Raw genomic sequence first — 60,948 nt, 5'->3', positions numbered from 1 at the left:
GCGGATGTTAAAAAGGTATTATCAAGAATTCATATTCATTAATTTTTATAAATTTAAAAATAACAGTTTGCAGTATTTGCAATATTCTTCGAATTATAAAGGGGTTTCTTCCTCATGTGTATGTTATAACCGTAGCCGTATTTTGGAATTGTTTACGCAATGCTCTTAGATTATAAATTTATTTAGAATTCTATTTTTCTTTTATTTGAGTGTCAACTGTTTGTCTCTTATAGACGAAACGCGCCTCTGCTATGCAACGTTTTGTCTTGATATAATTTTTTTCCCGCATCAATCGGGTCAATGCATCTGCTGGTTGAAGTTAACTCCCCGAGGTTATTACAAGCCACGTAGTCAACATTTCTGCGTTATCATGATATATCACTGATATAAATGTAAACATAGTCATATTTTTAAACTTACAGTTGGCGTAATTCTGAATTCTTGTAAATCCTAAAGATTTTTTTAACTCAAGCAAAACTATTTACCGTAGTCGTATTTTGGAAAAATCTGTGAAAAATTATTGACCCTCTTCTAATTTATACTTGATTTGGCTATTTAACTTTTTTCTATTCGAGCATCACTGAGAGTCTTATGAAGATGTAACCCGCGTCTGGCATGCAAGATCTTAGGCCTAATACTTTTTTGAACAGGGATAAATGAAAAAAAATCAGACTTCTAGTACAAATGTATGTACACAATACATACTGCTTATAGTTGTAATTATTACATAGTTTACCTACCATCTTTAAATAAATTGGTATTTGTATGTTGTAGATAAAAAACACATCTGTGAACAGACTGTAACACTTAGTTATGTCCAGCAAAGAGGCTACTGCAGACAAAGAGTTTCACCGAAAAAGTTCTTGTCTACGTCAAAATGAAAAATCTTACTGGTAAACAACCTTACAAATGTGATGAATGTTGTAAAGAATTTAGTAGCAAAGGCAATTATAATATACACAAGAAAATCCATACTGGTGAAAAACCTTACAAATGTGATATTTGTGGAAAAGGATTTGTCCAAAACAGTAACTGTAAAGTTCATTTGAGAAAACATACTGGCGAAACACCTTACAAATGTGATAAATGTGGAAAAGTATTTGGTCATAAAGGCAATTATAATATACACAAGAATATCCATACAGGTGGAAAACCTTACAAATGTGATATTTGTGGAAAGGAATTTTGCCAAAAAAATATTTATCAAATTCACATGAGAACACATACTAGCGAAAAAACTTACAAATGTGATGTATGTGATAAGGAATTTGGTCAGAAAGGCAACTATAATGAACACATGAGAATTCATACTGGGGAAAAACATTTTAAATGTGTTTTTTGTGATCAAGAGTTTCACCGAGAAAGCGCCTGTCAAATTCACATGAGAAAGCATACTGGTGAACAACCTTACAGATGTGATGTTTGTGGAAAACAGTTTCGCAGAAAAAGGAATTGTCTAACTCACATGAGAACACATACTGGCGAAAAACCTTACAAATGTGATATTTGTGAAAAAAAGTTTGGCAAAAAAGATAGTTGTCTAATTCACATGAGAACACATACTGGTGAAAAACCTTACAAATGTGATGAATGTGGTAAAGAATTTAGTGCCAAGAGCAACTATAATGTACACATGAAAAAACATACTGGCGAAAAACCTTACGCATGTTATATTTGTGGAAAAGAATTTGGCCAAAGCAGTTCTTGTCGTACACACATGATAACACATACTGGCGAAAAACCTTACAGATGTGATGTATGTGGTAAAGCATTTGGTCACAAAAGCAATCGTAATAAACACATGAAAATCCATACTTGGAAAGATAAGATGTGATATTTTGAAAAAGAGTTGGCAGAATCAGTAATTGTCTGAGACATACAAAAACACATACTGATAAAAGAAGACCTAAAATGTGACGTATGGGTACAAGCTTTAGTTCCGACGGTTATTATCGTAGAGACATTATAACCCATACTTGTGATGAATAATTGCATGCACATTTACCTGTATCGGTAAATAATTTAGTGGAAAAAGTCACTTTTATAGGCACACGAGAATTCATGAAATTTACAAAAGTGGTGTACATGTGTTGAGTGAAGGATTAAGTGACAATAGATACACGAGAAATCATGAATGTTATGATCTTTACAAGTGTGGTATGCGAAAATTCATACATGTGATGACCTTTATACAAGTATGTCCTTCCGATAACGTTCATATAACACTGGTACTCAATTTTGGTAGGAGTATGTCCTTCGGATACATTCATTTAACACTTATACTAAGTTTTTGTAGGAGTATGTCCTTCCGATAATCTTCATATGACACTAGTACGAAGTTTTTGTATGAAATGTCCTTCCGATAACGTTCATATAACTCTGGTACTCAATTTTTGTGGGAATATGTTATTCCGATACATTCATTTACTAAGGTTTTGTAGGAGTACGTCCTTCCGATAACGTTCATATAACACTGGTACTAAGTTTTTGTATTAGTATGTCCTTCCGATAACGTTCTAAAAAGACTTGAACTTACTTATTCTTGGGCTAGACCCAAACAAAACGTACATATAGCACTTTTACTGCCTACTAGAGGTATATGGTAGTATCATGTTTTTTTTTAAAATTATTTGATGCCGTGGGATTGGGATTTTTAGCTTTAATGTAAACCATGTCCGGTTTTAACTTGTATTTACAGCAAAGATAGCCAGTTTTGTGTTCTGTAATATACTGTAACAGTTTAATTTTACATGTCCGGTAGCACCGTTACTTCTCAAAACATCTTCCGAACAATATCTGGACATCGGTGTCGTGGGCATGTACAATTGCCAAACCACACATGAACGTTCTTTAGTCTTCGTAGATCTATTCCAACTTGAAGTCTATTTGAGTCTACGACAAGCAGAACATGATATTTTATACCATTGAATATTGAAGCCATATAGTCATGAAGATCGATTACTTGATTGGTGTTCCGTTAACGTAGCCGCAAAACAAAAACTCGAGAGCTACTTTTGAATATTTCTACAATTTTAAGTAGTTTTCAACTCACAAACACAATAATATTTTCAACATTTATTAAAATATTTTTTTTTTACATTTTTTTATGTGTTACATTTTTGTTTTTCGTTCAATTTTTGTGCATAAAGAAGGCCGTTAGTTTTCTTGTTTGAATTGTTTTACATTGTCATTTCTGGGCCTTTTATAACTGACTATGCGGTATGGGCTTTGCTCATTGTTGAAGGCCGTACGATGACCTATAGTTGATAATTTTTGTGTTATTTTGGTCTCTTGTGCAGAGTTGTCTCATTGACAATCATAACACATCTTCTTTTTTATATTTATATGAGTATATTAAATAAACATGTTTATACCAAGCTAAGTCAGTTTATATATTGTTTTTCGTCTGACTATACAAAAGGCGAGGAGAGTTACTTTGATAGATCAGGTTGACTGATAAGCTGTCTATATAAAGTAATGGGACAATGCATGGCATGAAGACATCACCAAATCACCGTATGCAATACTCAAAAAGGCATCCAGAGCTTACCATATAGTCATCAACTACCCACCAACAGGCCGTGAACTTTGGTTGGCTCTTAACTCAAATCCAAGAGCACAACAAAATGTCAAAATATTCTATTCAAACTGGGTGACCTGTGAGAAAAACATTGAAATTTTCCAAAGAAATACACACACCCCTCAACTTTTAATAAGGAGATTTGGTATTAATGCAAATGAGTCAACTATCCACAGGGGCTTGTTTAGTATAGGATAGCAATCGCCATTGACAGTAAAATCTCGTCTGACCCACTAAACAAGCCCCTGTGAACTATCCCACAAAGTTCAAATGTAGAGGATGTGAGCAGTTATATAAAGGCAACCATATAATCTTTAACAATGAAAAAAACATACGGTATTGTCGGCTACAATAGTTCATGAATTGAAAAATATGAAACAGTTCAATTGAGAAAAATAAAGGCCTATTTTAAAACAACATGAATTACGAAAAACACATATAAAAGACATCAACAAACGACAACCACTGAACTACATGCTCCTGAGTTGGAGCAGGCACATGCAATATATTGTGGCGTTTAACATGCTTGTAAACAGCTGGGACAGTTTTGTTACAGCACAGCATAAGAACAAACTATACAAATCATAAAATATTCAGAATCTTTTCACTAATTCATTATGATCTCTTATATATGGAGAAAGAATAAAAAAAACCTAACAATTCCAGGATTTTATTGTGAGCCTGTGCATGTATGGCGACACATGTCACCATCCTTATATATTTTTTAGATAAATTGCTTCAAAGTTGACCGATATGCATAGAATTTGGCAGAAAAAGGATGACATTACTTAATATAGAGTAACGTTTTTTTTATTTCCCCTGTCTGGTTTCGTAAATTTCCTATCAATTCTAACTGATTTAGTTTTATTTCCAACTAACAGGGTGGATCTGAGATTCAGCTTTCAAAATTTCATTGGGTGAACAGTGATTTTCAAGTACAATTTGAATTGATTGATTTGAGGTTGCAAAATGTCCGGTGGCAAATATTTCAGGCATGTTCAGGACCATACAATACATTTTGAAATTATTGTGTAAAAAAAACCCACACATTTATAGATCTAATGCAGCCATCAAAAAGGTTACAAAAAACATCCCATCAGTTGTAAAAGTGAAAGATAAAATAATACATGTTTTAATGTAGTATATTCTCTGTATATAATGTAAACGTTTGGGTAGTGTGCATAGTTGCAGACAAACCTTGCAAATTGTATGTATTAAATTTAAGTTCAATTAACATTCTGTCGTTGCTTAACGTCCAGTGGCAAATATTTCATGCATATTCAGGACGATACCAATTGTGTACTAACTTTTATGGTGATAAGTATTGTGTAAAAGTTTCATAACATTTTGTTGAGGCAAACTAAAGAAAGAAATACAAAACAAAAAATTCAGCAACTTTTTTCCTCTATAAAGAGGCATTGCATAGAACAGTGAAAGTGACACCACCAAAATTCAAAGTTGATCTGTATTTGGTGGTTTTAAGCATTGTGTATAATTTTAATAACATCTGGTAAAGACAAACTAAAGTTAGAGAACATAAACGGAAAATTCAGCAATTTTTCTATCTGTAAAGGGGCATAACTCTTGGACGGTTTAAGTGACACCACCAAAATTCAAACTAAGTCTGTGTTTTATGGTAATAAGCAATGTGATTAAGTTTCATAACATTTGGTTGAGGCAAACTAAAGATAGAGAACAGAAACCAACTTTGGGACGTACTGAAGGACGGACAAGGGTAAACCTTAATGCCGCCTCCGCCACTGCGGGGGCATAACAATGTGTAAATATAGCAATTGATTTAATTAGGCAAAATTCAATGAATGGTCATTGCACATGGTTGTCATAAAGGTTTGAGAATCAAAACAGTATATAATAGTTAGGACCAGCAAATTGTCCTCAAGGCCACAAGTAAAATATGTTTTGAGAACCATAAAAAAAATCGATTATTCTGCCGTATACAAATAATAATCAGTTAGGTTTTTAAAAATAATAATAATAGACAAGCTGTCCTTTTCCACCATATGCAATAGAAACATTGACAAATTCTTGCACAGTTTAATGTAGATCGTTGGTATATTTTTCCTGAGATAGAACATGTAGAATTTGTATGCCCCCACCGTAGCAAAGAGGGCATTAAGTTGTACCCTTGTCCGTAAGTACGTCCGTTCCAGAGTTATACCATAAAAAGTGCTGACTTTTTTGTTTCCGTTCTCTAACTTAAGTTCATGAAGTTTGCCACAACCAACTGTTTTGAAACTTATACACAATGCTTATTTCCATAAAATTCAGAACAGTTAGAATGTTATTGGTTTAACATGTACTGTCAATTAGTTATGCCCCTTATAAATTGGAAAAAAATGCTGAATTTTCCGTTTCCGTTCTCTCTTTTTCGTCTGTCTGACATAGTTCATCTTACACTGACCTCATTTTCTTAGAACATTGATAATGTTAAGTTAATGTGATACTTGTATTAAAATCTTTACATAACACTTACAGAGTTTCAAAAGTAATTCAATGATAAATAAAACCAACCAGACATTTCAGGGTGAACCTTCTTGCTTAGCAGATCTTAGTCTAGGTTTAAAGTTTTTAAAGCATCAATCTGTTTCAAAAACCAACAATGAGTTGCATTAAATTGTTCCTGTAACTTTTTATAGCCATTTTGAAAGACAAAGTATCCTGAGCTATTTTTTTTAAAATGTTCATTAAGATTTGTTTTTCTAGATAATCATGTTATGCTCATTGTTGAAGGATATACGGTGACCTGTGGTTGTTTATTTCTATGTCTTTGCTCTCTGGCGGAGAGTTAATTGTCTCATTGACAATTACAACACATCGTCTTATTTTTATACATAGACTTACTAGTAATTAAGTTTTGGATTCAACATTAATCTTTTTCACTGACAGCATCAGTCTTTGATACGACAACGGGTTATGCGTATTACCAATTTTTTTTAAACTTCTGAGAAATCTTACATATATAAGATTGAAGGGAGGGGGTACATATGCTGCCCTCAACTTTAGAAGTTGTGTTATGCTTAAATTCTTAAAATACTTAGTTCACAAGTAAACTAAATGAGATACCACGTTTTTTTCCAACAAATTTTATAATTTTGAAAAAAAAAAAAAAAAAATCGAAAAAAGGGGGGTGGACCATACCCAGAGTGATGATTTTTCATTTGGTACAAGTCTATCTTCATTTACTATATATTTTTGTTTAAAATTAACAAATGCGTGTCAGAATTGCACATATAAATGGAATATTTTAGCTTTTTAAGTTACTAAATGTTTGATTATTCATCTGATTGTTAATCTGAATTTTGGTGAAAATTGACAATTTTTGACTAAAATTCTTTTTTTAAAGAAAAAAAAAACGCACGACTTTCTTTTTATTTTATGAATATATAGAATGTGGTCTTTCAAAATTTGTCAATGACATTTCATGGTATTGTTGGTCTTGGGAGATAAACAGATTTAAAATTTAGGAGTTTTTGAAATTTTTCATTTTCGAAATTTTTAAATGGTTGCTATGAATACAAACTATTTAGTAAATTCACAATTTTAATGTTTTTGTATAGTTTGGTTTTTTTTTTGTCAATACTGTAAATATACATATTGTTTGTATTGATTAACAATATTTCTTGGGACTTTAAATTCCCTTATTTTATATTTTCAAAAAGAGTCTTTTTTCACATATTCAAGCAAAATGTTGATTTGATGGTTACCATGGCAACGGGCATAATACAGGGGAAATAAAGACAGAATTTTACTCATCTACCAAAGTTCTTATGTTATAGGGCAAAAAAAAATACTTCTGTGACATGTCAGGAATCACCTTCTGCATGATTTTTACAAAGACAGGTACTTAACAGGACTCTACTAGGGCAATATTCTGTTAACTTCAAATGGGTAACTCATTCATAACAATCATAACAAATATAATACTTGGGGGTATGATTAGAACAGCCAAAACAAATCATTCTGTTGACAATCAGCTGATATGCAATGTATTTGTATTACGCAACAGGTGTGTACTCAAAGCATTTAAAGTACATGAATTTAGAATTTGTGTTACTCTTACCTGACCACTAGAAACATCAAAGGGTCCAAAAGCTGATCGGAATACACAATTTAGACCATTTTCAAGGAAGTAAAGCAGACCTATGCATCCATAATGGAATAGGACATTATACATTCAATTTAGGAGAAAAATCTAAGTTTTAATATAATGTAAATACAATACAATCTTGGAGGAAATTGCCATGTATGTTAACCACAGGAAACACAAATTGATAATTTAACATATTTTTAAGATCTTTTTAAGTAAAAAGTCATCGAAAGTAAAACAAACTCTAAATGCCTTGTTTTTAAGAACCTGTTTTTTTTTAGATTTCTTTTTTTTTAAAATAAAAATGCATTAATTATTTTGATAAGGATCATAAGTTGTTTTTTTAAATTAATGATTAAATATTAATTATATTAAATTTTGATTTCGTATTTTCGAGAACAATGTGTCTAAAAAAAATGAGCTACAAGATTTTTTGGAATAAAAATAATAATATTTTAAAAGAATATGATCTACACCAACCTGTAATATGTTGTTGTTTTGTTGTAAATCTGAACCCCTTTTCTCTAAATTCATTATCCAGTTATTCCTCTTCATACGACATCTTGCTGCTGCAGCTCTGATTAAGAGTGAAATTAAAAATCATTTAATCATAGCTTTTAATAAACATTTTAAACCAGATGCTCCGCAGGGTGCAGCTTTATACGACCAGTGAAAATCTCCCCCAGCACCGCCCAGGCATGCCATTGGAGTATATTATAGCTCAAACGAATGCTAAGGGTGTCTACTACATGCCTGAATATTTACTTATAATAAAATATGTCAATGTAAGCCAACAAAAATATTTATTCGAACCCTACCCACCAATTTTAATATCCAGACGCCAATATTGACCATACTAACCCCAGATCTTTTCACCCTAGGGACCAAACTGAGCTTATTATTGGTCTATTCTAGGTGTCATTTTCATCGTAAAGGCCTTAAATCTTCCCCCAGTCATGCCATTGGGGTATATTCTAGCTCAAACTAATGCTTAGGGTATCTACTAGTCTACATGCCTGAATCTTTATTTATACTTAAATATGTGGACGTTTACGCAATTTGTTGCCCTCCGATCACATGAATTTTGCCGGAGGTGAAGTTCTAAATGAAATATTACTTGGTAATTGTTTTTAAAACTAAACAAATTCTGACATATTATTTTAACCATGACCAGAACTTTATTTTAACAGAAGCACTGGGCAATCATATAGTATTCAATCAGGAAAACAAAAATAGTGATTTAACATGTCTAGAAGGGGACGATAAATGGCTGACCCGTGTTAAGAGAGAGCCATATCTCTTGCACGCTAAAGACACCCTTGTAGATTTCGAAAAAGAGCAGGCTAATGCCACTAAAAGGCAGCACTCGCACCCGCAAAGTGGAAAGGGGTTAATATAAGTTGAAAAACTTGTTTCCCAATCCACTACAAATAAATGTTTAAACTAAACATGTCAAGAGAAGAAATGAAGCAACTTTTTCATATATATATAAAAAATATGTAGCCAGTAGAATTTTGTCTCGTGAAAAACTGATTTTAAATCTGTTTTAATTTAATTATAATGTTTAATTGTTGATTGACCTAGAATAAAATTATTTATAGAACCTTTGCATAAATTTCCTAAATGAACGTACATTATAGTGCTGTCGAAATCACTATTTTTGCTGCCATGAAATATTGAATATGAATCTGTCATTATTTGTAGTTTTTTTAAGACTTAATATCACGGACTTTGATTAAAAACAATTTGTATCATAAGTACAGTAAAATGCTCTGCTGAACTGTAGAATTTTAATGTTTTGTTTCATAGACCACCGGAGTACTGCATCATTCTTATCTTTACCCATTCCTATCGGGTAGTGAAACTTGAGTTTGAAATTAGAAAGATTAAAATTGTGCACAATTATCTGATCTTTTGTGGGTTTATGTTGTTCAAGGTAATTTTCGGTGCAGTGCTATGGGGGCTGTTATTTTCTTTTCATTTGTTATTTTTTACTCTGTGTTACAGGACCTTGTACCTTTTGTATTGCCCCTTGACATCTCCTGCTTCTGTTTAAACCTTTACCACTAATATCTCATCTGTTTTATATAAAATAGTCTCATTCCTGGAATTTATTATACAGGAATTCATTTTAATATCAGTTTTTTTTATAAGCATATAAACTGCTTGGTCTCTTCAAACATGGTTTCTATGGTGTAGTAAGATAGTACTATGATACTATATGGTCTATCTATTGAAACATGCTTGGTATAATTGTTTTTTATGGTGTGGTAAGATAGTACTATGATGTTAGATGGTGTATCTATTGAAACATGCTTGGTATATATGGGCTTTATGGTGTAGTAAGATAGTACTATAATGTTAGATGGTATATCTATTGAAACATTCTTTATATGATTGTTTTTTATGGTGTAGTAAGATAGTTCTATGATGTTAGATGGTGTATCTATTGAAACATCCTTGGTATAATTGGTTTTTATTGTGTAGTGAGATAATACTATGATGTTATATTGTCTATCTATTGAAACATCCTTGGTATAATTGGTTTTTATTGTGTAGTTAGATAATACTATGATGTTAATTTCTTAGGTTTTTGAAGATAAGTACTTATACAGACTACATAACTTGCGACTGACTATCTTTTAGGTTTCCGAGCATGATCACCAAGAAGACCAGGAAACAATTGACTCTGTATCAATAAGACAAAGAATGGTAAATCATGTATCTGCAAATCCAGAGGTCTCCGGAAGACAGGCTTATGACAATGTTGTTCAGCAAGTCCCACGGAATGAACGGGATAGTATCCCAACATACGATTGCCTAAGATCATCACTTGACAGGACAAGAAGGAAACACATTCCCCCAATCCCAGCCACAATAAATGATGTGGCTATCAACGGGCGCTGGTGTCTTACCAAAGATGGTGATCAATTCCTAAGTAAACTAGATAATGGTTGGGGAATTGCTGTTTTCTGCACTAGGGAGGCACTTATGTGTTTGGGAGATTGTAATGACACATATAAAGATGCTACTTTTAAGTCTGTCCCGCGTCCATATATGCAATTTTTGACAATACACGGGTTCTACCGTGACAGGGTAAAACCATTTGTTTATGCTTTAATAACAGATAAGCATATTGGCAGCTATCGACAGATTACGAGACACATTAAACGGTGTTACAGAAGGTTAACCGACAATGATTTATCGCCACAAAACATTGTTTCAGATTTCGAGACCGGAATGATAACTGCAGCGGAAACAGAAATTCCCCAAGCTAGGATGTGTGGCTGTTTCTTTCATTTCTGCAGAAGTATTTGGAGGCGACTTCAGAAAGAGGGACTTCGAAATGCCTTTAACAGACGTCTTGCACTGAGGAGACTGTGTGAGAAAAATGATGGCCATAGCGTATCTTCCATTGGCGGTGGTTCGACAAAATTTCCAGTTGTTTCGTCAAGATGCAACTACTCCATGACTATGTCACAATTGTCCAGGTTTAAGGGAGCTATTAACTTATTTCCAACGAAATTACCTAAATGGACAGTTTAGCCCAGTTATTTGGAATGTCTACCAAAGAAATATGGACAATAGGACAAACAATCATGTCGAATGTAAGTATATACATGTATGACAAATTAAATCATAAAAGCATATGCTTTAATGACACTCCGTTACGGTATGTATCCCCATTCTATGTAGTATTAATAATTTGATTTATCAGTATTAATGGCCCCAATAAAAAAAAATGGAAAGCGATTCTGTCGCTTATGATCAGCCGTTGTTTTTCATAAAAGCTTCCGTGTAACAATCATACCCGAAATTCAGAAAGCAAAAATGCTTAAATTCAGTATCTCATGATTGTAAGAGTTTTACTTTTGTATTTCACTGAATATAAAAATGAAATGTGTTATTTAATCCTTGCTAACTACTAAATCAGAATTGGGTCACAAAAAAAACTTTCTGTTTTTCCTTTGAAAATTCATTATAAATATTTTTCAGCTTTCAACAAGAGATGGAACGCAGTAGTTGGCAGACGTCATCCAAACTTGTGGTACTTTTTGAAGAAGTGAAAAACAGAAGAGAGAAGGGGAGCCTTGTCCGTTGCAGCCGTTAGACGAGGCGATCGACCACCCGTTCGAAAGAGGAAGTACCGCCTTCTTCAAGAAAGGATAGATCGTTTAACGAATTCCTACAGAAATGGACAGACAACACTTAATCAGTACTGGGACGCCATGGTGTACACTGTTGCCCAATTTAACTGAAATGACTGAGACGTTTAGCCGTTTGTCGGTGGTGTAATAAAAATTGAAATAAAACATATCTTACAAGTTTGTGTTCGTAGTTCTAAAAAGTCCAGCAGAACGTGACATTCTTAATTGACCTTAAGACCAGTCATATACGCATCTACATTTATTTCAAATCTGAGTTTACTGTGGCTTTCATCTATTACACCCATCCTCCTTTTTTACGATTGTACATGGGCATAATATTGTCTAGTTCGTTCGTCTGTCCGTTCATTCGTACGACCGATTGTCCAGATGTTCGTTTGTCCGTAAGTTCGTTCGTCTGTTCATGCGAACAGATTTTTAGTCAATGTGGTTTATTATGAAGCAGTACTCGTATCAACTTGAAACTTAGTACACATGTTCCTTTGGTGAGGTTTTTATTAATTGTATGATAAATTGGTTTTTATCTCAGTCTTATTGTTCACTTAAAATAGAATTGGCATAATTTTTAAAAAGTACATTGCAAGGTTAAAGTTAGTTAAGGCCGTAAGATGGCCTATAATTGTTAATTACTGTGTTATTTGGTCTCCTGTGAAGAGTTGTCTCATTGGAAATTACATCACATCTTTTTGTATTTAGTGTCTCACTTGCGACTTCTGTAACAGAAAGAGAGACTGGGATAGTTCAGATTTTTGCAATGTTAATTTCACTTTTATTATAAGTAATATGTTAACTATATTTGGAGTATGGAATGATTGTATATCTGGCCTTTGTCTTTCATTTATTTGTACATTTATTTGGCCGTTAGTTTTCTCGTTTGAATTTTTTTACATTTGTTATTTCGGGGCCTTTTATAGCTGACTATGCTTCATGGGCTTTGCTCATTGTTGAAGGCCGTACGGTGACCTATAGTTAATTTCTGTGTCATTGGTCTCTTGTTTAGAGTTGTCTCATTGGCAAGTACACCAAATCTCCTTTTTTATATATACACGTTTGTCTGAAAGGGTATATCTCACCTCGACCTCATGTGTGTGTGTGTGGGGGGGGGGGGGGGGGGGTGGGGGGGGGGGTCGTTGGTTTGGACCCCCTTTTTTTGGCCGATCAATGATTTGTATCGGGACATGTACCTTGGGTTGGGAACACAGACACCCCCTTTTTTAAATGGCTGGATCCGCCCCTGACATTGATCAATTAAATTTAACGTTATACAGGTAAGACATGTCAGTGTGTCCACACTTGTTTTTCAAGGTAGTGGAAAATGATCGAGTGTCGAACTATTGAGTGTCGGACTATTGAGTGTCGGACTATCGAGTGTCGGACTAATGAGTGTCGGACCAATGAGTGTCGGACTAATGAGTGTCGGACCAATGAGTGTCGGACTAGTGTGTGTCGGACTATCGGGACGACCCCTTTTTCAGTACAACCTAGAAAATTGGCAAGTTTATTCTCTTGAAAACCATCTATTTGGTAACTTAAAACAAGCTTAACATTTTATCTAAACCTGCAAATCCATAGACAGACATTCACCTCTGAGGCAAGCATTCTGTGATTAATATAAGATGTTGACAACTATTGGAAAAGAGAGAAAGAGAATCTTAAATCATGCTAAAGAAAAGACTGTAACTCATGCCTCGACAAAAGAAAAATGAATTTTACAAAAAATAGTGAAATCGAATCATCAATGCACATAGGGAGAGAAACATGTATAGTATATTATACTCTTTTTTTTGTTTGCTGGTGGTTTGTACCACAGGATTTTGTAAGTGTCTCTTGTGGTAAGAGCCATAGGTTCTTTATCACTAGCCTGCTTTGTAGTTGAAAAGACAGCTGAGTGTGTAAGTATTTCTGCCAGTACATAGCCTCTTCAGTATTCAAGACTTCTACAATACTTCCCAGTGACAGCACATTGTAACTAGAACCTTGCATCCTAGGCATTATTGTAAAGGATCTCAGAGCAACAAGGACCCTGGTGATGCAGTGTGTAGGCCCATCGTCGTGTGGACACCCCCTTACACTCATCAATACTGCCCCAACTATGGTAAATTATAGTACCACTGCCTTGTGGTTAGATCTTGGAAGATCAAAGGCTATGGGAGCAAATAAATACCAAATAATAACAAAGGTTCTTTCATCGACGATCCCGCCGGCCAGGAACAACCAACTAAAACGAGTTAACTCGGGTCAAACTACATTAAATACCAAATATGTAGTGGAAAAAAGTTGGAAACCTGTGTCCAATCCTATGCTCAGAAGACCCTCTCCAGAGGTATACTTGTTAAAAAAAAAAGAGGCTCTCAAGAGCCTGAATCGCTCACCTGGTAAACAATGCCTTCGGCCATGTTTTTTGACGAAATAGAAAATAAAACACACACTTATACACCCTACTGATCATTCAAATGAAGTTTGGTTGAATTTGGTTGAGTAGTTTTAGAGGAGAAGATTTTTTAAAGTTAGCAAATATGATGAACAAATTGTGAAAAATTGTCATAAAAGGACAATAACCCCTTAAGGGGTCAATTGACAATTTTGGTCATATTATTTGTATTTATATATTAAACTTATTTGTAGATCTTACTTTGCTGATCATTTTTGCTGTTTACAGTTTATCTTTAACTATAATAATATTCAAGATAATGACCAAAAACTGCAAAATTTCCTTAAAATTACCAATTAAGTGTCAGCAACCCAACAATGGGTTGTTTGATTCATCTGAAAATTTCAGGGCTGATAGATCTGGACCTAATGAACATTTTTACCCCTTGTCAGATTTGCTTTAAATGCTTTATTTTTTGAGATATAAGCCAAAAACTGCATTTGACCCCTATGTTCTATTTTAAGTAAAGGCGGCCATGTTTTTTGACGGATCAAAAATCGAGGCACAAACTTTGTGCAAGATAATCTAAGGAACAATCATGCTCAAGTTTCATCCAAATCCATTCAGTAGTTTCAGAGGAGAAGATGTTTGAAAAATTGTTAACGATGACAGACGACGACAACAGACGCCAAGTGATGAGAAAAGCTGCTCACATTTCATTTTAGGAAAGGTGAGCTAAAAACTGCAAAATTTCCTAAAATTACCAATTCAGGGGCAGCAACCTAGCAACGTGTCGTTCGATCCATCTGAATATTTCAGGGCAGATAGATTTTGACCTGATAAACAATTCAACCACAGTCAGATTTGATCTTAATGCTTTGGTTTTTGACATTTTACCCCTATGTTCTACTTTTAGCCGTGGCAGCCATCTTGTTTGGATGGCCGGGTCACCGGACACATTTTTTAAACTAGATACCCAAAAGATGATTGTGGCCAAGTTTGGATTAATTTGGCCCAGTAGTTTCAGAGGAGAAGATTTTTGTAAAAGATTACTAAGATTTACGAAAATTGGTTAAAATTTGACTATAAAGGGCAATAACTCCTAAAGGGGTCAACTGCAGACTTGGGGTAATTGTAATTGTAATCGTTAATCAGCTGTAATTGATTACTATTTTTCATGTAATCAGTGTAATCATTAATCAGCCAAAAATATGATTTACATGTAATTTATTTAATCAATTACTTTTCAAAATACCCTGTAATCATGATTACTTTTTGATTACATTCTGATTAAAATGAAAAAAAAATCTAAATTTGTGTTTTTGGTCATTAAATGAACCTCTTTTTTATTCATATATGATAAATTTTAAACATATTAAAATGGTTTGGTTACTTCAAGCATGTCTACTTCAGTAAAAAATAAAGTTACAGTATTGAAAAATCATCATTAGCCTAAGTAGAGACATATAATACAATTATATACCTTTTTGGTAAAAGATATTGTACCGTATGACATTTGCGCCGATTTTGAAAATTTTCATTCCTTCATTTGCGCCGATTTAATTTTTTCATTTGCGCCGATTTTACATACATGTATATTCATTGTTTTATAATGATCTTCATATTAATATTTGATAATAACTGTTATATATTCAAGTAATACTTTTTTTTAACCCTGAATTTTAATCTTTTGTGATTTTTGTCAACTTTGAATGATATTTTTGCCTAATTGGATTTACAGGTAAGTTACAGGTAAGTTAATACTTTTACATGGGGTGAGCACAGAGTATAAAGACAAATCAAGTGACATTGCAATTGGTAAATGGCTATCCCAATGTTTCGGGTTACCATTCCTTTCCCTAAATAAAATCTATGACTGCTCACGTTTGACATTGTCTGACGCTCCGCTACTTCTGATGACAAACGTCATACATTCTTAGACAACGTACAAGTACACATTCCATAACGGTCAACCAATTCGTGATGGCGTCCATAAAATTAACGAAGGGATGATTTTAACTGCACCATTTGGAACTCCTTGTTTAATAGCTTCCTTGTGAGAAAATGCGAATTCTAGAAATGCCCCCACCAGTACGTATGCCAAACAAAGAAAAGATGGCCTTCGTTATCGACAATTACGCCAAATATAGAAGAGACGAAATCATAAAAAAGGAATATATTAGATGTGTTGCCTCTACATACTCGGCAAGAACAGATTTATGATTTGAATGTATTCCGTTTTTATGGATTTGAATGCTGTACATATATTTTTGATTCGTCATTTTAGTATAAACAAAGTGCTTTTATCTTAGGTTTTTACTTCTTGATTTTAAGCAGGAGACAACAGTTATATACATGTCATGATTGACAATTCATAACATATGTACAACTCGCTAACGGAAGAGGTCTTTAACGATAAATGAAAATAACATTACTGGTATGGAGAGTTGTCTCATTGGCACTCATACCACATCTTCTTATATCATTTCACCTGTAATTTACCTGTAAAAAAATCGGCGCAAATGAAAGAAATAGCTGTAGGGAAATATATATGATAAAAGATAAATCAGACATGAAAATTTATCTAATTAGCACAAACTAAATTAAAAGTTGGACAAATATGTTGTTTAAATTTTTTTTGTATTTGGACTGGACATGTAAAATGCAATGATTTTTAGTACTTACATATTGTTTACAATTTGATTAAACATTTCTTTTAAAATTTAACATAGTTTTAACTGGTAACTTTATTTCATCCACATTTAAACTTCCATAAACTGCAACTTGGAATACATATAAATTATGAAAGAGGTCAGAAGACGAACAAAAAAACTCTTGATTATGATATATCGTTATTAAATTTAATTCAAAATAATTCAGAGATCATTGGTGATAAAGTACTAGTGTAATGTATATATAAGTAGTGAAATTTGGTGTTTATTTAAATAAATGAAGTTTAATTTGAAGTTATCATTTTATAATTGAACCAAATAAAATACTTTCTCAAAAATGCTATAGTTATGAACGTTTATTCATTCACATCATTCAAAATGTTTTGTTTTTAAATTCATTGTAATCAGATGTAATCATGATTACTTTGCCAATGTAATCATTAATTTAATCAGATACTTTCAGAAACGATGTAATCATTAATTTAATTTAATCGTACAAATGACAAAGTAATTGTAATTTAATCAATTACATTGAAAGTAATCAGACCCATCTCTGGTCAACTGACCATTTCGGTCATGTTGACTTATTTGTAAATCTAACTTTGCTGAACATTATTGCTGTTTACAGTTTATCTCTATCTATAACAAATTAATATTCAAGATAATAACCAAAACAGCAAAATTTCCTTAAAATTACCAATTCAGGGGCAGCAACCCAACAATGGGTTGTCCAATTTATCTGAAAATTTCAGGGCAGATAGATCTTGACCTGATAAACAAATTAACCCCTATGTCAGATTTGCTCTAAATGCTTTGGTTTTTGAGTTATAAGCCAAAAACTGCATTTTACCCCTATGTTTTATTTTTACCCATGGCGGCCATTTTGGTTGGTTGGCCGGGTCACCAGACACAATTTTAAAACTAGATTCCCCAATGATGGTTGTGGCCAAGTTTAGGCCCAGTAGTTTCAGAGGAGAAGATTTTTGTAAAAGATAACTAAGATTTATGAAAAATGGTTAAAAATTGACTATAAAGGGCAATAACTCCTAAAGGGGTCAACTGACCATTTCAGTCATGTTTACTAATTTTTAGGTCTTACTTTGCTGAACATTTTTGCTGTTTACAGTTTATCTCTACCTATAATAATATTCATGATAATAACCAAAAACAGCAAAATTTCCTTAAAATTTCCAATTCAGGGACAGCAACCCAACAACAGGTTGTTCGATTCATCTGAAAATTTCAGGGCAGATAGATCTTGACCTGATAATCAATTTTACCCCCATGTCAGATTTGCTCTAAATGCTTCAGTTTTTGAGTAATAAGCCAAAAACTGCATTTGACCCCTATGTTCTATTTTTAGCAATGGCGACCATGTTTGTTGATAGATCAAAACTTCAGATACAATTTATAAACTAAATACCCTAAGGAACATTCAGTTAAAGTTTGGAAGTATTTGGCCTAGCAGTTTCAGAGGAGAAGATTCTTGAAATAGTTTACGACGACAGACGACGACAGACGACGACGGACGCCAAGTGATGGCATAAGCTCACTTGGCCCTGTGGGCCATGTGAGCTAAAAAAAAAATGAAATATAATTATTCGTAACAAAACACCACTCACCATGAGCAGGAACATGAATTAAGCTAAAAATGTTACATATCTGAAATATGTAAAAATAAACTTGACACTACGACTGTTGGGTAGAAAGTGAAGGCTTTCAAAATATTTTCCCACACATGAAAATTTTCATGTGACTAAATTAGAAAATTCATACGCATCGTTAATACAAATTTTTCCCCCTATTCGTTGCAACGCGGGAAAATGTAAATATGGCCAGTAAAAAGTATATAAATATTTAGGCAGAATAGTTTTTAATGACCTTTTGAATAGGTCGTCTACAAAGGGGGCATGGTTTTGCAAGTCTTTTCAGTCGCTTGGCACATCTATAACAACATACTTGATGTCCAGTGCAGCCATGAATAATGCTGGCAGTTTTAGGCCGGCTGAAACAGATACAACACTGACCGAGTTGTGATTGAGAATTTTCGAATTCCTTAATGTTTGAACTTTTCTCAAGCTTCAAATCTTTTTGTGGTTTGTCCAATTTATCTATTTTATTTGATATTGTCATTTCATCTTTATTTTTTGCCGATGCTGTTGTTTGAAAGTTTAACAAAGTTCTAAACGATCCTAACGTGGAAGAATTTTCTATCAGTGACGAATATGATTTCAGTTTATTTTCGGCTAAATTTTCTTGACTAGATTGCTGTCTGGACAGAGTACTAATTCCTGAGTCCTCTTCCTCAGCTATTAAATCCTTGTCCGATTCCAATTCTATCGACGTAAGACGGTCTCTTGAAGAACGACGTTGAATTTTTGAAGAGATGTGCGATATGTCACTACATTCAGAAGAAGATAAAAGTGCCTTATCTTTCGAGTTCATTTTTTCCAAACGTCTCTTTCTTGTAGTCTCTGGTAACCAGTTTGGACGTACTTTTTTACAATGTCCGCAGTGACCATTTAAAGGAGAATTTTTTGTATCACATTCTGTACACGTCCATTTATCCTGTAATTCATGTAATTAGAAGATTTGTCATGATATGTTCAATAGTATTTCCCCCAAATTTACCATTTATTTTCCTCAGAGTTCAGTATTTTTGTGATTTTACTCAAGTTAGGAGCCTCTGGCCTTTGCTAGTCTTGTATCATTTTTAATTTTAGTTTCTTGTGTATAATTTGGAGTTTAGTATGATGTCATTATCACTGAACTAGTATACATATTTGTTAAGGGGCCAGCTTAAGTACTCTTCCGGGTGTTGGAGTTTCTCGCTGCATTGAAGACCCATTGGTGGCCTTTGGCTGTTGTCTGCTCTATGGTCGGGTTGTTGTCTCTTTGACACATTCCCCATTTCCATTCTCAATTTTACGTACCGGTAATCATATACTTTAAATATTTAACATGAAATCTTTGGGATATTAATTAATACTGTAGATTCATTATTATTCATTGGATACTAATTTTCATGGATATGGTGGTTATAGGTGAACCACGAAATTAAATGCTCAATGAATGACAAATTTTCATAAGGCTTGCAAGAAGACTTCATCAAAACCACTAAACGAAATGTCCACGAACACGCATGTTTTCCTTCATTCACGAAAATTGGTATCCACAAAATTAAATGAATTCACAGTACTTATTTTGGAAATACTGACAAATGAAAGGACCTACAACAGACAATCGTAACATTTTATGCCACCAGTTTTTATTTCTAATCCATCCATATACCTTTTAAATGTTTAAATAATAACTGAATATATTTGTTTTCACTAAAGTTTCATATCAACATGATCAATATACAATATAAAATTCAAATATCTAATATGTATCATTTTTGGAGATGAAGGGATAAATCATAGTTTTTAGCTACAATGTAGATTTACATCAACAATTTTATCAAATATCATGGTCTGATTTGAAGAATCCCTCAGACTATGAAAAAATGCCTTAAAGAGAACTGCTTAAAGCATGATTTGGATTTATAGATAATGTGAAAGCTAAATTTGTATATAAAAATTTAGTAAATAAAGTTATTGAACTACTACCAACAGTTAAATTTTCGAAATGGGAAGAACTATTGATTATTGATACAACAGAATGGTCAGAATATTTCAGGATAATCAAAAAATCCTGTAAAGATGTTTATTTAAGAACCTTTCAATACAAATTTTTGCATAGAATCATAGCAACTGATACCTTTTTATACAAAATTGAATTAAAAGACTCCAAGATGTGTACTTTTTGTAAACTTGGTGAAGAAACCATTGAACACCTATTTTTTGAATGCCCAATAACTTTTCAATTGTGGTAGTCTTTTTCAAATGTAGTAAATCTTTTTTTTGTAAACTTTGTTCTTAACAAAGAAAATGTGTTTCTTGCTTGCAAACATGAAAGTTTATTACTGAATCTGCTAGTCATAATTACAAAGAATTATATATACAAATGTAAATTAAAATAGAATAAAGAAATACCAATTTCTCGAATATTATATTGCAGAGAAAAATGATAGAGTCCAAGTTTGTGAAAAATTTTGGTCTCCTTTACATGTAATATTTAATTAATTATTAATTGATATAAATGAGATATTTTCTTTTTCTTTTATATATATTACAATGTATTGTGAGCAAAAATTTATCCTTGAGCTTTTGATTTTTTTGTTTGTTCAGTCTTTAAAAATATTTTTTTTTTAAATGTAAGTCAAGATACATATTGTAGCAAAACAAATGAGTGGAGAGTACTTGTATTGTATGAGAGCAAGTCAGAGAGCAAGAGAATATTACCAAATAAAACTTATATGTAACCTTAAATACTATTATTGTAAAAATCAATTTGTCAGTGATATAATTATATACTGAATTATTTTCTATATGTAACTCCTTGATACCATTGTCAGGTGGTATTGTAGGGTACATGTATGTTAAATCCTGACTACTGAAAAACAAATAAAAGATTGAAAAACATATTTACATTTTTTGAGTGCTGCGAGAAAGATATTTCTCCTCACTGGTGAAATATCTGTTTTCAGCAAATGACAGGTTGAAATTTAATTATAAATGAGTATAATCTTGATTTCTTTGTAATTTCCTATTGTGAAGTCCTGAAAAAATGCGACCATGCCTGATGATGTGACGTTAATATCTATAAAAATGTTTAAAAAGGAAGGAAAAAAAACAATTAGAAAAAAGAGCCCACCTCTATAACCCTTGTATAATCATATTTCTCTACTCTCAAAAATTAAATTTAACTATTTAAAAAGCTCAGCAAGCCTTATGCTTTTAATATAAAAATTTAACTGTCTCCAGTGGAGAAATATTGTTAATCCAATATCCAACATTAACTTACCCCATCTGATAATTCTGAATCACTTGAATCAGAATCACCCCAGAATTCCATATCACTATCACCACATATTATCACTACATTCTGAAAAGTATGAAAACAAATTCACTTAAATATTTAGGAAAATACATATGTAATATATTCCTAATTCAATGATTTTGCTAGAGACTTGTAATTTTAACCATTTACAAAAATAATTTTGATCCTGCAAAATTGACTAAAGCCCTCAAAAGCCCGTCCCTAGGATTTTCATGGCATTCCATCAATGCCATAGATTTTTCATGGAAAAAGGATGGAAACGATGTAAAATTTGATGAAATTCCATGAAATTCATGGCAAAAATTGCCATCGTTTTCATATTTTGTATAAAAGAAATTCCATGGAAAGGATGAAAATCTATGGCAATCGATGGCAAAGTTTGGACTTTAACTTTTTGGGGGGATGGTAACGATGGCAAACTTGGACTTTGAAATTTTTAAGGAAGGCAAACGATGGAAAAGCAACACTTAGAAATTTTCTAGGATGAAAACGAAGGCAAATTGGACTTAGAATATTTTGATGATTTGAAACATTATCAATACTCCTGTATGAGAATATTAGGAGGATTCCGCTTAAAAATTGCTGGATCCCCGAGATGGAATCCACCTAAAGATTAAGTTCCTTTAATTTTTTTTTCAAATGAAAAAGTTATCAATACTGATGAGTGTGCATGATAATTATTTGTGCCATAAAGCCAGTATTTGTACCACCCTGAAATCCAACATATATTTGAAGAGTCTTAAAGATTGCATATTAAATTCAATTAAATATAAAATGTGATAGCATTGTTAGGTAATTTATAACTTTATGTTATGTGTTGCTATTTATATACATTTAAACAAATAAAAAGTGACCAGAATATTATATACTTATTTCACTAACAGTAATGAAGACAATAAGTTATTTTTTTAATTTACCAACATAGGAAATGCAGGTTAAATTAATTTATTTTCAAGTACAATTAATTATTAAGTGTATCTCTTTTTAATTAAGTAATAATCATGATACAGTGTGGATAATACACAAATATTATTTCCATGCATTCTCTTTCTTAACAATTAGTGATAGAAATGTTATGTAGGTTTCCCATGTGTTTTCATTTGCCTCTGTGAAATGGACAGGAAATGATATGTTCACATTCATTGACAAGAGTTGGGGCCCAAAGAAGGAGACCATATGGCTTTGTACATTTCTCTTAAATTTCTACAGTCCAAAATATAAAAATAATAGATAAAAATTGGTGAATATTTTTTATTTCTTATTACAATGTATATATATCTAATATTTAAGATTTAGGTAATTAATAGTATAATTAGGGAAACATTTCAAGGAATCAAACAACTCCCTAAACAACCCCAACACTGGTCAGATTCAAAATTTGAACTTGCAGACATTACAAGAAAAGATGTCTTATTTATCTTGACCAAAATATGAATTTTACCATGGATGTAGAGTTGTGGCCTAAAAAGAGCCAAAGTATTCTATCAACATTAAAAAGTGCAGATGTATAATTCTGATGACATAACTATTGGATTTGTGAAGATTGATGTTTTCATATATTTTGGATTAAATCTTCTGGTAAGTACAAATTATGAATATTAGTATTTCAACCTTTTTGAATATTATGAAACTGCTATTTCCTTCAAATAAATTGTGACATATATAAATACCATGTAGGATCAAGAGAATAACTATAAAAGACCATGCAATTTTTGCATAATTACATCATGTACATAATTACTGTGGTATTATGACAAGACTTATATCTTTAAGACAATCTATTTTATAGAATATTATTCGATAGTAGTTTTGACAAAATTGGAGATCTGTAGTATGACTGTCATAATTATATACATGATATATATAGACATCTATTCTGAAAAATCAAAAAGTATTATCTTTTAAGATTAGTACATATGTTCTGAATTATCATGATTATGGATCAAATTTAAGATTTTAAAAATGGCAAGACATACATGTAAATATGGGCCTATGATGTTAAAGTGAAATAAAAGACCAATACTAATCACAGTAAAGAATAACCTATACACTTCATACAGAATATGTAATAATTATTTTGTTTAATTGTAATATTTCTTATATTTTAATTGTTATATGTTTTATATTTCAGAACTGCATGGTGAAACAAAAGAAAATTGTTTTCTGATAGGACTGAAGAATGGACACATTCAATCAGACTTGGAGTAAGTAGTTTTATATGAACGAAATTCTTATGAATGCTTTTTAAGTAATGTTTGCACATATTGGACTTTCAAAACATTTTGGAAAAAAATCAAAAGTTGTAAAACCACCTGTAATATTAATTTTTATATAAACATGATATACATATTTGAAAATTTGGGGTTACAGCCAACAGGTCTTATTTTATTGAAAAAATCCCCAAAACAGGTCATTATAATTATCTGCCCTTGATTTTACAAGGATTCTTTTCTAAAAATATAATTACTTTTTAAAACATGCTTAACATCTTATTTTTCATAGTTTAATTTTATAATTTCGAGTTTTAGATGTTTCTGTTGTATATTGAATGATATATGGTAAAAATAGTAAATTCAATATAAAAAAGAAGATGTGGTATGATTGCCAATATGACAACTATCTAACCAAAATGACACAGACATTAACAACTATAGTTCACCATACAGCCTTCAACAATGAGAAAAGCCCATCAAGTCAATATGTCAAAACGAAGGAAAACCCCACCTACTTGTTTTATTTCACTAGTATATATATATGATTCTGCTATTCGGGTTGTTGTCTCTTTGACACATTCTCCATTTCCATTCTCAATTTTAACTTTTTTTTAGGCATCATACGAAAGAAATGGAAAGTTGTCCACTAGGTCATCAACCATCTGGCGAAGCCAAGTAAGGAACACAAGACAAGATAGACGTCAGATAGCAATAATGAACTTTGAACATTTCCAAAATGTTTAACTTTACATTAAAACATAGTCTAATTTTAAGAGTTTTTATTTTTTTTATCTATTTTGCTAGCAATATATGGCAATGAAACTTTAACGGTGAAGCTTTATTTTGAAAGTAATGAGGTTAATTCAATCTGATGGGAACTCCTGCAGATATTTACTTTCCCAGTGTCCTATTTTAAAAAGGACAAAGGACAAGAATATGTTATTAAACTATACAGAACTATACATGGTAATATTACAGGTCTGCATGTCCATTTGTGAGTGAATACCAGGGAAATGCCATAGATGCCATACTTTCCATGGCAATCTGTAATTGTTGCCATCATTTTCATGGCAACCTGCCATTAATGCCATACTTTTCATAGAGGCCATGTCAACCTGCCATTGATGCCATACTTTCCATGGAAATCATGGCAATTTGCCATTGATGCCATGATTTCCATCCTTTTATGATTTAATGGCAACGATGGAAATACTGAGTATACAATCCCTGTCACTCTTTTTTTCGATGCCATGGAATTCATGAAAACCATGAAAAAGCTCGTTTCAATACTCCATCCTTTTCATGGCAACAATTTTGCCATGGAAATTCCATGGAATGCTATGAAAATCCTAGGGACGGGATTCAATTTAAACCCTCACTCAAATCATCTTTGGTACCTGACTTTATACTGCTTTTTTCATGTCTGGTAAGTGTTTAACCGTTCAAACATTGGAATTTCCAGCAAGCTTTGTTAAAGATTTCTAAAACTAATTCCCATTTTTATGAAAGAAATACTTTCAAAGGGAGATAATTCAATACAAATTTTACACCACTCAAATTTTGTCAAGGTACAATTTATTTTCATATGATGGCTTTAGAGTTCTTTAGTCTTTTAACATGTTTAAAGACACACTATATCATTATTCTTTTTTTCAACTTAATTTTCTAAATTCTATAACAAAATTGCAGTACTCCACCATAAGTTCTCGTAAAACAACAATGGCGGTCACGTCATGGAAGGGTAAACAAGATTTGACTATCATTTCCATGTCACAATCGGGATGGCAATGAATCTATATATAGATGATCATGTGAAAAAACATGTGGTTGCCATGTGACACGTGCGTGATGACTTCAGAGGCGTCTGCACTTACATTGTAGCTAATGTAAACAAAATGGGACACAAGGGAAAAGAACTGACATCTGATCAGAAAAGTTGTCTCTCTGCATTAAATGATGCAGGTTACAGAAAAAGTGATATCTTCATATTGACAGGTATTAAACAGAGTACTGTTTACAGTTTTTTGAAGAGGGATGAGCACCGGGGTGATATGGAAAACATTAAGAGAACAGGCAGACCAAAATCCTTTCATGACCGGGACATGAGAAACTTTCCCGTTGCGTAAAAAAACATCGCCATAAATCTTTTTCTGAAATTACTAATATTTTTAATGAGAGCATTGATCAACCTTTCTCTAAACAAACTGTTGAACATAAACTACATTCTGATGGGTTCCACAAGCGGTCAGTAAAGAAAAAAATTGGTATCCGTGTAGTCAACAAGAAACAAGAGGCTCTCAAGAGCCTGAATCGCTCACCTTAATTCTTTTGGTTAAATCTCTCATCAATGATTATTTTGGCTTTTCAATTTATTTAAATGTTTTTTGGATCGTCCTATTTTCTTCAAAAGCCAAAAAAAATAATCATTTTCTCCTATGTTCTATTTTAGCCATAGGAGCTATGTTTCTTGACATACAAGGAAATAAAATATAAAATTTATACTAGATACTCTGAAACTCATTTAGCCTAAGTTTGGCTGAAATTGATACAGCAGTTTCAAAGGAGAAGATTTTTTAAAGTAAGTCAACATGATGAACAAATTGTGAAAAAAGTCTTTAAAGGGCAATAACTCCTTAAGTGGTCAATTGACAATTTTGGACAATTTGACTTAATTAAAGATCTTACTTTGCTGAACATTATTGCTGTTTACAGTTTATTTCTATCTATAATTATGTTCAAGATAATAAAAAAAAACCAGCAAAATTATCAATTCAGGGGCAGCAACCCAACAACAGGTTGTCTGATTCATCTGAAAATTTCAGGGCAGATAGATCTTGACCTGATCAACAATATTACCCAACGTCAGATTTGCTCTAAATGCTTTGGTTTTTGAGTTATAAGCCAAAAACTGCATTTGACCCCTATGTTCTATTTTTAGCAATGGCGACCATGTTTGTTGATAGATCACAACTTCGGATACAATTTACAAACAAGATACCCTAAGGAACGTTCAGTTAAAGTTTGGAAATATTTGGCCCAGTAGTTTCAGAGGAGAAGATTTTTGTAAAAGATTACTAAGATTTACGAAAAATGGTTAAAAATTGACTATAAAGGGCAATAACTCCTAAAGGGGTCAACTGACCATTTTCGTCATGTTGACTTATTTGTAAATCTTACTTTGCTGAACATTATTCCTGTTTACAGTTTATCTCTATCTATAATAATATTCAAGATAATAACCAAAAACAGCAAAATTTCTTTAAAATTACCAATTCAGGGGCAGTAACCCAACAACAAGTTGTCTGATTCATCTGAAAATTTCAGGGCAGATAGATCTTGACCTGATAAACAATATTATCCCATGTCAGATTTGCTCTAAATGCTTTGGTTTTTGAGTTATAAGCCAAAAACTGCATTTGACCCCTATGTTCTATTTTTAGCAATGGCGACCATGTTTGTTGATAGATCACAACTTCGGATACAATTTACAAACTAGATACCCTAAGGAACATTCAGTTAAAGTTTGGAAATATTTGGCCCAGTAGTTTCAGAGGAGAAGATTTTTGTAAAAGATTACTAAGATTTACGAAAAATGGTTAAAAATTTACTATAAAGGGCAATAACTCCTAAAGGGGTCAACTGACCATTTCCGTCATGTTGACTTATTTGTAAATCTTACTTTGCTGAACATTATTCCTGTTTACAGTTTATCTCTATCTATAATAATATTCAAGATAATAACCAAAAACAGCAAAATTTCCTTAAAATTATCAATTCAGGAGCAGCAACCCAACAACAGGTTGTCTGATTCATCTGAAAATTTCAGGGCAGATAGATCTTGACCTGATAAACAATATTACCCACGTCAGATTTGCTCTAAATGCTTTGGTTTTTGAGTTATAAGCCAAAAACTGCATTTGACCCCTATGTTCTATTTTTAGCAATGGCGACCATGTTTGTTGATAGATCACAACTTCGGATACAATTTACAAACTAGATACCCTAAGGAACATTCAGTTAAAGTTTGGAAATATTTGGCCCAGTAGTTTCAGAGGAGAAGATTTTTGTAAAAGATTACTAAGATTTACGAAAAATGGTTAAAAATTGACTATAAAGGGCAATAACTCCTAAAGGGGTCAACTGACCATTTCCGTCATGTTGACTTATTTGTAAATCTTACTTTGCTGAACATTATTCCTGTTTACAGTTTATCTCTATCTATAATAATATTCAAGATAATAACCAAAAACAGCAAAATTTCTTTAAAATTACCAATTCAGGGGCAGTAACCCAACAACAGTTTGTCTGATTCATCTGAAAATTTCAGGGCAGATAGATCTTGACCTGATAAACAATATTATCCCATGTCAGATTTGCTCTAAATGCTTTGGTTTTTGAGTTATAAGCCAAAAACTGCATTTGACCCCTATGTTCTATTTTTAGCAATGGCGACCATGTTTGTTGATAGATCACAACTTCGGATACAATTTACAAACTAGATACCCTAAGGAACATTCAGTTAAAGTTTGGAAATATTTGGCCCAGTAGTTTCAGAGGAGAAGATTTTTGTAAAAGATTACTAAGATTTACGAAAAATGGTTAAAAATTGACTATAAAGGGCAATAACTCCTAAAGGGGTCAACTGACCATTTCCGTCATGTTGACTTATTTGTAAATCTTACTTTGCTGAACATTATTCCTGTTTACAGTTTATCTCTATCTATAATATTATTCAAGATAATAACCAAAAACAGCAAAATTTCCTTAAAATTACCAATTCAGGGGCAGCAACCCAACAACGGGTTGTCTGATTCATCTGAAAATTTCAGGGCAGATAGATCTTGACCTGACAAACAATAATACCCCCATGTCAGATTTGCTCTAAATGCTTTGGTTTTTGAGTTATAAGCCAAAAACTGCATTTGACCCCTTTGTTCTATTTTTAGCAATGGCGACCATGTTTGTTGATCAAAACTTCGGATACAATTTACAAATTAGATACCCTAAGGAACATTCAGTTAAAGTTTGAAAGTATTTGGCCCAGTAGTTTCAGAGGAGAAGATTCTTGAAATAGTTTACGACGACAGACAACGGACGACGACGGACGCCAAGTGATGGCATAAGCTCACTTGTCCCTTCGGGACAGGTGAGCTAAAAATGAGGGAGATATTGCAGGGGGAATTTTACATAAAACTGTTATTGCACACTGGAGTAAAGTAATCTTCAGCGATGAGTGCAAGGTAGTCATTAGGCAAGATTCTCGTGTCAGTGTTTGGAGAAAGGTCGGAGAAGAGTGGCTGACAGATTGTATTTGCCCTCCATCTCAGCGCAAGTATAGTTTAATGATCTGGGGATGCATCACTTACCATGGTGTCTTAACTATTACCATTGTTGAAGGGAACATAAATGCCTTAAAATACATTGACATTATTGACAATAACTTGTGGCCAGTGGTTGTTCGTCATTTTCCAGATAATAACTATGTTTTTCAAGATGATAATGCCCCCGTCCATCGAGCCCGATCTGTTCAAGATTTTTATTAGGGTAACGGAACTAAATAGCATAAACTGGCCAGATCAGAGTCCCGACCTCAATATTATTGAGAATTGTTGGTGGGTATTAAAAAGGGAACTGCAAAAACGAACTCAGAACATAAATAACACCAAAGACCTGGAACGTGAAATTCATGACATTTTAAGGTAGGATTTTTTTATTTTGTTACTTGTTCAATAGTTCCAAGTTTTTTCATGTGCAGATTTACATTGAATGGCAGCCATTTTGTTTTTACGAATACTTATGGCGGACGACTGTACACTATATTGGTTGTATTTGTATGATCTCTGAAAATGAACTTCAATTGTCCCTTTGAAAGCTAAATCTGTTAGTTTGAACTTTCAAGCTGTGGTGGGTTCCATAAAATTAATAATAATACTTTTAATACCACAACACTAAAATTGGCCTGGAGAAAACACTGCTCTTAAAATGACTAATTGTTTGTGTTGGTAATAATCAGATATTTCCTAGACTTCTTTATAACACAAATTATTTCTATTCTGCTGAAAACCAATTTGATATAAACTGTTACAAGCACACTACTGATCTCTAGTCAAAAGGACCCCCTTAAGATCCAGTATACAGGAGTACTGTAAAATCAACAAAAAAGGGTAGCATATAGATAACCATTCTTAAATAACTGCATATGACCTTAAGGTTGAGTGATGTATGATATCCCTATAAAACTCACAGTATCTGAGATTCCTGATACACTGGCTGTGCTGGATATAATATCATCCTCATCTGAACAGACTTCATACTCGAATGAGATTCTGTCAGCATCAACCTCTACAGACATAACATCCTCAGTACCATTGGTTCCAACCTCTACACCTATAGCATCATCATCATTGTCAGCATCTAGCTCGATGGCTATTATATCTGGTTCAGAATCTCCCCTTTCCTATAATTGATATACACTAGTTTACTATGCTTTCTTAGCTTAATATGTTTTAATGAGGTTTATTGCTATACAGTGTGTTTTCAAAGCACTTCTTTTTTCTTAGTGGATGAACATATATAGGAATGTGAACTTTCAGCCAAAATGGAAAATGCTGGTATTAATGGTTTCCCCACCAACTCTATATAATGTTTATGCCTCGAAAGACCTACTGTAAAAGTTTGGTATTGGGACTATTGGTAGTGAATGACAATAACATTGCAGGTCTCACAATATACACAAGGTTATGACTTTTTCAGTAAAATATGATGATGCCCCCTTTTGTATATGAGCAGTTATTTCATTTGTAAAGGGGCATAACTCTAAAACGGTATAAGTGACTTCACCAAAATTCAAAGTTGATCTTTGTGTTGTGGTAATAAGCATTATGAATAAGTTTCATAACATTTGGTTGTTTCAAATTAATTATTGAAAGTACAGACTGATGGACTAGGGAAAACTTAATGACTCTCTCTGCTACAGCAGGACATAAAAACATTTCCAAAGTAGTATACATGGTCTTTCCTTTAAGATCATTTATAGTTTATGTAAACAAGATGGATAAATCGCAGAAAAGTGCTGTTAACTTTTTCGTAAAAAGTCTACGTCTTAGCGCATCGTCGGAAACGACAAGCGCAGAGGATGATAACACGTAGACCTGCAGACATGTTTGGTCTGAGATTGAACCAAGCGGAGGGATGACATAGCAACGTTACTAGTTAACAACGAACACATCATTGCCTGATATCGTTTCCTGTGACATTAAATACGACTAGTATTTATTATGGAGTGTGATCATTTCTGGGCTAATAAATACCGGTTACAAACTTGGTACAATATTAATTTTATTTTCAAATAAAGAGTTCAAAAGTCCCTGTAGTGCACATATATATCTATTCTAATATGTATACAAGGGCAGTTACTAAAAAAAAAGCCTTTTTTTTTTTTATTTAATATCTAAGAGAAATAAAAGCTTCAGGCCAAATGCAATGGTATATCAATTATGATTTATATTTCAAAGGGGGCATAGTTGGTTAAATTATTTGATCAGGACTTATTTTCGCGAGTTTCAAAGACATTGGTGATGATATAAATTTCACAAAAATCTGGCAACACATGACGGACACCCGGCATTTCTGTCCCCTGCAACGCGTTAAGACAAGTAATAAAAAAATCCCATGTGGAGGCTCAAATTGCGGGAAAGGGGGGGTATCACTTCAGAGCCTATATTTCGAAGTTCCATATGCAAAAGGGCCTTTGTAATGGATCCATTTTGAGATTTCATATTTCAATTGGATGTGAAACTTTAACCTCACATATTACTGTATCTAATGATGGTAGTTACGAGAAAACAACAAAATTCTGATAGAAACTTATATATTGAGGGGTATTTTGAAATTAAACAAAAATATAGCCATTGTTGGATTGTAGGGGAAGTACACATGTATACAGGAAAAACGTCAGAAAAAAAAAGTGCATAAAAGGTCCTAAAATTTTTTTAAAACAGTTTCCCATCCACATCATTTTAACCCTGGCTACGCCACTGATTTATCTACATATCATGTTCAAAACAACAACATGTAAATTTGTGATTTTTACTTACAGAAACCCATCTATGTCTTCTCCTACCAGTAGATGCAGCTGACAAGTTTTGTGCTAAAATGAATAGAAATACTCATAAAAATATTAAGTCAACTCTAAAACAAGGATGCACATGCTGTCATGCTAAACAAACCAAACTCAATGTACACAACATCTTGCCAATGCTGAAACATGTCAAAAGCTTATCGAATTTGTACCAACATGTTATTTAGAGTTGTTGCCCATTTAATTTTAACATACAAAACTGTAATAATTATATACTTTCCATGTTTACCTCTGTTAGAACTCGTGTCTGATGTTTGACCTTCGAAACTATTTTGTTTTTTCTGCTGTTCCCCTGTCTGTGTACTGGGACTATGTACGAGTATGTCAATCAACTTTGGACAAGAAACAGTCACTATCTGAAAAATATAAAGCAATTGTTTTGAAAACAATTGTTAGGCAGTCTTTCCCCTCTGATGAATGGATAATTGGGTTTTTTTATTGATTGATTTGGAAAAAAGGGGGGGGGGTATTAATTTTGTTTGTTTGTTTGTTTTTGTAAAGGGTCTATATTATTATGTTACCGGAGAAGTTTCATGCTTAGTTTGGAAAGTTTTTCTTTTATTTTAGATACAGCGCGCGCGCAATATTGAGGAGACATCACGTGACGCGGGTTTATATTAAGAAAAACTTAGTCTTTTAATTTCTTTTTAGGTCGGGACCTTGAACAGACAACATGTCTAGAGATGGAATGTACACAATGTAATTTCTTTTGTCATTGTAGGAAATTGACATTTTGATCACAGTTCTCCAGCAGTGCATGTTTTGGATTTAATCGATCCGGTGTAACTTTAAAACACATTTAATGATTATTTTTTAATATGTCCATTTTTCAGCACCTGTTTGTAACACAGATTAGTATTTCAATCTCGGAGCGGACATTTTATTGTAGGTTTTTACTGAGATTTACGGACCTAGCAAGCGATTTTTACGGCATTGCCATTTCTTTTTTCTAGGAAAAGTCTTGAGAGATATCTGCAAAAAGTTTTTTTATGAACCTTCAGTACATGTATGCCCTGCTGACTGCAAATTTTCAGGTCGATTGGACTTGTAGTTTCAGAGAATATGTGGATTTTTATTCAGAAAAGACGTAAGAACAATAATAAAATAAAAATTTTCTTGAATAATTGAGAGTTTGTTCCTTCAATAAACTGTCATAAATAGACAGTCATACATATTGATTGATTGATTAGTTGGTTGATTGATTGGTTGGTTGGTTTGTTGGTTGGTTGATTAAACACGTTTGATAGGGTCACTTAGAACAAGGGAAAAAAACCTCAAGAGACCTTGCATCCCGTATTAAACGCATGACACAGAAACATACATTAAGTGATTGATTGGTTGGTTGGTTGGTTGGTTAAACACGTTGGTTAAACATGTTGGTTAAACACGTTGGTTAAACACGTTGGCTGGTTAAACACGTTGGATAGGCTCAATTTAAACAAGCGAGAAAAAAAACCATCTTGGATCCCGTTTTTAACACATGAAACGGAAACATGCATTGATTGGTTGATTGGTTGGTTGGTTGGTTGGTTGGTTAAACACGTTGGTTAAACACGTTGGCTGGTTAAACACGTTTGATAGGCTCAATTTAAACAAGCGGAAAAAAAACATCTTGGATCCCGTATTTAACACATGAAACGGAAACATGCATTGATTTATTGGTTGGTTGGTTGGTTGGTTGGTTAAACATGTTGGTTAAAAAATGTTGGTTAAACACGTAGTTTAAACACGTTGGCTGGTTAAACACGTTTGATAGGCTCAATTTTAACAAGCGAAAAAAAACCATCTCGGATCCCGTATTTAACACATGAAACGGAAACATGCATTGATTGATTGGTTGGTTGGTTGGTTGGTTGGTTGGTTTGTTAAACACGTTGGTTAAACACATTGGATAGGCTATAATTGGATCCCGTATTTAACACATGAAACGGAAACATGCATTTATTGATTGATTGGTTGGTTGGTTGGTTGGTTGATTGGTTTGTTGGTTAAACACGTTGGTTAAACATATTGGTTAAACACGTTGGTTAAACATATTGGTTAAACACGTTGGCTGGTTAAACACGTTGGATAGGCTCAATTTAAACAAGCGAAAAAAAAAAACATCTTGCATCCCGTATTTAACACATGAAACGGAAACATGCATTGATTGATTGATTGATTGGTTAGGTGGTTGGTTGGTTAAACACGTTGGTTAAACACGTTGGCTGGTTAAACACGTTAGATAGGCTCAATTTAAACGAGCGAGAAAAAAAAAACATCTTGGATCCCGTTTTTAACACATGAAACGGAAACATGCATTGATTGGTTGATTGGTTGGTTGGTTGGTTGGTTGGTTGGTTGGTTGGTTTGTTGGTTGGTTGGTTAAACACGTTGGTTAAACATGTTGGTTAAACACGTTGGTTAAACATATTGGTTAAACATGTTGGTTAAACACGTTTGATAGGCTCAATTAAAACAAGCGAAAAAAAAAGAGACCTTGAATCCCGTATCAAACACATGAAACGGAAACATTGATTGATTGATTGATTGATTGATTGATTGATTGATTGTTTGATTGATTGGTTGGTTGGTTGGTTGGTTGGTTGGTTGGTTGGTTGAAATTCAAACACACATAAAACTGTTTAAATAGTGCCAAAACCACATAATTTGATGACCTTGACCTTTGACCTTGTGACCTTCGTCAAGGTCATTGCTCCACAAGGTCATTGCAAAAGACCCTATGGGTCAAGGACCTTTTGTTTAAGAGTTTTGCCTAAAAATGGCTTTTTAAAAACCATCGATGGGAATTATGTCCCTTACATGATGGTAAAATCAATATAGTCATAATGTAAAAAAGTTGCCCCTTGAAGTACTTAACATTTTTCACTGCTTAAATTTTCTGTAACTATAACCATTCAAGAATTATAGGGAAATCAAAGACATATGAAAATCTAAAATTTGACCTTGACCTTTGACCTTGACCTTTGACCTTGACCTAATTTTCTAAGTTAGGAATCAGGGGACTCAAATAAAAACATTCCAGGGTTATACGGTTAACGGTTTATGAGTTAAAAAAACATACCGACAAATTTATTCCGTAAAGATAGATAACTCCTATAAAATTTCATCGAATCGCTTCGATCCAAATACGCCAAAAATTACTGAGGATGTAACGAACAATTTGTAAAAGGAATTTTGTCGCTATCTTTTTTAGTTACAAAGGAGATGCGCACAGATGAAAAACAGTGAACAGGGAGATAACTCTTACAAAGAAAATGGTTCGCCTTAGCAGGGTAAAATTGAAAAGCGCATAAACTGTACGATACCATATGAGAAACATCAAAGCGACATATTGCGAAACAAACATTTATCGCAAGAACAAAATTTGGCGGAAAAAAAAAAAAATAATAATCAGAAGAAAAACAATAAGTCTTTCCACAGAAAAGTGGAAAGACTTAATAAACAACTTTTTTCATAAAATACTGACGAGAATAACCATGATAACTAATTATATAAATTAAGAGTGTGGAAACTAAACAAGAGGCTCTCAAGAGCCTGAATCGCTCACCTTAATTCTTTTGGTTAAATCTCTCATCAATGATTATTTTGGCTTTTCAATTTATTTAAATGTTTTTTGGATCGTCCTATTTTCTTCAAAAGCCAAAAAAAATAATCATTTTCTCCTATGTTCTATTTTAGCTTTAGGAGCTATGTTTCTTGACATACAAGGAAATAAAATATAAAATTTATACTAGATACTCTGAAACTCATTTAGCCTAAGTTAAGCTGAAATTGATACAGCAGTTTCAAAGGAGAAGATTTTTTAAAGTATGTCAACATGATGAACAAATTGTGAAAAAAGTCTTTAAAGGGCAATAACTTCTTAAGGGGTCAATTGACAATTTTGGTCAAATTGACTTAATTGAAGATCTTACTTTGCTGAACATTATTGCTGTTTACAGTTTATTTCTATCTATAATTATATTCAAGATAATAAACAAAAACAGCAAAATTTCCTTAAAATTATCAATTCAGGGGCAGCAACCCAACAACAGGTTGTCTGATTCATCTGAAAATTTCCGGGCAGATAGATCTTGACCTGATAAACAATAATACCCCATGTCAGATTTGCTCTAAATGCTTTGGTTTTTGAGTTATAAGCCAAAAACTGCATTTGACCCCTATGTTCTATTTTTAGCAATGGCGACCATGTTTGTTGATAGATCATAACTTCGGATACAATTTACAAACTAGATACCCTAAGGAACATTCAGTTAAAGTTTGGAAGTATTTGACCCAGTAGTTTCAGAGGAGAAGATTTTTGTAAAAGATTATTAAGATTTACGAAAAATGGTTAAAAATTGACTATAAAGGGCAATAACTCCTAAAGGGGTCAACTAACAATTTCCGTCATGCAGACTTATTTGTAAATCTTACTTTGCTTAACATTATTCCTGTTTACAGTTTATCTCTATCTATAATAATATTCAAGATAATAACCAAAAACAGCAAAATTTCCTTAAAATTACCAATTCAGGGGCAGCAACCCAACAACAGGTTGTCTGATTCATCTGAAAATTTCAGGGCAGATAGATCTTGACCTGATTAACAATATTACCCCATGTCAGATTTGCTCTAAATGCTTTGGTTTTTGAGTTATAAGCCAAAACTGCATTTGACCCCTATGTTCTATTTTTAGCAATGGCGACCATGTTTGTTGATAGATCATAACTTCGGATACAATTTACATACTAGATACCCTAAGGAACATTCAGTTAAAGTTTGGAAGTATTTGGCCCAGTAGTTTCAGAGGAGAAGATTTTTGTAAAAGATTACTAAGATTTACGAAAAATGGTTAAAAATTGACTATAAAGGGCAATAACTCCTAAAGGGGTCAACTGATCATTTCCGTCATGTTGACTTATTTGTAAATCTTACTTTGCTGAACATTATTGCTGTTTACAGTTTATCTCTATCTATAATAATATTCAAGATAATAACCAAAAACAGCAAAATTTCTTTAAAATTACCAATTCAGGGGCAGTAACCCAACAACAGGTTGTCTGATTCATCTGAAAATTTCAGGGCAGATAGATCTTGACCTGATAAACAATATTATCCCATGTCAGATTTGCTCTAAATGCTTTGGTTTTTGAGTTATAAGCCAAAAACTGCATTTGACCCCTATGTTCTATTTTTAGCAATGGCGACCATGTTTGTTGATAAATCACAACTTCGGATACAATTTACAAACTAGATACCATAAGGAACATTCAGTTAAAGTTTGGAAGTATTTGGCCCAGTAGTTTCAGAGGAGAAGATTTTTGTAAAAGATTACTAAGATTTACGAAAAATGGTTAAAAATTGACTATAAAGGGCAATAACTCCTAAAGGGGTCAACTGACCATTTCCGTCATGTTGACTTATTTGTAAATCTTACTTTGCTGAACATTATTCCTGTTTACAGTTTATCTCTATCTATAATAATATTCAAGATAATAACCAAAAACAGCAAAATTTCCTTAAAATTACCAATTCAGGGGCAGCAACCCAACAACAGGTTGTCTGATTCATCTGAAAATTTCAGGGCAGATAGATCTTGACCTGATAAACAATATTACCCCATGTCAGATTTGCTCTAAATGTTTTGGTTTTTGAGTTATAAGCCAAAAACTGCATTTGACCCCTATGTTCTATTTTTAGCAATGGCGACCATGTTTGTTGATAGATCATAACTTCTGATACAATTTACAAACTAGATACCCTAAGGAACATTCAATTAAAGTTTGGAAGTATTTGGCCCAGTAGTTTCAGAGGAGAAGATTTTTGTAAAAGATTACTAAGATTTACGAAAAATGGTTAAAAATTGACTATAAAGGGCAATAACTCCTAAAGGGGTCAACTGACCATTTCCGTCATGTTGACTTATTTGTAAATCTTACTCTGCTGAACATTATTCCTGTTTACAGTTTATCTCTATCTATAATAATATTCAAGATAATAACCAAAAACAGCAAAATTTCCTTAAAATTACCAATTCAGGGGCAGCAACCCAACAACGGGTTGTCTGATTCATCTGAAAATTTCAGGGCAGATAGATCTTGACCTGTTAAACAATAATACCCCATGTCAGATTTGCTCTAAATGCTTTGGTTTTTGAGTTATAAGCCAAAAACTGCATTTGACCCCTATGTTCTATTTTTAGCAATGGCGACCATGTTTGTTGATAGATCAAAACTTCGGATACAATTTATAAAATAGATACCCTAAGGAACATTCAGTTAAAGTTTGAAAGTATTTGGCCCAGTAGTTACAGAGGAGAAGATTCTTGAAATAGTTTACGACGACAGATGACGGACGACAGACGACGGACGACGACGGACGCCAAGTGATGGCATAAGCTCACTTGTCCCTTCGGGACAGGTGAGCTAAAAAGTGAGCAATTTTCCAAGTTTTAAAGGGGCATTACTCTAGAAAAGTATTGATTCACTGGCCAAATCTATGTATCTGTGTATAAGTTTCAAAAATTTAGACATGGAAAACTTAAATTTGAGTGAAGAAATGAAAATGCCCTGGACGGAAGGGCGGTCAGGGTTAATACTGGATGTCATCATTGTCCACAGCAGCGGTCATAAAAAAATGAAAAGATTTTTGGATGCCACAGCCATAGCATTTTCAAAACAATCTGAAGATCCCTGAATCAATTTAAATTAATAATTACCTGATTTACTTGATTTGATGAATTACTTCTTTTCTTTGGTATAGCGACTAATTGTTCTTTCTTAACCATACATGAGTCAGGTAACTGGTAGCAGTTGGCATCTATCAATTTCCTGAAAATAAAAGACAGATGTAAAACATTATAGAGATTCATAATTTCAGATAAAGATTATCGACCCAGACCTCCCCGTTTAGATAAGTTTATAGTTACTTCCGTTGTACAAGTTGATAGGGGAATATATCATTTTGACAATATTACAGCAATTTAAAAACCAATCAATCAATAATTCTTATTCACATCCTTTGGTCTTCCATTTATTAGCAGTTACGTCTTGTTACCATTCATTATTAAGTCTCCCAAACAAAGTTTGGAGACTTATTGTTTTTGCTCAGTTCTTATGATTTTTATTATTCTTCTTCTTTTTATGGCACCCTCAACGGAGTTGGGGTGACGTATTGTTATTCATCGATTCTTTTTTTCCTTATTCTTCTTCCACACATTTTGTCCACGCAGTTTCTTGGAATTGAGTTGACCAATGATGATGGAAGTATACCACAATGTGCACCAGCATGTGAAGTTGTGCACCTGACTTTGGAATGGTCAAAATGGCTGCCGTTTCCATGGAAACAGCAAAAATCCAAAATTATTCAAAGTGTTCCAAACTGCACGAAACTTCACTTAAATATTAACAGGCATGGCTTGAGCTGCATTTTGATCTTGGAATTTTCAAAATGGCTACCGTTACCATGGAAACAGCTAAAATATAAAAAATTCTAACTCTGTCATTATAAGACCCAACTGGATGAAACTTTATAAAAGTGTTACCCAGTATGCCAAAATGCCAAGACGATATTTGGAAACTCCAAAATGGCCGCCGTTGTCATGGAAACTGGGGACAAGTTTAACATTGACCCTATGGAAAAATGCATAAAATCAGCATTTTCTCAAAGAGTATTGCACCAAAGTAAATGAAACTGTATTGATATATAACATGACATGTGGCAATGAGATGTCTGCTTTTAGAATTTTGGAATTATCTACTGTAACCATGGTTGCAGCACAAATGTTCAAAATTTCCAAAAAAAAATAAAGTGCTGCAAACTGCATGAAACTTTAAAGGAATAGTAACTGACATGTGCAGAGTTTCATTTTGAAGTTGGAATTTCCGAAATGGCCGCCGTAACCATGGAAACAACAAAATTGTCCAAAATTTCAAATTGCTCCAAACTTAATGAATTTTTACAAAAATGATAACTTGCATGAGTAGATGCACTCTTTGACTTTTGAATTTTCAAAACAGCTGCCGCTCGCCTGGCAATGGGGGGACGAGGGTGCCATCCGTTATTGCTAGCAATTACAAATCTAGTTCTTTTTCTTTTTCTTCCGCCACTTTAAAAAAAATGAACTTGTCCGCAGCGTTTCTCAAAAACCACTTGTCAGATTTACTTAGGGTTTCATAAAATGTGTGCATTGGGGTCTATTAAGGGGTATTTTGGGGGGCCGAAAGAAGGGAGGGGTTTACTATAGAACCCTATGGGATTTTATTTTCGAAAATTTTCAAATGAATATAACTTGAAAACTTTAAGTGATAAACACACACAGTCTTCAGAAATGATCATAGGACAATAAAACAAATCACATGAAATAAAGGGAATCCCTGGGGGGTCATCCCACCCCCTTAAATTTGAGAATATACTATTATCTTGTAAATGGTCCAAATCCCCACCCCTAAACCATATATATTCTTGAATGGGACGATAAAACAAATTTAATGTTGTAAAAGGGAATTCCTGGGGGGTCACCCCCACCCCGTTCAATTTGAGAATGTGCTATTATCTTGTAAACGTTCCAGATCCCCACCCCAAAACCATATAAATTCTTGTAGGGGACAATAAAACAAATCAAATGAAATTTAAGGGAAGTCCCTGGGGGTCACCCCCACCCCATTAAATTTGAGAATGTGCTATTTACTTGTAAACTGTCCAGATCCCAACTCCTAAACCATATATATTCTTGTAGGGGATAATAAAACAAATTAAATGGGAAAAAAAGGAAGTCCTTAGGGGGTCACCCCACCCCCTCTTGTTTGAAAACTTGTAAACGGTCAAGATCCCCACCCCTTAACCATATTTATTCTTGTATTGGACAATTAAACAAATCAAATGAATATGGGAGCTTTGTTTGGGAGACTTCTTAACAGCATCCTGTTACAATTACTTCTTGTTTATCTTCGTATTTAAATACTGAAGAAACAAGAAGTTGCACACAATTCCTTGCAATGCATTTTTATATAAATGAGGTCTTTCACTTTAGTCTTTTAGATCTGTTTATCATGTTTATCCTTGCTGCAAGACTTGAAACACCCAATTTATAGGATTATTTTTATATAAACTTGCTGTCATTTCAATTTTTGCCCTTTCTCTCCTAAATACAAATCAATCAAAAAGTACAGCTTTATAATTAGTTAATGTTTATTCCTTCAGACATATCCAATAGATATACAAATAATAAATAGCAAATTATAATGTTTCTATCAAAACATACAGTTGATTAAACAATAAATAAGCGATCACAAAATTAGGCATTGCAGTCAACTCAATGGTACAGAACATGCGTATTATATACATATACATAAAACTGAGAATGGAAATGGGGAATGTGTCAAAGAGACAACAACTTGACCATAGAGCCAACAACAGTGGAACGCCACCAATGGGTCTTCAATGCAAAGAGAAACTCCGGCACCCTGAGGAGTCATTCAGCTGTCCCCTAAACAAATATGTATACTAGTTCAGTGATAATGTATACAATTATAGATAAATACTTACGTTGCTTCTGTGAAGGTAAACTTATCAACTCCAAATACTTTTCCCAGAGGATCTTTTTTACAGAACACGATACTAGGGTCATTTGGATTATACAACTGTCTGCTACCAATGTAATCCTTCAGATAACTACAGACCTTCAATTTACAGATAATTAAGTTGAAATTAAGAACGCAAGTTTTTATAGTGTCAAAATTGATATGGTAGCATTTTTCACAATAATAAAAAATTTCTTCATTTATTGTTATGTTTACAGTATTTAAGGTGGTACCTAACCATTTCACTAAAATTAATTTGGCTCGTTTTATTTTGATAGAATTTTGACAAAGTATTTACTTTGACCCTTTAACAAAAATATGTAAATTCTAAAAATTTTGAACCAACCGTTTTGTCAGAAAATTGCACTGGTTATATAGCAGTTTGACAAAGACCAATTTTGATCTTTGAGAAGCTTATTATTCCCTTTACAACACAACGTAATTAAAACGTTTAGCTGACTTTACAGAGTTATCTCCCTGTAGTGTTAGGTACCATCTTAAATATGCTGATTGCAATAAATATAAAATCACTACTGAAAATATGAATGAAAGCTTTAATTATTGCGAAACCTGGTGCTGTGCATTTTTGGCATTAATACAATCATGGAAATAATTTCTGAATTCAGAGAAATTTTTACCTCTTTTCTGGATAACACTTCCCATGATGCTCCTACTTGTTTAAGTAGGTCAAGAAATTCACGTCTGGGTCTGACCTACAAATATAAGACGATCATTAATTTTGATATTTGCTTTCAATACAATTTCATGTTCACAAGTTCTACTATAAATAGATAAAAAGATTACAAATTAACAAATATCCAGAAAACATAATTCCCTCTACTAGAGTAGGTGAGGCAAACAAATCTCCAATGTTTTAAAGAAACTGCCAAAACTTTCTGATAACTTACCATAGGATAATTGACCTCACATTCTTCAGTTGTTATGTAATGGGACTCTGTGAGTTGCTTCAAAGTAGATACATTTGATCCTGCAAGTGTGCTGTATGTATCAGGAGGCTGTCGTACAATTAAATTTGGATTATTGCACATGTTTACTTGGCTTGATGTTACTTGACCACTTATAGTGTAATTGTGCTGAAATAAAATAAAATTATGAAAATATTTAAATTGAATTAAGGATGCACACCTCTGAGGAGCAAAAAAAAAAACTAGAATAATTTATTTAAACTTTCTTTCTTAACCTGATATTTGGTTTTATAAGATTGTAAAAGAATAATGGGTGAAGAAAAAATCATATGGTGGTGCAGTCCAGGGCTTCCAAAACGGTCATATATTCCGGTCATTTGTATAATGTCCGGTAAAAGACCGGCTGGGCAAAGCATGAAACGGTCATATACTTTTTAGTTTTCAAGGCTTTTTCGGTCATTTTTACATAATTCACGATCGTTTTGACCCAAACTTTTGCCTTTAACATCAACACATTTCCGGTCATAAATGTGACATGATGATTAATTACTATCAAAACAACACCTAATCCAATACTTTCTAATTTTAATCGAGGCTAATTAGTAGTTGGACAGCTGAAATCTACCTGTTCAGGTGACAGGTGATCTATGTTCAGTACCGGACATCGTATAAATTGATCGGTTTATTCACAATTTTTTTCTTACTTTTCAGTAGTTTGTTTCTAATTGATTTAGTCCAAAAGATTAAAATTATAAGAAATTAGTTTATCAACATGATTAGATGAAAAAATCGTCAGAACTACGTCGTATGAACTAGAACACGTGTGCGCATGTGCACTTCTTTTTTAGCAATGTTTAGCTACAGCCTTTTAAAAGTACCAAATTTTCATGATTTTCCCATTCTTCATAAATTTTTACCTATTTTTGGGCTATTATCATGAAAAAAAACACCCAAATCCACAATTAAACTTTTTTTCATACTTTCAATTAAGATGAAGTGGACCAATCTGAATAAGTTTAAATTAAAATTACTATAGGTAGGTGTTAAATTGTTAATATAAGAAAGTTTAATCATATTTTGATGCTTTTTGTGTCAAATTCACCATGCTGTCGATTTTATAAATTTGTGTATTTGAAGAACAAAATGCATATTTTTTCAACTTCTTTGTTATAAATGATTGAGAAAATACATATCTATATCTAAGAAATTTGAAAAGAAAAAAAAAGATATGGGATGTACATGCTTCTGGTAAAATCATTTTTGTACCCCTCACCCATTTTCTAAAAATTTTGCCAAAAAAGTCTGACTGGATCATGTTGATTGGTAATAAAATTTTAAAAATTGATTACTCAAAAACTACTCATTGTAAATACACAATCTTTTCCCCTTATATCTTCACTGAGACTGAAATGTCAAAAGAATACATCCTTAATTTAAAGCATTTCAATCGTATCATTACATATCAATAAATACAACATTAAAATTGAGAATTGAAATGGGGAATGTGTCAAAGAGACAACAACCTGACCATAGAACATACAACAGCAGAAGGTCACCAAAAGGTCTTCAATGCAGCCAGAAATTCCCTCACAGGGAGGCCTCCTTCAGCTGGCCCCTAAATACAAATGTAAATATTATATACTAGTTCAGTGATAATTAACATTATTTAAACATTTATTTTTCATTCATGAAGAGAAAACTGTTTATCGGCTGATCGTAGTACATGGCCTTAAATTAACATGATTCATTTTTTATGCATGGAGTTCATTTTTTTTTTAAATATGAACATGATGAATGCAAAAACTTTGTTCAGACTGATTAAGTCAATTATTTCATCATAAAAAGTTTTTAAACACAATAATTAATAATGCAATTATTATCCCAATTGAAAGTTTTATACTAAATAAAACAGTTAAATGACCATGACTGCACTTTTGATCAGTTAATATTCCCCATTACTGACACCAGGTGTAAACTAGAGGCTCTAAAGAGCCTGTGTCGCTCACCTTGGTCTATGTGAAATTAAACAATGGACACAGATGGATTCATGACAAAATTGTGTTTTGGTGATGGTGATGTGTTTGTAGATCTTACTTTACTAAACATTCTTGCTGGTTACAATTATCTCTATCTATAACAGTACTTTCTGTGGAAAATGTTATTGAAAATCTTCAAATTTTAAGAAAATTGTTAAAAATTGACTAGGAAGGGCAATAACTCCTTAGGGGGTCAATTGACTATTTTGGTCATTCTGACTTATTTTTAGTTCTTAATTTGCTGTACATTATTGCTGTTTACAGTTTATCTCTATCTATAATAATATTCAAGATAATAACAAAAAAACCAGCAAAATTTCCTCAAAATTGCCAATTCAGGGGCAGCAACATAACAACCAATTATCCGATTCATCTGAAAATTCCAGGGCAGATAGATCGTGACCTGATCAACAATTTTACTTCCTGTCAGATTTGCTCTAAATGCTTTGGTTTTTGAGTTATTAGCCAAAAACTGCATTTTACCCCTATATTCTATTTTTAGCCATGCAGCCATCTTGGTTGGTTGGCCGGGTCACCGGACACATTTTTAAAACTAGATACCCCTATGATGATTATGGCCAAGTTTGGTTGAATTTGGCCCAGTAGTTTAAGAGGAGAAGATTTTTCTAAAAGATTACTAAGATTTACGAAAAATGGTTAAAAATTGACAATAAAGGGCAATAACTCCTAAAGTGGTCAACTGACCATTTTGGTCATGTTGACTTATTTGTAGATCTTACTTTGCTGAACATTATTGCTGTTCACAGTTTATCTCTATCTATAATAATATTCAAGATAATAACCAAAAACAGCAAAATTTCCTTAAAATACCATTTCAGAGGCAGCAACCCAACAACGAAATGTCCGATTCATCTGAAAATTTCAGGGCAGATAGATCTTGACCTGATGAACAATATTACCCCACGTCAGATTTGCTCTAAATGCTTTGGTTTTTGAGTTATAAGCCAAAAACTGCATTTTACCCCTATGTTCTATTTTTAGCCATGGCGGCCATCTTGGTTGGTTGGCCGGGTCACCGGACACATTTTTTAAACTAGATACCCCAATGATGATTGTGGCCAAGTTTGGTTAAATTTGGCCCAGTAGTTTCAGAGGAGAAGATTTTTTGTAAAAGTTAACGCCGGACGACGGACGCAGGACGACGACGGACGACAGACGCCGGACGCCAAGTGATGGGAAAAGCTCACTTGGCCCTTCGGGCCAGGTGAGCTAAAAAGGGGGGTCAATATTTCTTGACTCTTCAATACCTTGGATTTTTTTATTAAACTCATTGTAAAAATTGTGAAAAGTCTTTAAAGCAGTAGAACAAACAAGGAAAAATCAACAAAAGCTGATCTTAATATTGAAAGTTTATGTTTCTAGTCCAAAATGAGATTTTCAAGTATTTTCTATCAAAGTATAAAATTGAGAATGGAAATGGGGTATGTGTCAAAGAGACAACAACCCGCCCAAATAAAAAAACAACAGCAGAGGGTCACCAACAGGTCTTCAATGTAGCGAGAAATTCCCGCACCCGGAGGCGTCCTTCAGCTGGCCCCTAAACAAATATATACTAGTCCAGTGATAATGAACGCCATACTAATTTCCAAATTGTACACAAGAAACTAAAATTAAAATAATACAAGACTAACAAAGGCCAGAGGCTCCTGACTTGGGACAGGCGCAAAAATGCGGCGGGGTTAAAATTAAAATATATATAGGCTTACATTACAGTCAGTTTAAATTGAGCTGTGAAATTTGTAATATGAGTCGCGCATTATGCTCAGAAAGGATGTTTTTAACTTCAAATTGACTAAGGATTAAGAATAAACAGAACAAAAGATTTCTGATCAACTTTTTTTGCTTTTTAGGTGTCAGACCACCAATTACTCCCTCCAATTTAGAAAGTATGTAAAAGTAGCCCTACTCTAACACAAAATAGTGCTTTTGATATCCTTGTTTACTTAAACTATCCAACAAATTTGCAGAAATGAAACTTTTGGTGAAAGAGAAATATATCTAGATCATTTTTTGAGCCAAAATTTACTTGTCTATGAGTTTGCATTTAAAATTGAGGATTAATGCGCTCCATAGCAGGCCCGTAGCCAGGAATTTCCAAAGGGGGAGTTCGTTAGCCTCAAAAACTTGACTTTAACAGTCACAATTCGAACAGAACGTTGACTTTAACAGTCATTATTTGTTTTCAAGGGGGGGTTTGTCCGAATCCCCCGAACCACCCCTGGCTACGGGTATGCATAGTATACTAATTTTAGATTTCCAGAAAACCAGGTTTTTGTTTTGGAGTACCTCTGTTTGAAGGTCAGTTATTTTGTTAGAAGGCTTTAAAGGTATGGTGAAAATTGGCATGTAGAAAGCTGATTCATGTACAATTAAGGATATACCTGGTTTCCCATTAAGGTCTATGAAGTTAAACTTGAGGTAAAATATTTAGAAAGCTGTGAAAATTGCAAAATTTGGGTGGTCTGACACGGTCTCACTAATTAGCGACAACAAGATTTTAGCGACAACAAGCGTCAACAAGCGACAAGAAGCGACAACAACAATTATTTTAGCGACAACAAGCGACAAGAAACTATTTAGCGACAAGAAAACATATTTTTTTTAATTAAAATTAATTATTGCAATAAATATTAAAAGAATATGCAAAAGAAAATAATTTTAGCGAGAAGAAAGTTCAAAATGATAGAAAAAAATGAAACATTATTTACATAATATTTTATCATCTATTATGTATAACAGCCAGTCTTACGTTTAATTATTGTGTTATGAGATTACTTTTCCTTGTGTTTTAGAACATATTATTTATCTTATAATTTGTTTTTTAAAACTCTTTTCGTGCAATATATATTAAGCTCACAAAATGAATTATTTGTGCATCATTGTCCTGAAAATATTGACACAAATTGTGAAATACAAAGAACTGAAATCAAACAAGAGGAAAAGAAAATTGAAATGTGAATGTTTTCATCTTTATACATATTCTTCATATTTAAAAATAAACTAGAGGCTCTAAAGAGCCTGTGTCGCTCACCTTGGTCTATGTAAATATTAAACAATGGACACAGATGGATTCATGACAAAATTGTGTTTTGGTGATGGTGATGTGTTTGTAGATCTTACTTTACTAAACATTCTTGCTGCTTACAATTATCTCTAACAGTACTTTCTGTGGAAAATGTTATTGAAAATCTTCAAATTTTAAGAAAAATTGTTAAAAATTGACTATGAAGGGCAATAACTCCTTAGGGGGGTCAATTGACTATTTTGGTCATAGTGACTTATTTTTAGTTCTTACTTTGCTGTACATTATTGCTGTTTACAGTTTATCTCTATCTATAATAATATTCAAGATAACAAAAAAAACAGCAAAATTTCCTCAAAATTACCAATTCAGGGGCAGCAACCTAACAACCGATTATCCGATTCATCTGAAAATTCCAGGACAGATAGATCGTGACCTGATCAACAATTTTATTTCCTGTCAGATTTGCTCTTAATGCTTTGGTTTTTGAGTTATAAGCCAAAAACTGCATTTTACCCCTATATTCTATTTTTAGCCATGACGGCCATCTTGGTTGGTTGGCCGGGTCACGCCACACATTTTTTAAACTAGATACCCCAATGATGATTGTGGCCAAGTTTGGTTAAATTTGGCCCAGTAGTTTCAGAGGAGAAGATTTTTGTAAAAGATAACTAAGATTTACGAAAAATGGTTAAAAATGGACTAAAAAGGGCAATAACTCCTAAAGGGGTCAACTGACCATTTCGGTCACGTTGACTTATTTGTAAATCTTACTTTGATGAACATTATTGCTGTTTACAGTTTATCTCTATCTATAATAATATTCAAGATAATAACCAAAAACAGCAAAATTTCCTTAAAATTATCAATTCAGGGGCAGCAACCTAACAACCGATTATCCGATTCATCTGAAAATTCCAGGGCAGATAGATCGTGACCTGATCAACAATTTTACTTCCTGTCAGATTTGCTCTTAATGCTTTGGTTTTTGAGTTATAACCCAAAAACTGCATTTTACCCCTATGTTCTATTTTTAGCCATGGCGGCCATCTTGGTTGGTTGGCCGGGTCACCGGACACATTTTTCAAACTAGATACCCCAATGATGTTTATGGCCAAGTTTAGTTAAATTTGGCCCAGTAGTTTCAGAGAAGAAGATTTTTCTAAAAGATTACTAAGATTTACGAAAAATGGTTAAAAATTGACTATAAAGGGTAATAACTCCTAAAGGGGTCAACTGACCATTTCGGTCACGTTGACTTATTTGTAAATCTTACTTTGATGAACATTATTGCTGTTTACAGTTTATCTCTATCTATAACAATATTCAAGATAATAACCAAAAACAGCAAAATTTCCTTAAAATTATCAATTCAGGGGCAGCAACCCAACAACGGGTTGTCCAATTCATCTGAAAATTTCAGGGCAGATAGATCTTGACCTGATAAACAATTTTACCCCATGTCAGATTTGCTCTAAATGCTTTGGTTTTTGAGTTATAACCCAAAAACTGCATTTTACCCCTATGTTCTATTTTTAGCCATGGCGGCCATCTTGGTTGGTTGGCCGGGTCACCGGACACATTTTTTAAACTAGATACCCCAATGATGATTGTGGCCAAGTTTGGTTTAATTTGGCCCAGTAGTTTCAGAGGAGAAGATTTTTGTAAAAGATAACTAAGATTTACGAAAAATGGTTAAAATGGACTAAAAAGGGCAATAACTCCTAAAGGGGTCAACTGACCATTTCGGTCAAGTTGACTTATTTGTAAATTTTACTTCGATGAACATTATTGCTGTTTACAGTTTATCTCTAACTATAATAATATTCAAGATAATAACCAAAACCAGCAAAATTTCCTTAAAATTATCAATTCAGGGGCAGCAACCCAACAACGGGTTGTCCAATTCATCTGAAAATTTCAGGGCAGATAGATCTCGACCTGATAAACAATATTACCCCATGTCAGATTTGCTCTAAATGCTTTGGTTTTTGAGTTATAACCCAAAAACTGCATTTTACCCCTATGTTCTATTTTTAGCCATGGCGGCCATCTTGGTTGGTTGGCCGGGTCACCGGACACATTTTTTAAACTAGATACCCCAATGATGATTGTGGCCAAGTTTGGTTTAATTTGGCCCAGTAGTTTCAGAGGAGAAGATTTTTGTAAAAGATAACGAAGATTTACGAAAAATGGTTAAAAATGGACTAAAAAGGGCAATAACTCCTAAAGGGGTCAACTGACCATTTCGGTCAAGTTGACTTATTTGTAAATTTTACTTCGATGAACATTATTGCTGTTTACAGTTTATCTCTATCTATAATAATATTCAAGATAATAACCAAAAACAGCAAAATTTCCTTAAAATTATCAATTCAGGGGCAGCAACCCAACAACGGGTTGTCCAATTCATCTGAAAATTTCAGGGCAGATAGATCTTGACCTGATAAACAGTTTTACCCCATGTCAGATTTGCTCTAAATGCTTTGGTTTTTGAGTTATAACCCAAAAACTGCATTTTACCCCTATGTTCTATTTTTAGCCATGGCGGCCATCTTGGTTGGTTGGCCGGGTCACCGGACACATTTTTTAAACTAGATACCCCAATGATGATTGTGGCCAAGTTTGGTTTAATTTGGCCTAGTAGTTTCAGAGGAGAAGATTTTTGTAAAAGTTAACGACGACGGACGACGACGGACGCAGGACGACGACGGACGCAGGACGACGGACGCCGGACGCAAAGTGATGGGAAAAGCTCACTTGGCCCTTCGGGCCAGGTGAGCTAAAAAAGAAGCTCAATCTCTTTCTTCTTCACAAATGTTGAATTTCTTTATCTACCAATATACTAATATAAACTTCACAATCTCTTTCTTCCTCACAAATGTTTCCTTTCTTCGTCTATCTATATAATAAAACATTTTAATAAGACATATCTGCTCGTATATTTATAAAAAAAACACCATTAAATACAAATTTCTTTATATCTAATAAAAAAAAAATGTTTTCTTGTCGCTAAATAGTCTTCTTGTCGCTTGTTGTCGCTAAAATAATTCTTGTTGTCGCTTCTTGTCGCTTGTTGTCGCTTCTTGACGCTTGTTGTCGCTAATTAGTGAGACCCGTCTGACACCTAGGACACTGTGCTTAAACGGCTGTGGGTAACTTAAGTTACCCACAGCCCAAGATGGAGCCGCCTTGCGTCGGTTAGATACTTTTCTTCTATAGAATAACAATACCACGAATGCATCAATTAAGCAACTGAATTTAAAAGTTGTATTAATCGTTTAGGGAAACCCCTAAACTGGAAAGGTGATTAAATTCTACAAAATAAACGATCACAGCACGATTTTAAAAAACACTTAGGCTGTCCGTAACTTCAAAACAACTTGTCCGTAACTTTTTTCATCATACCAATAGAGATGTCCGTAACTTTCAAAGAATAGACATAAGCGGATGTAATGTTTAAACTGATGATAGAGATTGCATCGAGTACATATTCACAAAACGAAGTAGATGTCTAGTATGATATAATTCATTGTATCGATGGAAGACAAAATTGGGAAAAATATGAAAAAAACTCGATAAATCCGCAAAACTCGGGTCTCATTTTGTATAACGTCGGGGTACCCAAATCGCCTAGTTCGGAGGGTTGTTTCCGATCATAGCAGATAAACTGTTGAAACATCATTGTTCGTTTTTATTTTTGAACAAGTGTTGTTTGCTCTATGGTCGGATGGTTGTCGCTTTGACATATTCCCCATTTCCTTTCTCAATTTTAATTTTAGACTACACATACATGTATACACTTACTGATTTTCTGCCAGCAACGACAAGGGTAGCGTGAATCCGGGATTTTGGAGGGGAACCCAAATTGCCCAGGCATGCAGAGGATAGACTATACGAGACTTAAGTGCACAAACTTATTCCGTCTTTTTGAAAAAGCCAAAAACACTTTTCTCTTATCCCCACAAAAACAAATCCCATCAGCATTGACAGTAAAATAAAAGGGGTGTCAATCTCGACACACTGGGACGTTGCGCACGGTGATATTGCGGCACCCTGACCAAGATTTACAGTAAATGGGAAAACTTTAAAAAAGGACATTTTGTATAAAAGAATAAACCTAGTTTTACAGCTAGCTGCATATTTCATTTGTATGCAAGTTGCATTAAATCTCATTAAACTGAATTAAACTAAAAGACACAATAGGTAAAAGTCAGTGACAATAAAAGGAAAAGAGCAGTCAACATAGTGTAACAATTCGACATAGTATATAAAAATATAAATAACTACGTAGGACAACAGGGTAATTTAATAGTCTAACAACATACAAAGAGAGAAAAAACATATATGAAACATATTCAAAAAATCATAACACTATATCTAACTGGTGGGATGTATAAATACCGAGCCGCGTCAAAGAGTATTCATCAAAATACACATAGAAAGAAACAGAGGTGAAAGTAAACCGCAAACATATAATTAAACTCAAAACATTAAAGAGTATAGAAAAGCCTTGGTCTGACAAGCGAAAAACGTCGATAAGACGCACATCAGTAAATAAAAGTTCAAACCATAACCAGGATGGAGTACCACAAACCCCACATAAAACGTCTGTGGTGTAAGTATGATGCGTCATTATTACACAAAAGGATAGCAGTATCAAAGCAGTCTGAGGCAAAAGACCCCGGGTGCAATGTCTAAATAACTATTAATTTTTACCCCCCAAAAAAATTAAGTTAGTTAATTATCAGACATATAACTTAAAAGGAAGCTTAAGAGTAAACGTAAATGGACAAAGTAACATAAATAAGGAATATTCAATATTTTAGATTTTAAAAAAAAAGCCTAAATTAGTAATATGTCCGATCAAATATTTTAGATTTTATAAAAGTTCCATGATTCGTTATAATCAACCTCTATTTTAACCGTAGAACAATTGGTAAAATAGAAATATACTGATATGAATTCTGCATGATTTGTACAGTAACATAACAGTTAATTTTAATTTTAGTGGTGTACATAGTAAGATAAATCCCAGACCATTAAATAACAATCTATATTTTTATTAATCCTTTTATTTTTTTTCTGTCAAGAAATAAATGAATAAATTATCTATCCTCTTTTACCTTTTAACAGTAAATCTATTTCACCCCTTTTTAATCTGTGCGTTTTAAGATATTTTGACTAACATTACTATATGCTTAATGTACATAAAATTAGTAGGTGTAAATATTTTTATTTTAGTGTTCTTTTACATTAATAAATGGTTTTAGGACAACAATAATCTTTTAAGGATTGTATATATTCTAATCTAGTATGCTCCATATTTTTAAACAGCAATAAATAAAGATTAAGGGATTTTTTTTTATACCGTGTGACACGGGTGCTCCGTTGCGGAGGAATTTACTTAGAGAAGAAGAAGAAGATGCGTTAATAAAATTACATTTAGTGGTGAATGAGTAGTATAAACGGCCGCGAAGGTTACAAATATGATGTTAATTGTCTTCTAATTGTTGAAATTATAATTCTTAAAATTTTAAATAAAAAGTTACCCACATCTAAAAATGAAGTTACGGACAGTCTGCTTAGTTTCGATCAAAAAGTTACGGACATCTTATGCATTTTTTAAAGTTGACCTTGCGCTTTAGTGAACTCTATATTAACAAATTTAGGGTAATTGTTAGTAATTTCTTTATTCAATATTCCTATAAATATTTACATTCTGCATGAAAAACGTCGCAAAAGGTACATTTTGTATGAATTAAATATCAACGAGTTTAGAGTCCGCCATCTTGGGCTGTGGGTAACTTAAGTTACCCACAGCCGTTTAAGCACAGTGTAGGATATATAACAACACACGTTTCACAGTATGATCAAATATATGTGAAAGTGTGTTAATTTTAGGTTTATATATAAGTTAAAAAAAATTATATTTAAATAAAGCTTTCAATCCCCTTTTATATAAATCATCTATAGCCTCAGATAAGGATAAGAAACATGTGTACCATTTTCCAGCATGTGCTTCCGGTGTACTATATTAAGAATTTTCAAAACGAGATTCCGCGGGAATCTACTTTCATTTTCATTTCAAAAGGGACAATGTCATCAGGTTAGTGATATTATTGATAGACAACCTTACTTAGTCAGTGGCGGATCCAGAGGAGGGCGTAGAGGACGTACGCCCCCCTTTGACTTCTATTTCATAATTCCACCAAACAGAAAGTAATATTCTATTACAAATACAAATACAAATATTTTTATTGGCACAAACTCATTTATAACAATAAATGGTTAAGACCTATGGCGTTACATACAACTATAATAATTGACATGGTAGAATGAAAGGTTCCATGATAACATATCATGCTAAATTATGAAAAGTTACAAAATGATGTATTATATAAGTTCACTATTTCTTATATTTAGACATTCTGATATGAAAGAGGAAGACAGTCCAAGTAATAATGCTGAGCTATTATTGACCAATAGAGATATTTTTTCATCAGCGGTAATGTTCCGCTGTATTTGAAATATAACATTTATTTTATTTTCTAATATTTCTCGCTTTGAGGTATATCTATTACATTTAAATAAGAAATGTTGTTCATCCTCAATTTCCCCATTTTTACATGTAGACAGGACAGTATCTTTCCTCTCTAGGAATATTAAGATGTCTTCCCCTTTCAATCATTAAAGGATGTGCACTTATGCGTATTTTGCATATTAAAGCACTGTGTAATTTAGTCCAAATAATTATGACATCTTGAAAGGCTATTATATCGTCGCTGGGCTTCTAAAATGTTGTAAATGGGCGGGAGAAAATCTTTGGTATTACAAAATAGCAAACAGTTAGACCAATCAAAACGTTTGAAATAAGGCATATTACAAAATTGCCAATGTCAGTTGTTTGTAAAGTTTGCTTCCAAAATGTTATATGAAAAACTTGAAAATCATTGTATAACGGCTTTGGGAATTACATAATTGTACATTTCTTTATTTCTGTGAAAATAATTCAAGTTCTTGGATAATCCAGAAATGTCTCAGTTTTCATTTCACTGTTATTTGCAAAAATGTTTCTAAAGTAATAATATTTATCAGTTTTATTTCGGCCTAGCCACAATCAGCATGATCAGATATGTGCATTTTGTGTTTCACATGAAGTCAAAAATGAGTATCACCTCATTGAAAAACTCTTTTGATATTTTGGTTCAAAAATGGTTTAAATTATGAAAAATTGCCATCGTTAGGCTAACACTGGAAGCATTTATATAATTACATGCAGTTTTTGTTTAAAAACTGTATAATTTTCTTTAATGGTTGCCTTCAAGACATGGTCACCAGTGACAGATTTTTGGTCAATGACAAAGACAACAAAATATGTTTAGAACTATTGAATATATCAAACATTTTAATTGAAAAAAAATTAACAAGAACATGTTTGACTCACAGTTATTTCAAACAACAGTAGCTTTCTTTGATCATTAATCTTATCTGATAAAACTGTATCTAAAATTATCTATAAATAACAAAACTTCCAAAAGAACCCTTTCTTTTGGTGTATAGAACATTAAAATAACTTGATGCATATTCTTACAATAAACAATCAAACTTAGCAATACAATTTATATGTTTTGTCTACGGACAAGACATTGTATTCATATTTAATGAAATGCATTATTAAAACCTAATTTTGATATAGCTGAAAGTGTTATCTTGAAAAAAACCATACATTTTATCAGGTTTATCTATCAAATGATGCTTAACTTCGAGGAAAATGGAAACAAATACATTTTGTTAATGTCTACGGACAAGACATTTTAATGATATTCAATTAAATGCTTTCAAAGATGATTGTTAAAGTTAAGATTTAAAGTTACTAATTAAGTTTTAAGCGGTGTTTTTTAAGTTTGAAAAATATAAAAATGTACCCATAATTCTTTACATATCTCAACATGCTCAATAATTTATTGATTAAGCCAAAATGAAGACACATTCTTTTAACTGAAATCCATATCTCTGACTGTTTAAAACAATCAAACTATTATTAAAACTCAATTTTGACATAGTTAAATGTGTTCTCTTGAAAAAAAAAACATACATTTTACCTATCATATTAGGCTGAACTCAAGGAAATTGGATACAAATATATTGCGGTAATGTCTATGGACAAGACAATTTCAGTCAAAAAAATCTGTTAGAATCAATTGTGACTATATTTATGTTGAAAATACTGAGTTTTAATTTGAATAGATAACTTTCATCACCTATAAATAAGATTTAAGTACCATAGCAGACAAATAATTGAATTTAATACTTGTTATGTACAAGTGTCTTGTCTGTAGACACTTCCTCATCTGCTGTTAATACTGAAATGCAAAAGATAAAGTTAGAGAGAGAAAAATACTTTTTCTTCATTTGATTTAGTTAATCTTTTAAGGTATGCAGCAACTGGAATAAACAATATTGAAGTAAAATAAGGTATGCTTTTTATGACTGATAATCTGACACTTTTTAAAATCCACTCCTGTAAAGTAATTTTACAAAAATTGAGAACACTTAAATTACCATTTATTTATTAGAAATAAGATATTTCTAAGTTTAAACAACACATAGGACTAATTAAGACCCATAAAGCCAAGCAATATTGATAAAAAGACATGTCTACGGACAAGACATGTGTCTACGGACAAGACATTCTGACATATTTTTGAATTTTTCCCTCTATTAATAGATGGTAGAAAAAAATGTTAGTAGTGTTTTCATATCTACAAAAGAACAGGAACTTAGCAATGCAACATTAATGTAATAATGCTTCCAGTTTACTAGGGAATGCATGTCTACGGACAAGACATTTTTTCACTTTATTTGTATATTCAACTTTGATGGCATATATATCTCCAGCTAGGGTACTTCAATTTTGATAAATGAGTTAGTTTTTATACGACCGCAAATTTTGAAAAAATTTTCGTCGTATATTGCTATCACGTTGGCGTCTGCGTCGTCGTCGTCGTCGTCGTCGTCGTCGTCGTCGTCGTCGTCGTCGTCGTCCGGCGTCCGAATACTTTTAGTTTTCGCACTCTTACTTTAGTAAAAGTGAATAGAAATCTATGAAATTTTAACACAAGGTTTATGACCATAAAAGGAAGGTTGGTATTGATTTTGGGAGTTTTGGTCCCAACATTTTAGGAATAAGGGGCCAAAAAGGGCCCAAATAAGCATTTTCTTGGTTTTCGCACCATAACTTTAGTTTAAGTTAATAGAAATCTATGAAATTTTGACACAAGATTTATGACCACAAAAGAAAGATTGGGATTGATTTTGGGAGTTTTGGTTTCAATAGTTTAGGAATAAGGGGCCAATAAAGGGCCCAAATAAGCATTTTTCTTGGTTTTTACACAATAACCTTAGGTTAAGTAAATGGAAATCTATGAAATTTAAACACAATGTTTATGACCACAAAAGGAAGGTTGGTATTTATTTTGGGAGTTTAGGACCCAACAGATTAGGAATTAGGGGCCAAAAAGGGACCCAAATAAGCATTTTTCTTGGTTTTCGCACTATAATGTTAGTATAAGTAAATACAAATCTATGAAATTTAAACACAAGGCTTATGACCATAAAAGGAAGGTTGGTATTGATTTTGGGAGTTTTGGTCCCAACAGTTTAGGAAAAAGGGGCCCAAAGGGTCCAAAATTAAACTTTGTTTGATTTCATCAAAATTGAATAATTGGGGTTCTTTGATATGCCGAATCTAACTGTATATGTAGATTCTCAACTTTTGGTCCCGTTTTCAAATTGGTCTACATTAAGGTCCAAAGGGTCCAAAATTAAACTTAGTTTGATTTTGACAAAAAATGAATCGGTTGGGTTCTTTGATATGTTGAATCTAAAAATGTACTTAGATTCTTGATTATTGAAGTTTTTTTGGTCCAGTTTTCAAATTGGTCTACATTAAGGTCCAAAGGGTCCAAAATTAAACTTTGTTTGATTTCATCAAAAATTGAATCCTTGGGGTTCTTTGATATGCCAAATCTAACTGTGTATGTAGATTCTTCATTTTTGGTCCTGTTTTCAAATTTCAAATTCTACATTAAAGTCCAAAGGGTCCAAAATTAAACTAAGTTTGATTTTAACATTAATTGAATTCTTGGGCCTCTTTGATATGCTGAATCTAAACATGTACTTAGATTTTTGATTATGGGCCCAGTTTTCAAGTTGGTCCAAATCAGGATCTAAAATTATTATATTAAGTATTGTGCAATAGCAAGTCTTTTCAATTGCACAGTATTGTGCAATGGCAAGAAATATCTAATTGCACAATATTGTGAAATAGCAAATTTTTTTTTAATTAGAGTTATCTTTCTTTGTCCAGAATAGTAAGCAAGAAATATCCTATTTGTGCAATAGCAAGAATTTTTTTTAATTGAAGTTATCTTTCTTTGTCCAGAATTAACTTAAATCTTTGTTATATACAATATACAATGTATATACACTTTTTACTACCAACTGATAAATTTAAATAATCTTTACCATTCAGTGATAACAAGCAGTTTTTTTACATCTTAATATTTTATGATGTATTTAAATGAGTAGTTATTGTTGCAAACTCCATTAGAAATTTGAATTGATATCAGTTTTGAAAAAGGGAAACGGGGATGTGAAAAAAGGGGGGGGGGGGGTTTAAATTTTTCTCATTTCAGATTTCATAATAAAAAGAAAATTTCTTCAAACATTTTTTTGAGAGGATTAATATTCAACAGCATAGTGATTTGCTCAAAGGCAAAAAAAACCTTTTAAGTTCATTAGACCACATTCATTCTGTGTCAGAAACCTATGCTGTGTCAACTATTTAATTTTAGATTTAAAAAGTTTGAAGAAGAAATCTTTAATTGATTTGTAAAATCTTGGCATTTGTTTTGTGTAAAAAAAAACCCATGTAATGTCAAAAATTTGATCACAATCCAAATTCAGAGCTGTATCATGCTTGAATGTTTTGTCCATACTTGCCCCAACTGTTCAGGGTTCGACCTCTGAGGTCGTATAAAGCTGCGCCCTGCGGAGCACCTGGTTGATAATGTATATACTAGAAGAGAAAACAAAACACATAATAGCATAAATTTGATTTATTTTTCTCTTTTATCACTACACTGAGCAAGCTAAAAACAAAAGTACAAAATTTCATAACAAGCGCATAGTATTCAACTTTTTATCATAACTTTGTAACCAGTGAAGATTTTTTGTTGCAACAAACAGTAAAAGAAAGATGAATAAATTGTTTATAGCAATGAACCAGTAATGTAGTTCAAATTAAGTTAACTTATTAACTATCAATTGGTCCGAGACCACAATTGTCGTCCCTTGATTTTCGTTGTTCACGAATATATATATAGTCCCTAGTGTTGACAGTGGGTTACTTGCCATTAATTTTTATACCCCTTCCAAATTTATTTCTCCATGTTTAATGCCTCAAATTGCAAGTAGGGGAGTGAAATTACACTGTAAAAATATTTGGGTCCAGAATTTTAAAGGAAAGTAGTGATTTGGTCCCACTGAAAAAGGTTAAAAATTAGCACTTCGGAAGCTGTCAAAAGATTTCAAGACGCCCTAAACATAGAATTGTCCATATTTTGAGTTAGAGCCGATGAAGTTTTCTATAATTTTGATATAATTTGTCCCAAAAGTAGTACAACACACTGTAAAAATTTCTTTGAGAAAGCGCAGGTGGGATTTTTTTTATTTTCATTTATGTTCTAAAAGAAATGCACTACGAAATAATTGTGTTCTCGGACCAATTGATTAAAACAGCGAAATTTTAAATGAAACAACATAACGTGAAATTTTGCCCATTTTCAGCGTGTATTTTAGTGGGTTTTTTTCAAAACGGTAACACCTATACATGATATTTGATATTCATTGTGAAGCCCTACATTCTCTTCTTCAGTTCAAAGATGTATTACTTGTGTAAAGTTTATCTTCTTGTCTTTCATGGTCTTTACAAGCCTATAACATAGACCCAATATGAAATGCACATCTGATCTTGGCTAGGCCATAAGTAAAATGTTTCTTATTGAATTTAGTTCTTTTCATTGGTTCTATATATCACATGATGAGATACATTGACAAATTCTATTGGATTTAATCATCCCATCTGGTACAAGTTATAACAGTTTATGAGTTATTTCAGATTTTATTTTATTCTGAACTCTTACATTTTAATGAGAAAAAATATAAATTTGATTGATCATGTTGATTATTTCCAATTGTTCGGAGACCATTTTCATTGCTCAATATTTACATTAAAATGATCAGATAATTCTAATTACCAAAAATATACAATTTTGTCATCTCTTTTAAATGGAAAATACAGATCATGCAGATACCACACCAACAAAAGAAAACCCAATTGATTGCTGTTTTTGTCTTAGTTCTGGAATTTCTGTTAAATTTAATTTCAATGGAAAGAAATGTTCTGATTATGACTTTAGTTCTAAATTAAAATTAGTTTTTGGTTCAGATAGTTTTGATTTGATTGATGAATTATTTCAAAATGAAGCCTCAGTTTGTAGAAATTGGTTTTCCTCATTTTCTCGTTTATTTGGTTTTATTTCATCTAGCAGTCGGGGCACTTAGCGAACTCCATAATATTATGGAATTCCGTAATTTTTGTGGAAAATTAAAGTTGTCTCCCTTTGACTAACAGGCTAAATTTAAGATGGGAGATAACTATATTTTGAAACTGATTCTCTAAAAAAAAAACAAGGGAGACAAATGAAATCTATTTATTGTTTTCTTAACTACAATGGAAAAAAATATATAATAACATGAAGGGATGTTACCTCGGTGAAGAGTACTCGCTCGGTAAAACATTTACAAAATGGAAACACAAAATTATATCCATTTTATGTATTGTGGGTCGTTGTCTTTTCATTGTTTTATATATATGTAAACTGTATATTATGTATAATGTTTTAAGCCATTGGCTCATACTGAGGGCTCATATGGGCGTAAAGTGCTTTTCAATAAAGAATTTAAGGACTTATAAACGTAAAACCCTCAACATTATAACAATGGACTAGATAATATGAATTATATACCATATAAATCATAATTAAAAGCTTATTTAATACATTACATACATGTTCTTATTTTATTATGTAAACTGACAATTATCTAATCCAGTAATAAA

General features: G+C 32.8%; 2 protein-coding genes and 1 long non-coding RNA gene across 9 annotated transcripts; 2 read left to right on the top strand and 1 right to left on the bottom strand.

The window, feature by feature from the left end:
- Window positions 1-782: 782 nt before the first annotated feature.
- On the top strand, window positions 783-1,938 carry LOC139529127 (zinc finger protein 227-like). Its single transcript, XM_071325449.1, has one exon. The coding sequence runs from the start codon at window positions 878-880 to the stop codon at window positions 1,832-1,834; it is 957 nt and encodes a 318-aa protein (XP_071181550.1). The 5' UTR covers window positions 783-877; the 3' UTR covers window positions 1,835-1,938.
- Window positions 1,939-18,753: 16,815 nt separating this feature from the next.
- LOC139529122 (E3 ubiquitin-protein ligase Mdm2-like) lies at window positions 18,754-53,849 on the bottom strand. Of its 6 annotated transcripts, XM_071325434.1 has the most exons (11): window positions 53,768-53,793; window positions 44,207-44,298; window positions 42,666-42,851; window positions 42,396-42,470; window positions 41,723-41,856; window positions 38,895-39,006; window positions 32,421-32,547; window positions 32,148-32,200; window positions 30,296-30,508; window positions 21,803-21,883; window positions 18,754-19,465 (listed from the first exon to the last, which is right to left on the bottom strand). In XM_071325434.1, exons 2-11 carry the CDS (start codon window positions 44,219-44,221, stop codon window positions 18,755-18,757), a joined length of 1,707 nt encoding a protein of 568 aa, XP_071181535.1. In that variant the 5' UTR covers window positions 44,222-44,298; window positions 53,768-53,793; the 3' UTR covers window position 18,754. The 6 variants fall into 6 exon arrangements, with proteins under 6 accessions (XP_071181535.1, XP_071181539.1, XP_071181538.1 ...); XM_071325438.1 differs by lacking the exon at window positions 44,207-44,298 and having other exon boundaries at window positions 53,768-53,849; XM_071325437.1 differs by lacking the exons at window positions 44,207-44,298; window positions 53,768-53,793 and adding an exon at window positions 53,482-53,505.
- LOC139529135 (uncharacterized) lies at window positions 22,370-24,824 on the top strand. 2 transcript variants are annotated; one of them, XR_011665762.1, is made up of 3 exons: window positions 22,370-23,416; window positions 23,970-24,042; window positions 24,667-24,824. It is a non-coding gene; the product is annotated as an uncharacterized lncRNA (long non-coding RNA). The 2 variants fall into 2 exon arrangements; XR_011665761.1 differs by lacking the exon at window positions 22,370-23,416 and having other exon boundaries at window positions 23,444-24,042.
- Window positions 53,850-60,948: the final 7,099 nt, after the last annotated feature.

This window comes from Mytilus edulis, chromosome 6, assembly GCF_963676685.1.
Source record: "Mytilus edulis chromosome 6, xbMytEdul2.2, whole genome shotgun sequence".
NCBI classification, from domain to species: domain Eukaryota; kingdom Metazoa; phylum Mollusca; class Bivalvia; order Mytilida; family Mytilidae; genus Mytilus; species Mytilus edulis.
The sequence above is the reverse complement of the archived record's forward strand: the minus strand, read 5'-3'. Positions and strand labels throughout refer to the sequence as shown.

Bases quoted from the DNA above. Each gene is read 5' to 3' on its own strand.
- LOC139529122 (XM_071325434.1), bottom strand. The intron at 39,007-41,722 runs GTAAGTATTTAT...TTTTATTTTCAG, and splicing joins TTTACCTTCACAGAAGCAAC to GAAATTGATAGATGCCAACT. The intron at 21,884-30,295 runs GTGAGTTTTATA...CATACTTTTCAG, and splicing joins TATCAGGAATCTCAGATACT to AATGTAGTGATAATATGTGG.
- LOC139529127 (XM_071325449.1), top strand. From the start codon at position 878: ATGAAAAATCTTACTGGTAAACAACCTTACAAATGTGATGAATGTTGT.